General features: G+C 43.6%; 2 protein-coding genes across 2 annotated transcripts; one reads left to right on the top strand and one right to left on the bottom strand.

The window, feature by feature from the left end:
• Nucleotides 1-14,649: 14,649 nt before the first annotated feature.
• On the top strand, nt 14,650-54,689 carry OGG1 (8-oxoguanine-DNA glycosylase 1). Its single transcript, XM_087688344.1, has 3 exons — nt 14,650-15,740; nt 53,705-53,915; nt 54,057-54,689. Exons 1-3 carry the CDS (start codon nt 14,860-14,862, stop codon nt 54,288-54,290), a joined length of 1,326 nt encoding a protein of 441 aa, XP_087544470.1. The 5' UTR covers nt 14,650-14,859; the 3' UTR covers nt 54,291-54,689.
• Nucleotides 20,489-22,264, bottom strand: LOC148029510 (uncharacterized). The gene has a single exon (XM_087688717.1). The coding sequence runs from the start codon at nt 22,247-22,249 to the stop codon at nt 20,720-20,722; it is 1,530 nt and encodes a 509-aa protein (XP_087544843.1). The 5' UTR covers nt 22,250-22,264; the 3' UTR covers nt 20,489-20,719.
• Nucleotides 54,690-72,089: the final 17,400 nt, after the last annotated feature.

Genomic DNA, 72,089 nt, shown 5'->3' with positions numbered 1-72,089 from the left:
TAAATATTCCAGCCATTCTAGCTTCGCTCTAACCACCCATGCATCCACAAGCAATCTGTCTACCCTTTTAGATTTAGAACATGCCATGATGTTCTACAGTCCTTCCATTTGAGTCATGATCTCTAGATTCATTATCTTCGTCATCTTTGCTTTCCTCATCAGTTAAACTTCCTCCAAAATCATTTATTTCTTCTGATAATGGCTCATCGATTTTCATCAAGGATATAACCAATCTAGCATGAGTCTTGATGCAGCCTTGTCCACTTCCATTCACTTTGATAAATCAACTCTTCAAAGATCAACAGGTTGGTCTCTAGGTTATCCTTTAGACACCACTACCACTAAGCAAGATGGTGGGTTGTTCCTTTAACTCCAAGTTGAAGTGAATGTTCTCAATGGGAAACTTTTCCCATGTTTCTAGTACTAATTGATTGATTATGCTAACTCCAACACCTATATCAATGATTCCCCTTTTAAGTTTCCTAAATCTTACACAAGGAGGATGTCATGATGCTTGTCTCCTTCCCAAAATGTGTTAATTCGAAGAACTCATGATGAAGGTTTAGTTACGTCAATGATTGCCTTGTGCTCTTGAATTATGCAGGATAATTGTTCCTCTTATTCCACCCCATCCTCTATCCATCACTTAAATGCTTTCCAAAGGCTAGGGGTACTACGCAACAGTAACCCAAGCAAGCATTGTTACACTAGTTGAAGCTAATGTCACAACGAGGTTGAGTTCCTCACCCTTACTATGCAGGAGTAACCCAAGTGACATCATTACACTAGTCAAAGCTAACGTGGCAACAAGGCCGAGTTCCACACCTTTAGATTTATACCAATGATTTGATTGGTTACCATTTATCTCTCTCGAAGCATGAGACTTTTGCTTTTCCTGATTGTAGGTGGATTGGAGGTATTTTCAACTTCATGTCCTTGTCCTAGAAGGCAAGACAATAGCATGGTAGGACAATCTAATAGTATCAAATGAGCATTTTGGTCCTTGATCAACAACTTCCTATGTTTCTTGGACCCACTTCTTAACTTTGTCCATTATTTCCAAGTGGCACTCAACATTGGGGTACTCCCTTACCCTTAAGGCCACAAGCTTCTTGATTTTAGGAGTGTTGGCAGCACTCTCAGTACTTGACACAACTTTGTTAATTAGTTCAATGTGGTAAGTCCCTAACTTTGCAACAAAAGTTTCTCAACTACTCTCTTTCTTTACCTTTTCATATTTTTCTTTCTTATAACAAACACGTGAGCCATGGATGGCCCAAGGATACTAACATTGTTTTTTTTTTTCCTTTGAGTCCTCGTGATAGCATTGACAAGTATCAATATGGTGTCATTGTTGTGGTTCATCTAAACTCTCAAGAGCATGAGAAGTACTAATAACGAGACAATTGCCTTGCTTGTGATGGATTTTCTCCTAGGACGATCAAGGTACATGTGTATTATTCCACATGCAAGGAATTGTTGATCAAGTTGACCATCCTAGGAGGGTTCAATTTTATGTGGGCATCTTGAGGATACATACCCAAGCTGTTTGCAATTCCAGCATTCAATAGGGTCTTTGAACTAAGTTTGATCTCTTCCTCTTTTTCACCCTAACATCATGACTAGTATGGATAATTGATGGTATATAAGGGTTGTGTTGTCTTCCTCATCATAGGTCGCATATGGGTTCAAATATTCCTCTTCTTCAATCACTTTCTCTATGTAGTAGGGAAGAGTATCACTTGAAGGATGAGAGATTATGGGGACTACGGGCCCAGATATTCCTAAGGGATTCATTTTAGCTCTTTGTGCGACTATTGGTTTTTGTTTGATGGGAGCTAGCAAGGCTAACTATAGAGGCCTAGGATAGTATTGCGACCTACTCTATTGTGAATACAGATTATCATGAAACGGGTTTATATAAGGCAAGCACCCAAGAAAGCAGCAATAGACATCTCATCTCCAATATGTCCCACAATTTGTACAATTTTGAGGAGACATGGAATACTTAGATGAAAGATAGTCACCTCCACAATACTTGAATTATTGAATGTTTTGTCAATATGACCGTCATTGTTTCAAGGCATCACTAAACATAGCTAATTGGGGTTGGTGCTGCTTCTTGAATGTTGTGAGAAGATCTTACGCTACACTAAGTTCTGTGGTATGTCTTAGCAATGTAGCATTGTCTTTTGACCTATCCTTTTTGTCTTGATTTCTTTCTTGATGTAAGTCATCACATATGGCCTCAATCCAAGATGACATTGAGATTGAACTGATATCTTATCAAATTACTGGCCATGGCCTCATATATGTTCTCATCCTTGATTTCCTTGACAAATGCTTTCGAGAAAACCTTGGGATTCAACCTCTCAATAGGAGGGATTTGTTTGGACAGGCTTTGCACTTTGGAGACATATTCATGCATACTCTCTTCCTCTTGTTGTTGCAAGTGTATGACCTATACGATGAGTTGTCCCATATCCAGCTTTTGCAAATCGCATAATGAATAAGTCATTGAGGTTGGAAGACGTTTTCTTATTGGCATCTAGCTCTGTGAATCATGTGCTTCCTTTATCACTTATGCCAAGTTTGAAGGCATAAGCCTTCTTGTCATCATTGATAGTGATATTGTGGGCTTAACACACCTGCTCAAATTTCTCTATGAAGCTGTAAGGGATATATCTTTCTTTACATTTTTCTACATGCTTTTGCAACTTGTGGAATTTTTTATTAATCCTTTAATCTTGGCATAGCACCAAGTTCTACCAACAACGAGTTGTCCACGTGTGTTCGATGTGGAGGGCATGCAAATTATCTAACAACCACTGATGTAGTAAGTTAGTCACTAAATTGGTAGAGAATCCAACAACATTGGTATTTTGCAATAGCCTTCTTATGTTGTCCACCTCTCATTGCATGCTCTCTTTTTCGTGTTGAGCAGCTAAGTTTAGATCCAACAATTTTGTCTTTGCTTTGTCCAATGAAGGTGTTATATTGGTCTTCTTAACCTATCCATAAAACTTGTTAATGTTTATAGTGGTAGTAGCTCGAAAGTTTTCTAGCATTGCCCTCAATTCCTTAGGCATGTCTCTCAACAATACTTCCTTCTCTATCATTTTGTTTCTTAAGAGGTTGTTTGATTACATCCCTAATAGCATAACTCTTGAGCCTTTGAACTAATAGTAGCGTTGATATTGAAGTTTCTAAGTTTTGGTTTTATTGAGATTTTTTCTAGTTTTGTAGTACCATACAATTTCAATTTTCATCGATGTGCTTGTATTTAAACAAGTTGTATGCTTTTTTGAAAACAATTTGTGATTTTAAAGACAATAATTAACTTCACAATCCTTTTTAAAATTTCACATACCATGCATTTCAACAACTTTTTGTTGCAAGTCCAAGATGGAAGATCCCTTACATATCTACAATGGACAATTTAATGTATGCCATGATAACTACTCACCCTGACATAGCATCTGCAATGGGAATTGTGGCATGCTTTATAGCTATGCCTGCTTGATGACATTGAGATAAGGGTAACATCAAGTACTTAAAAGGCACTGTAGATATGTGCATTTGCTATGGTGGATAGGATACTACAGTCATGGGTTACAGTGACTTTGACTATGTAGAATATGCAAAAGTAGGAAGTCCACCTTTGGGCATATCTTCACATTTGCTAGAGGTATTGTTTTTTGGATATCCAAGATGCAGAAATGCACAACCTTATCTACTACAAAGGCAGAGTATATTACAACCATTGATGCTTGCAAGGAGGCCCTATGGTTAGACTTTCTAGTGGTAGACCTTGGTATTATTGTTATTTCTACATTGCATTTGGATTCTACAAGTGCTATTTAGTTGGCCAAGAATTCAATTTTCCATGCAATGATAGAGCATATGGAGGTATGCTATCACTTTATCTGAGAGGTGGTAGAGGATAAGTATGTTGAGCTTGTTAAGACCTTGAGACTGATAAGAATCTTGTAGATCTTCTCACTAAAAGGCTCTCACTTGAATGTTCTGTCTTTCTTAGGAAAATGATGGGTGTAGGATGAGATGATGTCTATTCCTCATCTTATTGTACTTTATGTACATTTATACTTTATCACTTTTTTTTCTTGTTTCCTCCTCACTAGAGGCACATTTGCCTTAAGGTGGGAGTTGTTGGGGATAAAGATGCATGTGTCTACATTGCCCTATATTTACTTTACACACTGTGACCCCACAAATATACACTATAGGTGATGGTCGCCCATCACTATCACTTTATTCTTTATTCTTTCAGTGACTATTGAATAAGGGAAGGCCAATCACACATTGTGACTATTGGAGTTCCTACTCTCTCTCTCTCTCTCTCTCTCTCTCTCTCTCTCTCTCTCTCTCTCTCTCTCTCTCTCTCTCTCTCTCTCTCTCTCTCTCAGCTGTGGAAGGTGATAAGGTGTTAGTAGCAGAGAGCAGGGCAAAGTCCGCACAAGTGACTTTGGAGGCCCAAGAATGTGCCTTCCTCCACACTCTCTTGGACGCCACACAATCTCAGGAAGAGGAGGCTGTTGAGTCATTAAGGAGAAAGTTGGAGATCACCCATAGGGCTCTAAGACATGGGCTACATGTCCAACTACAAACAATAGGGGGCCCAAAGAAGAAGAGCCACTAGAGCACAGGGGAGAAGAGAGAGAAAGGTCGACTAAAGTCACATGGCTAAGTTTTGAAAGGGGGTAGCAAGACGTGGCTCCTTAGTAGGAGGTTTTTTAGACAAGACTCCACTTCGCAAGAATGCCGCCTCCCACCACTCTTTTTAACCTCAACACCAGCAAAGATATTAATGCAGTAGCTAGATCAATGATACGAAAAAAAAAGGTCACAATCACAGCACCCAGGGGTCCTCGAGTTAGAAATGTTTGATGGCTTTAGTCGGTCGGCTTTGTCCCTAACCCCTTAGCCAATTTTGATTCCCCACTTCATGCTTAGGGCACCTCAAGGGTAGGACTTCTAGACCTGTCTCCCTAAGCCGTGTACCATACCTACAATGATGCACGAGCTGGGTTCTCAAATGTGGGACAACGCCTAGGCTGCACAACTCCCAGTTCCACTAGCATGAGCACAATGCACCACACGGTAAGGTAGACACATCCCCAAATAGTGCACCTTCTTTCTTTTTAGGTAAATACAAATGCTACAACCCACCAACTTTGGAGGCCCCATCATCCACTCAATTCACTCTCAATCCCCCACCACCTCAACCGGTTGATCAGTTTCTTCCCAAGACCAATCCCCATGAAACCCCATCATCATTGACTTACATGATTGTTGTTGCACGACATGTCACCATGCAGCCAAAATGAAGCAGATGAAGATCAAGGAAGTCCAAGTCAAAAAGTGAATGAAGAAGCTCATTCTGCCTAGGAGGCAGCAAAAGTGGAGAATAAAGCAAGGTGCTCTCAAGGGCAAAGAAAAGCACCGAAGATTCTAGCAAGGTGCTCAGAAAGAACATGGGAAAGCATCGAATATTTTAGCAATGCTCTCTCAAGGATGAGGAAGAACCTCAAAGGGCTCTCGCAAGGAAAATGCAAGGCGTAATGTAATTCATTTTATAAGAGTGTCAAGCTCCCTCTTGTGCAAGTTGTATAATTTAAACGAACATAGGTGAAGGGATAAGGCAACTTGAAGAGAATAGGGAAAAGCCAGGTTAGAATTGTGTCATATCAACCTCAAAGTGTGAGAGGGGGGATTCATCTAACACCATCATCAATTTCAAGGATAGATCCACCCACCCATCATTCTCTAAGGGGGATCCGTCCAACACCATCATCAATTTCAAGGGTAGATCTGCCCACCCATCATTCTCTAAGGGGGATTCATCCAACACAATATTCAATTTCAAGGATAAAACCGCCCACCCACCATTTTCTCAAGGGGATCCGTCCAGCACCATTTGCAATTTCAAAAGATAGATCCACCCATTGTCAGCATCAGGGAGGGAACCGCCCCAACTTCATCTTCAAGTTCAATGGAAAATCCATCCAACACCATCCTTAGTCAGGGCTTGTATACAAACTCAAAAAGCCATCTGGCTACACCCATCCCACCTTTCGGGTAATGTTCACCTCAGCATAAGAAAAAATGAAAAAATGTGAAAAAGCGCAAGTCGAGAGCTGAAAGAGGCGGCTCAGAAGAAAATCAAACACAACGGAAGGCAAAAGTGCATTTTTAAATGCAAGGCACCCCTGAAACTTTTGTAAAAGAGTACCAGGCTCCGTCTTGTGTAAATTTTGAGGGTAGACGAGCAGTAGAAAGGAAGCTAAGAAGATAAGAGGACAATGAGAAAGAGGGCCTAGGCCAATGGCCGGCCATGTAAAAAAGGGGATGACCACACAGAAGGGATTATAGTTTTGTATATAAACCCAAAAAGTGAATGAGAAGCTCATTCTTTGGTGTGTGGCAAAGTGGACTTGTCTTCTTCTCTTCTCCTTCTTGCTTGATTGTGTGTGCTTGAGAGAGGGAGTGTGAGAGTGCGAGGGAGTGAGTGTGAGAGGGTGAGGGATCTTGGAGGTGAAGCTCTCCATCATCTCCTCGCTTCTTCTCTTCTCTTCTCTTCTCTTGTCTCATGTGCAGCTATGGAGGATGGAGCTTGGAGGTGGAGGCTTGAGGATTCTTGCGCTCGCATCTTGAATTGTGGAGCTACCGGTGTGCTTGAGGGAGGAGGCAACTCATTCAGGCATCAAGATAAGATCACTATATCTCAATAGGATCAAAGGTGCATCAGCTAGGTGAGAGATAGCTATAGGTGTTCACTTGAAATGCTTGAAACAATAAGCAGTCTGTGGGTCTTGGCGGTTGAGCGCCTCTACACAACACATAAAAGATCAGACTTGATAGAGGCTGCTACTTTGCACCTCTTCCTAGAAGCGCATACGATTGAGCCCCAAATGGGCTGAGTTTGACATTAGTAGGTTGTAGTTGTGGGTGGTCAATTTGAGTCTAATCATGAGTTAAGATATCGAAATCAACTCCCTCATTGATCAATGCATTGAAGGTGTGTATTTGTTGGACAATGATCATTATGCACAAGTAAGTGAGTGCCACTGCCTCCTCATCTTCCTCCTCAATTTTCATTATTGTGGTGACTCGAACTTTCATAGGGAGCTCTAGCATGAGAGGCTCGTGCAGTGGATGCATTGGTATTGGTCAATTACTAGAGTTCCTAGCCATTATGTAGAGTGGTATTGATGGTGGGACCTTATTCTTTGACGATAGCTGAGATGATGTGACTTTTTGGGACTCGCTGATGATTGCCCTAGTAGCCTATTTATAATCCTCCTCTTCCTCTGAGAATGGCCGATTGATGGTGGCTAGCATATGCATCCAATCTTGTTCATCCTCGCAGCAACAGATACTTTGTAGTTGCCCATAGGATTTGTTAACTTGTGAGTCTCCTTTCAACATATCGGAGGTGGCATCTAGGTCAACTGGGGTGGTCTTCCAAGTGTCCATCTCGACTCTTACAACTTTTGATCTATTGCCTAAGAATATGAGACCGTTGCCCCAATCTTCTATCACTCATGCATTTTTCATCCAAGGTCAGCCTAGCAAGATGTTGTAGTCCACTCCCTTCATGACTATGAAGGTCACTGAGAACTGGACTTCCACTATCCTCAAGGGCTAGTCTTTCAGACTCCAAACAGTCTAACCCTCATTCTATTAGCCAATGTGACATTAAACCTTGCAGTCTCCACAAGTGGGTTACCCCAAGCCTACAAGGCTGCATGCTTGAGCACATTGACTCTTGCTCTTGTGTCTACAATTCCCTTTCTTGTAGCATCTCCTAATGCATTGACAGGCAAGACTCTGTGCATCTCTATGCCTTCCCGAAAAGCATTCACATGCAAAGACCTAGGCACTGAGTTCAAGGTTAAGCTTGGTATGTGTGTTACTGCATCGTGGTCAAGCAAGTCAGTCATGCCAAGCTCGTCTTGTCGTTCTACCCATTGCTGCAACCCTTGCCATAGCGTCATGTTCTGCCTGAGTAGCTCTCCTAGAGGTAGGGTCAAAAGGATTGATAACAACATCCTGATTAAGTTGCCAACTACATGCTTTTTGTTAGGCTCTACACTCTTTTCCCAATGATCTTGGGCCCACCTATGGCATCTAGGCTCTATCTATGTGATGTTACGTGGGGTGCAGACGAGTCTCTTAATTTGAACCAAGTACATGAGATTGGTGTGCTCACGCTAGAAAGCTCATCAATCTCATCTTCCATGATGGGTTCCACATCCTTTAGGTGCACTTGGGCTTCTCTCACCCGCTCCTTGACCTTATCAATGACTTCTAATTGGTGCCTCGGATAGAGATATTCTCCAACCTTGGCACTTCCATTTTCTGTTGTCTTAGGAGCAGATGTCTCTACTTCTGCATCCATGACTTGCTTTCCCTCTGGTAATGTGGTGGCACTATCTATCTTAAGCATAATCCTCGTCTCATCCTGCTTTTTCCTTCTTCTACGGCTTCTCTTCCATATTGAAGCTGCATCGAGGTTGCTAGGTCCGGGTAATGAAATACCGGCCTGCTTTGCCCATGCTCGGGTTAGGACATTCAGCGGAATTGCTGTGGCTTTGCTGTCAAGTCTTTCAACTCCAAACAGTCCCAATGGTATAGATGGCACAATAGTTGAACTAGTGGATGGCTTTTGCCTAGGGCACTCAGCATACAAGTGTGTGATTCCACACTCAAGGAATCTCAAGTTAGCCTTGTCACGATTAACTTGCTCCCTTTCAAGACATTGAGACGAGATGTGTCTTGGGTGACCGCAAGTCCAACATGTGATGGGTTCGTGGTTTTGTCCTCCTAGATCTCTACCTTGTCCCCTACCCAATGCCATCACTAGCACTAGTCTGAAATCCATCAAGATGGGATTACCCTCATTGTCATATGAGACATAAGGGTTTACATATGCTTCGTCCTCATTCGGCTCCTCTACGTAATGTATTGGAGCATCGCTCATCGGTGCATGGGTCACAATGGGTCTAGATGGTCTAGGTATCCTTGTGGGGTTGATGTCCATCCTAGGGATAGCTAGCTTGGAATCATTAGGTGTTGGAAGAGCTAGTGGAGCTCCCCTTCCGTAATGTGGTGGTCTACTTCCTAGGTAGTAAGGTTGATTGTATGGCTATGGATATGGCAACCACCTTGGTAATCGGCAGTGCATTGCATCATGGCCAAACCTACCGCAATTGACATGGGGGTCTAGATCTAGGATCCATACACTCACTCGGAAGGTGGTTTCCTTCGCAATGCACACATTGCACATGAGGTTGTGCGAGCCTTCTCATAATCTCTTGCAACTTAGCCAACTCTAGCTTCATGTCTGCCAACTCCTGGCTCTAATCAACATTCTTTCCCTTGTCTTAGGTGCTTTAGCTGGATCTTTCATTAGTGATTGAAGCTCTTTCTGAGGTTCTAGGGGCAGTGATATCTCGGGTTGTGGGTCTTGGGCTCCTCTCTTTGAGTAGATCATCCACTCATATGGCTTCTTCAAAGACCCTAGCTAGTGCATTTCTCTTCAAGCTTGAGTTGCTTGCCAAGGCCTTGTAGAGTTCCTTACTGCGCATTCCATTGATGAACACTGTGGACACCGCTCTCTCAGTGGGTCACTCATTAGTGGGGATTCTCTTATAGAGACTCCTCATGTGAGTAACATAGTCCCTGATGTCCTCTTTGTCCCCCTACTTGACATTCATCAGCCACACAATAAGATTATCCAAGTACTCGACCTCCAAGAATCTCTTAATGAAGAGACTTTTGAGGTCATTAAGGTTGTTGCGCTCCACAGCGTCTAGGCTCGTGTACCACGTCCTACCCTTATCGCCTAAGCATAGATTAGAACCTTGTGAGTGCTGGGCGAGATCCGTGAGGCCGTTAGCCTCACATACCTACTTGAACTGCTCTATAGAACTATACAGGTCGTTTTGACTGGTAGTTGCCTACTTGTTTTGCAACTACGAGATGTAAAGTCTAAATAGACATAGGTGAAGGGATAAGGCAACTAGAAGGGAATAGGGAAAGAGGACCTTGGCAAGATGCCCAATCATGTAAAAAAAGGAGACTAGTGTCCAAGGGATTTAGGGCTTGTATATAAACTTGAAAAGTGAATGAGGAGCTCATTCTTTGGTGGGTGGCAAAAGTGATCACTTCTTCTTCTCTCCTTCATGCTTTCTTGTGTGTGCTTGAGAGGGACAGCCTGGGAGAGTGAGGGAGTGAGTGTGTGAGGGTGAGGGATCTTGGAGAAGAAGCTCTCCATCATATCCTCTCTTCTTCTTCTTCTTCTTCTTCTCTTGCACGTGGCTATGGAGGATGGAGCTCGAAAGAGGAGGCTTGAGGTTGCTTGAGCTTGCATCTCGAATCGTGGAGCTACCGGCTTGCTTAAGGGAGAAGGCTACTCATTCGGGCACCAAGGTAAGCTCACTACACCCCCATAGGACTAAAGGTATGTTGGCTAGGTAAGAGATGGCCCTTTGTGCTCGCTTGAAACACTTGAAGCAATAAGTGGTCCTTGGGTCTTGGAGGTTGAGCGTGAGCTCCCACTACATTTTGGTTCCATTGCCGAGACCAACGGATTCAAGCTTGAGCACTTGCACACCTCAAATCGAGTGTCAAAGTAGGGTTGCATCCCCGAACCGGTGCTTGAGATAGGTAGGAGATTTAGGATTTTTAATCTTCAAAACAAGTAAGTATTTTGGGTTTTTGATGAGTAGACAAGTAGGGCAAATCATTTTAGTATTTGGGTTTTGCTTTTTGTTGCATTTAGAGTAGGATAGAATCAATAAATCAAAGTGAATCGTTTCAGGGTTTCTAGTATAAATATGCCCAAAACAGGGTAAAAACAGGGGGAAAATGGGCTTGCAATCCATTGACAAGGCATAAGCACTAAGAGGCAGCACTCAGGCATTAGAACAAAGGTTTATGACCCAAGGAAGGGGGGTGAAAGGCTCATTTTTAGCTTGTTTAGTATAGAGAGAGAGAGAGAGAGAGAGAGAGAGAGAGAGAGAGAGAGAGAGAGAGAGAGAGAGAGAGAGAGAGAGAGAGAGAGAGAGAGAGAAGAGAGAAGAGGCCAAACGAATCGATTGACTTGTGCTAGAGTTTTTTGGCTATCCCAGGTATATACAAACCTCACCCCTTGTCTATTCTTGCATTCTGAAAGGTTGTGTGGCATGGCATGCCCAAAGTTGTTGCCATCAATTCAATTTTAACATTGATTGGAAACATTGCAGGCAAAATCGGACATGAGTGATAGAATCTGATTCCTAGAATCGGACTCGAACTCGCACTGTTCGATTTCGGATAATCGGACGGTCTAATTTGGAAATAGGATCACTTGGACACTACCCAACCTATCTGATTGGATACGTGACTCGTCCAATTAAGACGATCAAGCACTCGGATGATCGGACGCACACAAATCGAGACAATACCATCAGTCACTTAGACCAACACAGAACAATCAGAGTCTAGAATTAGACTAGTTTGAATTGGATGCATGGAAATCGAGCACTCAAAAATCAAACATCTGATTCTAAGGATCGAGCCTTGCAAGATTAGACACTATTAGCATCGGACCAAAATTCTGACAAGAGAGACTAACAAATCTAGCGCATCAATCCTGAGTGAGGCAAAACACCTCCCACAACCACGGAAGGCTTTGAAAGCCTTACAGGCACAATCGACCTTAGAAATCCAGCTAGATGGCTAGATGCGCTTGCTGACAATCATGTCAATTTTTAGTACCTTTTAGAGGTGTAAACTGAACCCCAAACCCCCATTAGACCTTGATCGAGTTGAGTAGAGTAGCATAAACCCTAGAGACCAGAGAGTGGTCGGGACTGAGTATAAATCCCTATTCAACTGAGAACTTAAATCAAAGTGCGGAAGCTACATTTGCACAGGAGGGAGCCTAGTGCTCTTATAAAAGGAATTACATTGTGCCCCGCACTTTCCTTGGGAGAGCTCTCTGAGATTCTCCTTGATCCTTGAGAGAGCGTCTTTCATCCTTGAGAGAGTCTCATTTATCCTTGAGAGGACCTCCTTCATCTTTGAGAGGGGTTTGCTAGAATATTCAGCGGTCTCCCATGTTTTTTCTAAGCTTTCCTTCTCCTCCACTTTTCCTATCGAGGCAGAATGAGCTTCTTCATTCACTTTTTGACTTGGGCTTCCTTGGTCTTCCTCTGCTTCTTTTTGGCTGCATGGTCCATGTCCATAACATGTCTTATAACAGATGGTTCAATGAGAATTGTTCACAAAGTACAGCTTGTACATAGTGATATTCTAGTCCAACGCAAACACCCTCTTTAAGGAACCATAGTGCAACAACATAAGAAATTGGATGATAAAGTTATGAAATGCATTTTTGCTGGGTAAAGCAATGATAAGAAATGTTACAATTTATACCATATAGTCATCCGATATTGTCTTTGTGGAAGATGCTATTCAACCTTTTCTTTATTGTATGAAACAAATAGAGCTTAATTGGGGTTGGAGTATAAAAGAAAAGAGTGTGCCATTATAAATATCTTTTTAGCATATTTGTAAACTTCTCCATTCTTGGAGCTTGAGGGTTCTTGCCTTCCCCATCAACATTGAGGATGAATACTCAATGCCCACCATAGCAAGAGATGGATTTCTTGTAGCAGCATCTCATCCATGATTCTCATTATACCTTTAATATCATCTAGCTACGGCTTCATTGTAATATAGATTTAATACATTTTCATCCATGGCATGGCTATGGCCTATTGATTCAATTGTTGTTTCTTGAATTTCTTGTTATTTTAATTTAGTCTAGGCTAAGTTCATTTCAATAGTATTAGAGCCTTGCATTTGATTCTTGGCAAGGTCATTTTCAAGCCTAGATCGAGTTACCAATACCATCCAAGGTAACTAGAGTTCAAGGTTTGGTTATAGGACTTGGTACAATTTAAACTATGACTAGTTGAGGTTTCCTGCATTAGTCTTCATTATTTTTGGAGCTCTTAGAGAAGATCTAAAGAAGAAATGGAAGGATCTTGGATAATTTGGCAGCTTATGGACAAGAAAAGGCTCATTTTGAAGGTTCCAGGACTAACTAGTATTAATAGAGTTTAGAGAGAGCTTAAACTGGATTATTTTTTGCTAATCAAGAGTTTTTCTCTTCTCTCTCAGCTTATCCCAAGCTTCCATGGCTAAAATCTTACTGAGATATTTCTCCCATGCCAAGTTCATTCTTCCTTTAAGTGTACCATATCCTTCTTCACATCTTAGGAGCATTTGGAGTAGCATTGTGACCATCAGTCAGAGCAAATCAACGACATGAGGGCACCATCATGATCAACAAAAAATACACTACATTTTTTGGGCAGCTAACAAGCAGTGATTAACAACATGAATCTCCTCTCTAGTGCTTGAAGATTGATCATTGGTACTTTCTAAAGGTTCTTCAATAAGCTAATTACATTTTTCAAGGATTGCATCAAGATTAAAGGTGAGCCATGGATTCTCTCTGGTGCTCAAAGATTGATCCACTAGCACTTCCTAAAGATTCTTCAACAAGCTAATGACATTCTTCAAGGATTGCATCGAGAGTAAAGGTTCACCATGGATTTTCTCTCCTCCTTTTGCTAAGTATTTAGGATAGCAATGAATTTCTTCAAGATTTCATGGGGTTTTTACTTCTTTAAGCTCTTGGAAGCATTCTTCTGTCCTATTCTGTAGACATTGAGTCATTTTCCTCCTCTTGAAGCTTCTTCCAAACCCTAGCTATGGAGTTTATAGACAATAAGCTGAATCTTGGTTAATTCTTATAAATTTCGTGGGGCTTTTACTCAAATACCTCCTAAATACCATTCTTTGCTTTTAGTAAGTAATGAGGAAGCAAGATTAAAGCATTTGGACAAGATTTAGTGGATTCTTAGTCTCTAATTTGGGGAAAAACAAGGTAGCCACAAAATTTTTCAAAATTTTAGTCGATTTGTGGATTAATAATGTAGATTATGAGGTGTTTTACTTCTGAGCATTTAGATAACATCTTTTTTATTCCTTCTCATGCAAATTTGGTCACTAAAACAAGGAATACAAGCAAACAATCAATTAACGCTATTGCAATCACAAATTGAAACAATCCATCTGACATGAAGAAATGGGATAAATTGAGGAAAATATTCAGCAAGGACATTTAAATTCCTTCTACAATCTACATAGAAACCATTGCATAATCATCAAGCTGTCACCAAAAGAGGGAAAGCCAGCAGACTATCGCCAAAGGTTGTTGTAGTCAGGGGCTTGTGCAGAGAGAGACCATTCCTAGATTTGTGGGTATAGACATCAAAATTGCACTTGGGTAGAGATTTTGTGCTTCTTGAATCTGTAAACCATTTTGGTCCTCATGCCGTAGAAATTTGATAATGACTGTATGTCTAAACATGCATGTGAACAACAACTCAAAACAATGCCACTATTTTGGGTTGCATTATTTTGGTAGCATCCTATTTTGAAAATCAACGATTATTCGGAAAGGTGGCTCTTGGCCTGCTGTTAAACAGTTAGCCGTTGCTTTGCTAATGTCGTATAATTGGGACGAGTTTTCGCCAAGAAATTGAAGGTTGGGGGATTCTTACAAGGAACAGTTCTGTTGGAAACGCTGAAAACCGCTCAATGTGACCTGCAACGTTTTCCTATTTTTTTCAAAAAATACCTTCAAAACGCCCTTCAAGAACCACCATGGGAACAGCTTCCATTTTTCTCTCCAGATTCGCGAGACGAGCCTTCGCCTTCGATCCTATCAGTTTCCGCAGACAGATATCCGTGTAACATTATGATGAGGTGCGACACATGCGACGGGCTTTGAGGGGCAGCACAACACAGGGTCGATTTAGTGGATATTTTGCATGCGGGGTCCTTGGTTTTGGAAGCACCCTCTCTCACCATCGTGCGAGCCTTAGGGGGCCTTGGAGCTCCCTGTCCATGGCGGCTGCCGCAACTCCTCCCCACTTCGATCTCGTCGAAAACACCAGGAAGAGTTCCAGCACTTTCCTGGAAACCACCAAGCGATCCCTTTTAACAGAATTTGCTCAGGCAGGGGTCCAGCCTCCCTTTCTTAGACGTAAAAGATCGGTCTTGGTGAAGCGTCCCAAACGAGAGGACGCAGTGGGCTGTGCTCTTGCTGTCAAGAGAACAGGTGAATCACAGTGGAGAAGCTTGGGTGTTGATCCGTCAGAGCTTTGCCTGGCTCTCACTCTCACCACAGGTCAAAGCTTCCGATGGAAGGCCACAGGAGAGTCTCAGTACACAGGTGTTGTGGGCCATTGCCTTGTCTCCCTTCGGCAAACTGAAAATGACATCGAATATCTCCTCCACAACAGCCCTCCTGATGCAGATGATGTTATAGTACTGCTTTCCGACTATTTCAACCTTGGCAAATCTTTAAAGGATGTCTGGGAGCCATTCATGACTGCAGATGAAAGATTTGCATCCCTGGCACCCTACATGGCTGGTGCTCGCTTGCTACGACAACCTCCCATTGAATGTGCCTTTCAGTTCATTTGTTCATCCAACAATCATATACAACGAATAACACAGATGGTGGATTATCTTGCCAGTTTAGGACCCTATTTGGGAACAGTGCAAGGCATTCCCTTTCATGCATTTCCTTCTTTGGATATCATGGCCTGGGCCACAGAAATGCAGCTGCGGGAAGCAGGATTTGGCTACAGGTCTTGAAATCTATCCCTGTCCTCCCTTTTGTTGTAGTGAGAAAATAAAGAATGTTACAGCTGAGAAAATAAAGAATGCATGCTGTAGCAGTGCATGATTGAAGTCTGTCTCTTGAAAGGCGATAGATAATAAAGCTAATGACTAGCTGCCAAACTATTGAAGATGAGGGATGGACTTGAAGGTTGCTACTTGTATGCACCTTAAGCTTAACAAGAGGAGTCTTCATCACAAAGGAGCTTAGCAATGGCAGTGAAAATGTATGACGTGAGAGTAGAGAGTTATGCATGACAGAGACAAATGTGTCCGATGTGCAATACTCTAGCATGCTCATCCCAGCTATACCTGTTACCGTCATAACCTGAGAAGAGCTATAGATCCTCTCACTTTGCCATCTTTCTTCATTTGACATCAGAGCTCTCATCCAATGTTTCACCTAAGTCTCTTTCTGCAGTATGATGAGTCTAGATAGCATTCTTTAGTCCCTTGGATGCGGCCACATGATACTTGATGTCTTGTTAGTATCAACAAGCCACAAACTTGGAACTTTGAAATAGAACATGTAAGAGCATCCTATGGCTCTCAAGCAAAAATAGAGATGTATATTGCACTATTTCACATGTGCCTATAGTATAGGCACAAGTTTGATCCAACCAAAGGCAGGCGGTAGTCATATAGCAGTTGAGTTGCCTATTTGTTTGTGTTCACCATGCAGGCCAAAGCAAATGGGCATGGACTTAACCTCAGATCAGCTGTAAATTTTCAATGTACAACTTTACTTTGAGTATGCAAGGATCTCAAGGTGCCTGAGAAACCCTAATTGCTGCTGTTACAGTTTTAGCAGTAAAAATCACTGCTGCTCTTCAGCATGGGCTGAAATATGCTGAGAAGTGCAAAGTGAATTTCAAACGAGGTGAGAGAAAATCAGTTGAAGAGAATATCTTTTGAATAGTAGCTTTGATGGTGATTTTGATGGCACTAACAACTTGGAAAGGAGAAGGAGAGGGGAGATAAAATTCCTAGTGCGAGGGCAAGCCCTCCTCTTCTATTGCGGTCTCTCATTGAGTTAGGGAAGGAATCCTTTTGCCCTTGTCTTGTCGTGTTACGTGATTAACTAACAAATTGAAAAAGGGAAGGGGAGAGGGATAAAATCCTAGTGCCACAGCAAGCTCTAGGTATTCTCGGATGGTTGGTGTGAAGATATGCTAGGGTTTGCATTGAGGAAACACAATATGCATGACCAAGACTAAGACACAAAGAGTCAGATAGAGACAAGCAAAAAACTCAAACCCTAAATGTAAAATGCAAAACTCAAACACAGAGAGAAGAAACTCTGAAGTGAATGAATGTAAGAGTATATAGAATGTCCAATGACAGAGCAATGAAGTGTCAGAGAATGACCACTAAAGATGGATCCCAAGTGCTATGACCACTAGTCGAAGTAATGGAGTGAGAGAAACACCAAATGTTGATCATGAGAGTATGAAGAGAGGATGATGTCTGATGATGTGGGCGAAGCAACAAAACGCAGTAATAGAACATTATAGTAAAATATGGCAGTAAAATGCTGTAGTAGGACATTGCAGTAGAGGAGTAGATGAGGTGATGGTAGTAGTTGCAAAGGTTGGACTGCTACATGGTGGAAGATTGATGGTTGAGATTAGCACATAAGGGTGAGAAACATGTATGGAAGAGATCAGGTTGAATGGTGGGCAGCCTGTCTATTTATAGATGTTGAAGGATACCCCAAAAATTAGGGTTTTGGGAGTCCACTAAAACTCTCCCGAACCATGTACCAAATTTGTGTTTTGGGACAATTTAAAAATGCTAATTAGTTGTAAAGTGTGTCTTAGGATCAACACTTCCTCTCAAGCCCAAAACTGAGGCTAGAAGGAAAGTTCGACAATGTTTACCCCAAGGCGTCCCATCCCAAAGCAGCCAGGGCATTGCACAAAGGGTGCACATTGGTTGTCCAATTGTCTACCAAGACTACAAAGGCATGGTTATTTTACCAAGGGAGTCAAAGTAGTCATCCTTGCTCGTTGGTTGCTCAGTGGCCTACCAAGCCCTACAAGGGAGATGGAACTACATTGAACTTTTTTTTGGTGGCGGTGGTGGAAAGTTAATTTCAGGGGTGGCGATCGATTAAGTAACAGTGACCTAGGAGACGGGAGTAGGGATGGTACAACCAACATGTCACAGAGCAGTACAAGCTTATTCAACCACTTGAGAATGTCGATGACCAAGGAAAGGGTGATGAAGTATCATGGGAAGAAGGATAGTAGTGTAATCCATTGATGGAAACAAATTAGGATCCGTCTAGTGGTGCTTTGCACAATGGGATGTATATTATGCTATATGTTGAAGAATGCTCATACAATAGGTGCTACTTGGATAATATCCCTCGTGGGAAAATTGTTCACTCGTCCAAGTGTCCTAGTGCAAAGATGATGAAATTATACAATGCATAGGGGAAGGTATAACAGAGGGAAGGCCGATGTCGAAGACAACTGCTGAAACCTATAGAATACCAAGAAGAGTAGGAACCTCCTCTCAATCTTGATGATGATGTTGAAGAAGGAAGAGGAGCCTAAAGATGTTGCTCTTCATGTGGTGTCAAGAACCATGTGGATGAAGATGATAAAGCATCCCTACAGGAAGAGTAAGGATAGAAGTCACCGCTAGAATAGTATCAACTGAGATGCTACACGATCCGCTGTGGGAAGGGAAGCCTCCATGTTGATAGAAGAGTAAAACTCCAAGGAACGACGCGTATCTCCTTTCTCCATCTCAACAAGGACTAGTGCAAGCCTGTATTAGCCCTACACTGAATTACAAATCAAAATGTACAAGCGTAGAGGTGAGTAGTGAGATGCTCCAAAAAATAAAAACTAAAAATAAAAGAAAGGAAAACTAAGTGCAGTGCAATGAGTATGTAAGTATGCAGTAAAAGTCTAAAAAGGGAAAGGCTAAGTATGTGGCCACCATCGCGTACGGGGAGGTGGGTAAGTGGTCCTAAAAGGTGTAGTGGATGTTCTAGGAATGGATGCATAAAGTGCAATAGATGAGCCACTAGCATACCAATTAGTCAATCCTTTAGGAGTAGTGAAGGAGATAGGTTGCTGAGGTTGTCCACGTTCTGCATGGCTGGTAACCACTGGGGCAGATGGTGCAGCAGTGGAAGGTGTAGCCCCATTGGACTAGCTAGTTGGATTGGAGATAGTCGCAGTAGTTTGCGGTGGTTTTCTAGGAGGAAGACCTCGGGCCGTGGTATGACACTTCTTGTCCACTTGGCTCGGACTCTGGAGATTGGGAATGTGTGCAAAACCTATTTTTTAATAGGAATTTTCTGCCAAAGGGATCGTGTTTCTTTGGTTCCGTCGTAGGAAGTGGCGTCACCCATATTTTTGCTTGTCTTTGCATCTTGCAAGTTCTTGCCACTATTGGGTTTTCCTCTCGTAGAAGAGGCAACCAACCCTGGCTTCTCTGAATGGATATGTGTGGAGGACTTCTTGTGGACTTGGTCGTGTATCCTCGCGTAAGGCAAGAGCTAGTACTCAAAACTTGTAGAAGGTTGGCAATCTAGGTAGTGAGATAATGCACTAGATAAAATGGAAGTATTTGTCGATGAGCAACTTGTTCAAGAAGAACATGATTTGATAATTGTTTGATTTCGAGGGGCAAACTTGGTAAGCAACTATTGATATTCAGCCAACTTGACTTTCAGATCATCCCCTTCCTTAATTGAAAACTCTTGAAGCTCAAAATTGAGATTGATATGTCGAGTATAATCTTGAGCCACATGGTGGTCAATGAGATGACTCCAATGCTCAGATGCAAGGGGAAAATGCTGTAATTGAGAGTGGAATTCAGGGAGCAACCCTTGCATTAACTCAACATTGGTTGTAGTATTGCGGGCTCTTCATTGATAGACGTGATTAGGATGAGCTAATTAAGGGTCTTGGTACCAACAACGAGGTCCCAAAGTCCCTAAGATTCAAGCACTTGTTGCATGAAGTTCAACTAAGTGGTGAAATTCGACCCGTTAAAATGTGTCTTATCCGTGAAGGCATTCTTGGCCATTGCAATAGGAGTGGTAGTGGTAGGAGATGGAGGTGTGTAAGGGGGGGTAGGGTGAATAGGTGGATATGGTGGGGGAGTGGAATACAGTTGGAAAGAAATCCTAGAGTATTTACCATGCATACGAGAAGTGTGCATAGTGGCCCCAAAGGTGGGCATGGGCGGACTAGGTATGGGCATCATAGAAACATGAAACGGGGAACGGGAATGGGGACGGAGACGGGAACGCCAAACCTAGGGAACGGGGACGTGGGAACGGGAACGACATTTAAAAAATCAAAATTCATGAAAAAAAATTAATATTTCACTGATAATCCATGTGGACTCTGGGAGTCTGGAGTGTTAAAACTTAAAACCAAGGTATATAATCCACAAGGACAAATCATTTTAAGTTTTAAGTTTTAACTTTAAGATATCATGCATTATTCTAAAACTACTCATTAGAAATTGAATTGCAACTTACAAGGCTCAAGAGGTAAGCTATTCAATTATAAATAATAAAATCCATAATACATATGCCAAAAATCATAAATGATAAAACAATGAACAATGAACTAAACTTAAAAGTCTAAGCTAAAAGAACATGCCTATGGTATCATTGCCAAAAAACTTAAAAGATTACAAATATGAAATTGAAGTCTAATCTTTGAAAGAACATGCTCATTGCCCCAAAAAAGACTGCAAATATAAAGTCTAATCTCTAGACTAAAGCAAAATGCGGCATGCCGCATGCCAAAATAGCCCAAAGGGCAACTGCAAGACTGCAAGACTCAAGTACAAGTATAATATCGACATGGCACAACTGTCAACAACCCAAGTGTCACAGTGTCATCAATGATCATAATATCATATATAATGTAAATGTGTCATGTATCATGAGACTCGTGATAAGTAAGCTAAATCAAAGATCATGATGGGGCTCTGAGGCTGCTCTAGCCACTCCTGAAGTACCAGCCTCATCATCATGTGTACCATGAATTGCTGCATCTCCCTCAATATCAGCATGTGTCTCCTCTTCTTGCTGCATCTCCCACTCTGTGAATGGATCAGGCTTTGTTGTCATACTGTTACATAACATCCTCAAATTAGCACTAACGAATACTAGATCGTTTGCCCTCTCCACACCAAGACGGTTCCTCTTCTTTGAAGCAATGTGAGCGTAGGTACTCCACAATTGCTCCAAACAAGAGGAGCTAACTGATTGACTCAAAATACGGATGGCTAGTTGCTGCAACTCAGGACCATCCGAACCATAGTCCTCCCACCACAAAGCTGCCCCAATTTTACAGCGATCCTCCTGTGCATCCCCACAACCAAAAGAACCCCGAAAGGTCCTATAACATGAAAGCTGATCTCTGATCTTTCGTCTAGTGCCATGATCAGGCACTAGACGAGACAATATAAGTCTCCATGCATCCATAACCTCACTGTCATTCTCTTGACCCTTGCCCTGGAACTCAGGATCCACAACAAATGCAGCTGTATGCATGGGTGAGCTATAGGAGTTCCACCTTGTCACAACTAAATGGTGTATTTCCTCATACGCCTCATCATTTGGTGCCAACTCCTGCAACTTTTCATTCAACCTGTCCATAGCCTCATATACCTTGCCAATGCAAGGTTGCATAGCATCCATAACCCTCAATAAATGTACAATGGGTGATACCATAGCATCTATCAGCTTTACATCATTCCAAAAAGTGGAGTTATTTGCTTTCTCCAAGCATAAGATACCTGTAGGAGTATCTGCCAATGTTGATGAGGTAAACTCATCACTAAGAAATAACTGCCTCAAGGCACCACTGCATTCTCTTAACCTGCCTAGCATCAAGAAGTTAAAGGCAAATTTGGTATCAGAGTATTTTAAAAGTGTCTTCTTCGACCGCAAAGAAAAGTGATGGCGAAGAAATTGGTGGTTCAAAACAAAGCTAACCATTTGAGCTCCTTGCTCTATGACATGTGCAATCCATGACAGGTTACCAATATCCTTTAGTAGGTTGTTCAAGCAATGAGCCATACAATATGAAACTGTGATATGTGGATAATATCCCTGAATAATAGCACCTGCTGCCCTATTTGCAGGCTCTCCATCTGCAACAAATCCCACAACATGCTCTGGGCCAATAAGCTCAACACCTGTAACCCACTCTGCTGCAAGTACATCTGCTGACTTTCCTGTCCCCGATGCATCATGTGAAGATATAAAATACATTTCCCCACGAGAATAAGCAACCATACCATGAATGGATCGCTTGCGTGTATCACTCCAACCATCAGCAATCAAGGAAACTCCATTTTTAGCCCACATGCTCTTTCTAGTCACTGCTGCTTGCTCAACAAGGCGCTTTTCCTTGTCGAGCAAAGTGGTGCGTAAGGTCTCTGATGATGGAGGTACATACGAAGGGCCATATTCACCAATCTTCTTGCACATCAATTTAAAATACTCTGACCTGGCTGCACGAAACTGAATGTGGTCATGATAAAAAAAGCGTGCCACTGATGTATCCACCTCTTCCTTCTTCTTGGGATCCCAACTAGCATCAAGTGTGCTTTGTCTATGTGCAACATGTGGCGTTGTTGATGCCATGGCCGATGCAATGCTTGTAGTAGGTGTGGAGGTAGCACTTCCTGATACTGACCCTGCTCTAGATGCATCTGATGGGGATGGTGTCACAAAAGTTGCAGGGTCAACTGCAACACGTCGTGGTCTAGATGCAAGATAAGCTTGTTGACCTGCTACACGGTCACGAAGCTCCCTTTGCTTCTCCAAGGTCACATTTGGACAAAACTGCACCTCTGAATTTGGCTCATGTAGGAGATGAGCTCGGACCTGATTATGCATAAATATTAAAATTTAAAATGGAACAAGTGGCAATTGGTAGTCCATATTCTAATATTTAAGTAACTTTGAAAAATTAAAATCAATAAAAATTTGAAATACAAATGCTCGGCTCAATGGATTACCTTGTTTGCTCCACTAGTTCGCTTGTATGGGCAAAGCTTGCAAGTCCATGGTCGAGATCCTCCACCACTCAAAGGGCGGTCAGCATTTACTTCTTCCCACCATGACCAATCATCAGACCTTCTTCCTCGACCACCAACCCGACGAGCGGGGCGGGAAGATGAAGCCATTTATGATTTCAGGCTGAAAATTGAAGGCCTTAGGTTAAAGAGTCCAGAGAAGGAAAATTTGAAGGCTGAAAATTGATTATTGAAGGCTCGAGAGAAGGGAGAAGGCTCAAGAGTCAAGACTGACTCAAGAGTCGAGAAAGAAGGGAAAGGGAGAGAAGGGAGAAGAAGAAGAAGGTTCATGGAAGAAGGAAGAAGAGAAGGGAGAAGTGAAGAGAAGTTAGAAGGAAGAAGAGAAGGTAGAAGGAAGAAGAGAAGGAAGAGAAGAAAGAATAAGAAGAGAAAGAAAAAGAAGGAAGAGGTTGGAGGTGGGAGGAGAAAGAAGAGAAAGAAGAAGAAGGAAGAGAGGGAAGAAGGTGGCTGGGCCTAGGGCAGGAGAACTGGGCCAGGCTGAGGCGGGAGCAGGCTGCAGGAGAAATGGGCCAGGCGGGAGCAGGTGGGACGTAGGCGGGAGCAGACGGAATGCAGGCGGGAGCAGACGGAACAGCGCGAAGAATAATACAGGGCGTGGGCGAAAACTAGGCGCAGGCACTTGCCATGTGGCGTTCCCTGTCACGTTTCAGACAGGGAATGTTCCGTTTTTGGGAAACGCGGTCCGAGCCGGAAACATGCCGGGGACGGCGATTCTGTGTGCCGGGGGGCCGTTCCGGCCGTTTCCTGTCACTATGATGGGCATGGTAATTGCATGAGGGGCCAGGTTGGAGGGATAAGAACATGTGGAGCAGTGGATGGAAATCCTTGTGTAGGAGATATCCGAGGGATGTGTGATTACACTCCATAAGAAGAGGATGGATATCCTTGCATTTGAAAAGTTGTGTACGGGCTTTGTGAGTGTCCGAGGGTAGTGAAGGGGATGCCCATTACAGCCATCCTAGAGTGGACAGATGTGGTAAAGTGGCCTTGTATGTAGAAGATTCACTGTTATAGGGTTGTATTTGCTCTAGTGATGTACCAATAGGTGGAGTGAATGGAGGGTAGATAGATGGTGGGATGGAGAAAGAGAGCGCTAGGAGCAAAGATGGGAGATTTAACCCCTAGTGTGCTTTGAGTGGAGGTGGAGTGTAATCCTAGGTTTTGAAATGAAGATGTGACTAGATCAGAATGTGGAGAAGATAGTGGTGGGATTGGAGTGACTCGCAAGTTAATAAGTGTGGTTTACTTGCTCAAATGAAACAGATAGTAGCGATATACTTGATGAAGAGTATTTGCTTCGAGAGCATTGTATGTTAAAGTTGACATGTTGAAAACTATCCAGATCCTGCACACCAAAAGGAGAAACAAGAGAGGGTTTTGGCTCATACTGTTAGTAGATTAGTCAGTTCATGGTTGAGTCTATACTTATGGTACAACAGGTTGGGCTCAGAGATTATTTAGGCATTTTATTTGCCATTATTTATTGTGGTTTGGCATTATTTGCACCCAGTCAGTCAGCATTTAATGCTGTTCTCGATTAGTCATATTTTTGGCATTTATTTGCCCTATTTATTGTCACGCTCCCTCCTCATTCATTCATCACCTGACAGTTCTTGGGGAGAGGGAGTAGGTGCCAGTGCCTCCACAGCTGGTGACTCACATTGCTTCTGTATTGTCTCATGTCTTGGTATATGGATTCCATTTCCTAAGCATACTTCTGAGTTCTCATATGTATTGTGTTCTTTCTTTCCCTTTCTCTTTTGTCTTGTGTTTCAACAGTTTATTACAGCTTATGCATTCTTAGACATATGTTGCATGGCAAACAATCTGTCAACCTGTTCATCATGAGAACCGCTAGAAGATGCATGGAAAAAACCCAAAAAAAACAGACTCGAAAACACATACATGTATTAATATTAGAAAATCCGCTCGTCCCTATGTTTGATGGACCGCCTAGTGTGGTGTGTGCGAGATCATGTGGTGAGTGATATGCAAAAGCAAATGGTGTGAAAGATGATGATGCAATGGAAGAAGTGGGTGGGAAACAATCTGTCAACCTGTTCATCATGAGAACCGCTAGAAGATGCATGGAAAAAACCCAAAAAAAACAGACCTGAAAACACATACATGTATTAATATTAGAAAATCCGCTCGTCCCTATGTTTGATGGACCGCCTAGTGTGGTGTGTGCAAGATCATGTGGTGAGTGATATGCAAAAGCAAATGGTGTGAAAGATGATGATGTAATGGAAGAAGCGGGTGGAATAGATAGATTTGAAAATTGTGATGGTGCATTAAATTAATTTGGATTAGGTAATGAAAATCAAAATGAAGGTGAAGATGCAAAATGCAATGAAGATGATACACCAAACTTATTTTGACTTTGAGAAGCATAATGAAAAGAAATAAGAGATATTGGACTTTTTCTTATAATCACCTCTTTTTGTATTGATATACATGAGTGAGTCTTCAATGGCGGATTTGCCACGATCAGCATATGGCACTCTGGCTTCTTCACCAACGTGCTACAAAGGTGGTGAAGAATGAGAAATAGACAAAGGAACAAATGTAGAGACTCGTGTACCTTTCACCAAAGTAGAAGAGATGGTTTGGAAATAGGGATCATACTCAGGGGGGCCTTCCCTAATGGAGGTCTCGACAGCCGTGCAACATCATCAAACTTGTGCACTACATCTAATGAGAAAGAACCAAGTATACCTTATCCATGGAGCTTTTGTTTGAAGGCTTGTTGATGTAGCACTTTGGATTTCTCAACTTCGTGAGCCAAGATCAACTGCAACTTCTCATTTGCGATGTCTCCAATGTAGTCAGAAGGATCTTTGGCCGTGTTTGAACCTTGCGGAGTTGGTAGTAGATGCTACTCTTGCTTAGTTCTCGACATAGGCTCCTTTGGGGATTGAGTTAGTGTAGACATGTTCAAAGTCATTTGACCAACTGTAGTTTCTAGCTTCTAAGAATAGCTTTCAAATCAAGGTATAGGTTTCTTTAGAGAGTATTTAGCTCTAATAATATGTGGAGAAATGTCGTGACCCAAATACTCAAATACAAATTATACGACAAAGCACAAAGTGAAACAAGGGCATGGCATCTTTCGCTAGCTCACCTCTTACAACTCCCCTTCTTAAAACATAGTCAGATGACCTTATATTAGTATTCTTTGTCTCTTGGCTTATAGTTTCCCACTTTAGAGTCTTCGGGTGTTGTGCTTGCATGCACACTAATAATTATAGGTTTAGAAAGCTTCCTCTTTGAGCTGATCTTGTGATTTTTATAGGTTACTTCTTGAGTGAAAGCTTATTGTTTGTTTGATCCTCAAACAGACAACATGATAGTATGAAGAGATGTAGTTTTTGATGAGAGAGACATCGTGTAGTTATTTGTACTAGACTCTGAGCCCGTTCCTCATGATATACTATCAGAGATAGTGCCTTCTAAGCTCGGCCTACTACCCCTTCTTGATCTTCTTGTAGATTCTTTAGCTTCTCGGTCCCCTTCGCCAGATCTTTATCTTGTCAGTACCAACAGACCATGTGAGCATTGGGGATCCTTCCATTAGATTCCACTCCAGAGGGCCATAGAAGATTTGCTTGGCTTGCCCTTTAGGCTTCGTTTACTTAATTGTTTAGAGAGGCTATCGAAAAAGAGCTAGAGAGGATTGATCGGAATGAGACTTGGACCTTGGTGGATTGCCCAAGTCACAAGAAAGTCATAAGGACCAAGTGTATTTTTGGGGTTAAGCCAAAAGCAAATGGGACTTTAGATAATTATAAGGCTCATCTTGTAGAGTAAGGGTTTTGATAGAAACAAGGTATTGACTAAGAAGAGACGTTTGTCCTTATTGCAAGGTTGATATCTTTTCATGTGTTAATTGCACTAGCTGTTCACCAAAGTTGACTGATCTATAAGATGGATGTTAATAAGTGTCTATTTGAATAGTTATTTGGAGGAGGAAGTGTATATAGAGCAACCACTTGGACTTTCTTCTGCTGCTCGGAAAGACAAGGTCTTTCGTTTGCGAAAAGCTCTTTATACATTGAAGCAAAGCACCATGGTCTTGGTTTTAGCGAATGAATGAATTCATTAGGACTCACCGATACCATTCCATGTTGAGCTAAACTGCATCAGCCTGACTTAAATCAATGAATAAACCTTTTTATTTGTAAAAGAAACATGATCCTAGAGAGATACTGTATCCCATATGCCAAACTCTAATTTGGGTATCTTAAACTTTCTATAAATAGGCATGCAGCCTACCACTCTCTCTACGTCTCTTTTTTGTAGGTTTCAAGAGCCGTATCTCTGCTGCTCACACCCACACCCTGTTTCCACAGGACATCGCAGTTAGAGCTTCCCTTTGTTGATTGCTACCATTTGGCGATTGATTTCAGCCTTCGTCATCCACATCAGTTGTCATCTAGTGGATCTATCACTACCAAATTTGTGTTTGCTACTAGACGTCTATCTTTAGTTGTTGGTCTCATCAGTCAGGTTGTGTTTATTGTCACAAGGGCCCTTTGGAGCTGTCGCTATCATCTAGATGACATCTCTTGGACTAGACTACTTACGTTTGATCTTCTCTCTTCTTTGTGGGGTGATTCTTATTGTCGCCCACACTCTTCATCTTGTTGCCACATTAAACAGTTTGCGTTTGCCTTCTACAGTTGTTGCGAGGTTTTCTCTCTTCTCTACAGATTTGCATTTGTTGTATATTGTCTCTTCTATTGCTTGTTGCATCAGATCTGTTACAGTTGTTCAACACACGAAGGTTGGCTTGTTGCATTTTGAGATCTGTTCAAAGTAGGACACACTCTCTAGCTCATAACCCTTGCCTTGGTCCCAAAAATACGAGAGTTCGAGGTTCAATATTCATTGCATAGTGCGTTTGCTGCATGAGCACTGTATATTCAGTAGTCATTCACTTCATTAATCATTGTGTTTACTGTCTCTAAGTTATCCTAAACCTAATTGTATTTTGTGTTTATTAGTTTGTGCTTTGTTGTATGATTGGTTTTGTGTTTACTGTGTTTAGAATATTTCTTCACATGGTATCAAAGCTAGGCACTCTCTGAGAAACCTTGGCCTTTGATCGGAAAGCTCATTCACAAAAGTAAGAACAACAGAAGGCTTAGAGGTATGGATTTGTAAAAGGAAGGGTGGAAGGGAGAAGAAGATTAGGATAATTCTTGATGATGTAGTGCAAAGGGGGGGGGGGGTTAAATTAAAAGACATTGTTGCTTCCACAACCTATCTTTGCCTTCTTTGATATAGAGGATCTTCTTGGCTCTTTAAGTGCCTTTGATACTGATACCATGTCAAAATATGACTGTTGTGAAAGCAAACCAGAGAGATAGTAGGGTTTGCAGGGGGAAACGTAGTGTGTATATGGAAGACACAAGAGAGAAGAGAAACTTAGAAAACACAAAAGAAGAAGAAAAAGATGAATGATGAATCATGCCAAGTCAATCAAGCTGATACAACGGAGCGGAAGCATTGAAGATAATTGCACTGTCCTGTCTGACTTAGGTAGTAGTGCCTATAGGAGATTTGCACAATGAAGGGAGCGAAACACAGTTTTTTGAAAGTAGGATATCAAAGGTAATACTGAATGGTGAAGGAAAGGACAACTAGCTACTGTAGAGGGAGCGAAACATTGTCCTTAAGGGCTGTCAGAGATGAAGGATATATTGAATGGGCAGCTAGTTGAAAGATCTCTCCGTGTAAGTGTCTATAGACGTGCAACTGTTGGGTAGCTCTTTAGGAGTAAAGAAAACACAAAAACGTAAGTATCTAATGTAGGGCTAATAAAGAGGGTGTAACTTGTTGTAAATGGCTTGAATGTATTGCAAATGAAGCCTATGATGATGTTAGGTGAGGAGGGCAGATGCTAGAAGAAGCCACGAACTGTAATGTTATCCTCGCGGGGTGTGAATGGCAATGGGGAGGATGGAGAAAGGAGAGAAGAATATGGAAGAGAGTAACAGAGTGTTAGGAGGAATGAATGTGTGGGATGAAGAATAAGGGAAGTCAGTGCCATACGTATAGGCACAGACTGTCTTGAGTGGTGCTCCAACTCTTTCAAGTGGCACCCTAACTCTCTCGAGAGGCGCCCAAAAAGCCTTTTTAGGGCTGTCAATGGAAACCCAAAGAAAAAAATGGAGAGGGAAAAATATGATTGAAACAACATCCTATGCAGGAATCGACATTGGAAAACTGACATTGCACAAAATTTTCAAGATTTGTGGAAGAAATTTGGGGCTTTTTAGTCTATTGACTCCGGCACATATCATGAGGCAGACTACATTTGTTGGTTACTATCGGCATGGGTCCTGAGGCAACATTTTGATAGAATTTCAGGCTGCAAGGTATAAATTTCTTCAATTTCTTAAAATTTGAGGAGTTTGTGCCTTTTCCTTGACACGCATTCCAAGGCAAACAACATGTGTTACAACAACATTATCTTGCTATGTCAGTCAGATTTGACAATTAATTTTGGGGATTCTGAGTAAAAATTGGGAAGACTCAGTATTAAATTGCTGTAAATTGTCTTTTTGGTCACACATTTCAAGGCAAGTGCAGTACATGAGTGTATTATTGTAAATTGCAGCTGGAGTGCTGATTTGTGTAATCTTGGGTCAAGAATTGTGACAATTTGATAGTTTGGTACTTGCATTTCAATATCGTGCGAGGATTTTTGGTACTCAGAAGAGTTCATTCTATACTTCAGCGTGAAGTATTTGGCTGCTGATTTTTGTGCACCATTGCTAGCATGGCACATTAGGGGCATAATGACTAGACTAGCATCCTTGGTGTCCCAACTTAGGAGCACAAGCTTGATGGCACCAACTATGCCATGTGGAGTTTCAAGGTGCATAATCTTCTTGTGGCAAAGGATTTGTGGGACTATGTCATTGGTGATTTACAGTAGTGATCAAGAGGTCTTGCACCTTAGACACCTCAGCATAACGCTAGAGGGTAGGTTGCTGGTGTTGCTACTACTGCACTCCCTCCTCCTCCCACATAGGATCAATGGGGGTGGGACTTCAAGGATGCATAGGCCCTATCTTGGATTGCCTTGTTAGTAAAAAGCTATTATTCTGCATATTCGGTCTAGAAAGTCTTGAAAAGCAGCTTGGAATGTACTAGAATATGTATTTGTAGCACGTAATGAAGACATGATATCTTATCTACACAGAGAGTTGGCTAATATAATATGGATGAGGGTGATAGCATGACTGATCAACTCACACACATATAGGATTTGCATGAGTAACTACTTAATGTTGATGAGGCCATTTAGGATACAGAACTCACTTCTTGAGTCGCATCTTGGATTCCACACCTTGTCAATGTTGTCTTTGAAGGGGGGAAGGGGTGTAGCCCTTTACATTTGTGAAATTGAAAAGCCTCTTGCTACAATAGGAACAAATTTGGAAGAATGTTGCAATGTGTTCAGGTGATGTAGCCATGGTCTCAAAGTACAACGGCAAAGGAAAAGTCAAGTAGAATGTGAAAAATTAGTATAAGACTAATGTGTGACAGCCATCAAATAAGGCTATCAAAGACGTAGAAAGGTCCAAAGAAAAGAGAAAATGTCATTATTGCAAAAAGCTTGCCATTATATTAATGAATGCAACAAGCAATTGGCCAAAGAAAAGAAGAAAAACTCCGGTTTGGCTATCCAAGAGACATTAGCCAAGAGATCTTGTGATGGTAACGCTACCGCGTGGAGGAGGATTATGCATTCTTAACATGCAATTTTGGTTCTTCGGCGGCTAATTTAGCATTTAATGTTGCTAAAATGCAGCATGCATGGTATTTTGACAGCGGGGCATCCAAGCATATCACTTCTAGAAGTGTCTCTTTACATCTTTGCATTCAGCCCTTGTAGGGAAGCATGCTACATTTGTGAACAACACTAGTCATGATGTATGTGGCATTGGTTCAATCATGATTACTGCTGTAGATGGTTCAGATTTCATACTTCTGGATGTTTTTTTTGGTGCCTGGCATCACAAAGAATCTATTGTCTATATCCACTTTTAATAAGCATGGCTTTTAGGTCATCTTTGAAGATAACAAATGCATTGTTAGAGATAGAGAGATGGATTATGCCCTCAGGTTATTCGGCACCTTGTATAGGGGTCTCTTTTTGTTGGATATGCATAATAGATGGTCTCATAATGCTTTGACAGTTAGTACTCTTTTATCTGCAATGTAGAATGTGGAGCTATGGCATGCGCGCTATGGACATATGAGTTTTGGCAGTTTGACGACCCTTCAGTGGTGTTAGATGGTAGATGCATTGCCTGCAATGGAGACCCCATCTCCCCATGCATGTGAATGATGTATTTTGGGCAAAATGCACAAGCTTGCTTTCAAGAAGGATGGTGTTGTGCATGTTGTTTAGAAATGTAGCTAATACACTTTGATGTTTCTGGTTCCATGAGGACACGTACACTTGGAGAGTCATCTTTATTTTGTCACTTTTTTAAATAACTATTCACGCTATACATGGGTGTATGGGCCAGGGTGATTTCGTATGTTTAGTATGTGAATAAATGCGATTCAGCATGTATATAAAATTTTTAAGAATAAAATACGTTATTTCGTATGTTTATTTAAAAAATACATATAAAATCAACCTACACAAATATAAATTGTGTAACTTAAAGATAGATCATGGAAAGCACAAAGTTTCCATGGATTTGAGTGTAGATGACAATTGCAAGGCTATATGAGTTGAAACTTAAATCTAGATTCAACTAAATTGTAATATGTTCGATTGAGTGAGAGAAAAAGATACAAAATGACATTTGCCATGGCACATGTATAGCCTATCACTCAATGCTCATAAAAGGATTGTAAATGACAAAATACAAAAGGCTCATGACTCGTGAGGACTCGTTGTCGGCCTAGATACATTGGAAGGTGGGGAGTCGCCCTCACTAGAAGAGGCCTTAGACACCTCACTAAAGTTCCCATCACTTACGATGTTTTCTTCATCATTATGCTCAGGCTCTCTAATTGGAGTATGCTTTGCAACAATTGCATATGCAGTAGAAGAACTCGCCTCGCCTCGCCTCGCCTTTCGTAGATCTTGATGGTTGGTCCAGTGGCGGTCCTGGTGCTTGCAACTTGCTCAATAACTCGATGCCCTAGATGGGTGTGTGAGACTCCACGATCAATCTCCTTGAGCTCCATGTAGAGATCCCTGAATTCAAAATTTAGTTGTGGAAGATATTAAACAATTAACATTTTAACTTAGGGTTTACTTGTCTCGCCATAGGCATCTCATGCATAGTCTATAGCTTATGTAAGTTAGAGTGACAATAAATTAATCACTCTAATTGCCGTGTGCTCAACATATTTTGGCCGGATCTAGTATGTATGAGAGAGTATTCTGATCGATTTCTCTCACACGCATTAGTCGAGCAATCCTACATTGGACAAAAATTAAAATTATCTTTGATGTTCAAAGTTTAAACTTCATATAGTAATCAAGATTTAGAGATTATAAACTCTTAAGGGGTGATTTTTTGAATATCGGGTACTTGATATCCAAGGATTCCCACCAAAATAGAGACTTAACCAAAGAAAGCCTCTTCCAGCATAGAGCATCGGCAAAAGGAGCTCCTCTTTGGTTGCTATAATTGATGATTTCTCATAGAAATGTTGCATGCTGGTCCTCATCGAGTGACTTCGGCAGGTAGACATCTCTATTGGCTGCCAACTCCTAATCCATGAAAAGAGATGGAGATTTGTAGGTAGGATGCAAGAGAGCAACAAGACCATGGATGGGTCATCTTATCCACTTCTATCTTTTCTTGATCAAGTAAGGGATGTCAATATATCAACACTACATTTAAAAAAAATTACATTTAGCCTTTTGAATTTAAAACTTAAAGCAATTAGTCAGCTTGCATAAAACTTAAAGCAATTACCTTAGGTCCTTGACATCAAGTACTCTATATGCCTTGATTTCCTCAATGGCCTCTCTCATAAAGTGTATGAGAATCCCCAAGGTGACGTCCTCCATGTTAGTCATACGTAACATCCTATACAAGGGGGTGATTACTATGACTAATGCAGGAAAGCCATTGAATGGCTTTTCCCTCTTCTACACTCAAGAGTGGCTCCTCCTGTAGTCATGCTTTAAACCTCTCCAAGACCATAGCTTGCTAAATTTTATTTTGCACATCATATAGTCACTCTAAAGGCAACCACATGGCGGCAATATGGGGGTTGGAGAGTTTCTTTAGCTTCACATCATTGTAGACGTGAAAGATAGCCAAGACCTTTACTTTGTTTGTGATGAAATATACAATGCGACAAGCATTCACAACAATCTTTTTCACTCAATCAAGTGGTCCAATGTGTGTTGAGAAACTCTTCACCCTTCACCTGCAGTTTGCGTTTTTGCGTTTTGCGTTTAGGGTTTGCAGCTCCAAAAAGGGGCGCCACCCTAGATTTACTGTGCCTATTTATAGGCCACTCTCTCACTCATTCTTTACGACTGATTCATTCAGTCCGTCACCTCTTCTCTCCAGCCTCTCCACTGCCCTCACACGCCTTTAGGAGGACATTGTGGTTCGTGGTTTGTGGCTGTCTTTATCATCTTCTTTGTGCTACGGCACCCTTGTTCCCTTGCATCACATTCACTCCATGATTCAGAACTTCATCATTCCATTCATTAGAGTTTCTTCTCTCTTCTCTACTCTTCTCCATGTTTGCCGAGTTCACTCTGTGTTCCTCTCTGCAAACCCTACTGTCTCGCTGATATGTCATCTTTTGACAATGTGTTCCATGAGAAGGTCAATGTAGTGGTTGGTACATGGGGTTTAGACAATGGATGGAAACTCTGTTTCAAGCAAGGACTCTATGATAGTTGGAAGCATTGTTGGTGACCACTTGTACCACATGGACCATAGCAACCTACATGGTATAAGAGAAATAGGTGGGCGAGAATTGAGATTAAGGGTGTAGATGAAATGAAAGGGGTATTGGCATAGATGAAGAGGTATTGGGATAGGTGGTGAGATAAGACTCAAGAGATTGAAATTAGATCTAGGGGAGGTAGAAGAATGAGTCATGAGTCATGACAACTTACAAGTAATCTAGATTGAAACAAAAAATGAATAATGACCTATAGACTAAAATTTAAATTTTGGATCTTGATTTTTAAGACTCAATAATAGCTTGTTGGATATGTGTGTATATGAAAGCCCTCATTGTTTTTTGTCCTCTTTGCCCTGCATCCTTGATCCGCTAGAAAAAGGTGCGAAGAGGTGAATAAATAAGGATGTTGATGATACCTCATTTCTTCCTATCACTCCATTTATCGGAAAGTATGGTGCAACCATACTTTGCCCATTAGGAATGCACAGGCTTCATAGATTTGTTAATTCTTTTCCTCTCCTCGTTGAGCTTCTTGGTCTATATGTTGTTGTAGGTGATGCCATACCATCCCTTGCATGGACCAACCGTAGCAATGGCTTTGACCATTCTTTTCCACCTATCTTCTCAAAGCAAATGGTAGGTGATATCATGCCACCCCTCGCATGGACCAACTGCGGCAATGGCTTTGACCATTCTTTTCTGCCTATCCACTTGAAGCAAATGGTACGGGAGGTTACACTCGATGATAGTGTGTGTAATCACTATCTCCGCATTCCTTGAGTCTCTTTGAGGAAAGACAAAGGACCAAAAATACCAATTGTAGCTTCTTGTAGTGAAGCTTGTCTACTTGGCCTTTTACTTCTGATGGTGGTGGTGGAGCGTTAGGCTGTTGAGGCCCATGGACTAGGATTAGAAGTTTCGAAAGTATTCACTTCCATGTCAAGGGTAACCACTGCCTCTTGAGCCTTTGCCATGCTCGATGTCACATGATTGCTTTGATTGGAGAGAGAAGAGTATTTCTTTATGAATTCGTCGGCCATGGATTAAGGGATTTGAGAACATGGGCCGCATACTACTCACCTTGGCCAAATGGATGATGAGCCTTGTCACACTACTTGTTATTGTCTTTCCACAAAACTTACAAGTCCAAAGGTAGCAATTTGACTTGCCTATAGTCTTCTCAAGATTTGTGGTGTACAGACGAAAAGCTTCATGGAGAGGCCTAGGCACTGTGGAAAATAATGAAAAGAGTGAGAGTAAGAGGGATTTGGAAAAGAGAGAGGGAGAGGATGTAATATGGATGAATGAAACTTGAAAGTGAGAGTGACGGAGAGGGAGAGATAGGAAGAGGGAGAGGGATATGTATTGGAGAGAGAAGAGGAAGAGGATGTGAGGAAGGGAGAGGGAGAGGAAAAGGAAGAGGGATAGGGACAGATAGGGATAGGAGAAACTTGGAAGAGGTGAGGGAAAGGGAGAGGAAGAGGGACAGAGAGGAGGAGGGAGGGAGTAGGGTGATTGAAGAAGATGGAGGCTTGAAAAAGATTGAAGATGGGCTAAGTGATTTGTGTGGTGAGATAGGGGGAGGGGGACTGCTCTTTTATAAGGGCCAAGGTGAGGGAAAAGAAAAGAGGGAGGAGTATGATTCATGGAGGGAGGAGTGCGAAAGAAAAAGTGAAGTTCAAACTTCAAACAGTCCTAGAAAAACGGGCAAAAAGTGCCAATAGTTGGATTCTCCACGCAGTCAATGGTCATATTTTTTGAACTTTGAATGCACGGATCTTGAACGGTACCATACGATATGACCATATGAAATGATACCATATAGAACATTCCGTATGTGTATGGAATGTAACCTTGGTGTTGAAAGTAAATTTTGATGTGTTTGTGCATTTAAACATCTTATTGCAAAGCTTGAGACTGAAACTGGCTTGAAGGTGCAGACACTTCTTTTTACTTGAAAATGGCATCATGTATCTAGCCACTGTTAGAATGATATCTCAACAAAATGGTAAAAGGAAAAATCAGACACTTATGGAAATGACTTGTTGTATGCTTAAGCGCAAAGGGCTACTACACAAGTTTTGGCTTGAGAGCCTTCAGTGTGCAAATCATGTCTTAAATCATGTACCACCAAGGCACTAAAGATGATCACACCAAGAAACCCAAGGTTGATTTCGGGTGTTTGGATGCATAGCCTATGTACGTACATATTATGAAAGAGCTTTGTGGAAAGCTTGATGACAAAGCTGTAAGATGCATTTTTATTGGCTACAGTTCGGAAGCAAGGGCTATCGTTTGTATGATCCACACACAAAGGAAGTTTTCATCGGTCAGTATGTTATATTTGCCAAAAATGTAGCATTTTCACATGATTAATTTGAGATGCCAACCACCCATGATATAGGTGTGTCTTTGAGGGTCTTTTGTCACTTTCTTTGGAGTTCGTGCTTGGTGTAAATGGTCGGATAGACACATTACAATAAGTTGTTGTTGCATCACATGCTCCTGAACGGTAGACACTTGATATTGGATTGCCTCATGCAGTGGAAGATGCAGTACGACATGAAAGGGCTGTTGTAAATGCAACTAAAATAGTCCCTAGATGGTTGTTACAAACTCTCCAGGAGAGTAGAATGGATGCTCCCTTATCTTAGCGCATTAAAAGTGTTTCATAACTGCTTCCCTATTCATTCTTCACGTGACTTTCTTTTTTGCTGCTACAGTTGTTCATTATCAGATTTTGCATCTAGACATGCAACACATAATGTAAGGGGGGCACATTTGATTGATTTTATGGAAGTAAATGATGTTTGTGATGAGCATGTGTTCATGAGGTCATTGTTAGATGACAATGAGCCAACTTCCTTGGGCGAAGCTTGGCAAGATGTACATTGGATGCAGACCATGTAGGAAGAGTTAGACTCTATTGCCTCTAACTCTACTTGGGATTGTGCGGATTTACCACTTGGTAAAAAGGCTATTGGCACAAAATAAGTTTTTAAACTCAAATGTAAGGCTGATGGCACTATTGATAGGTACAAGGCACAGTTGGTAGCAGAGGCTATTCACAGATGAAGACCATGTTTATGTTTCACAACCTTTAGGGTTTGTAGTTAAGGGAAACGAACACATGGTTTGCAAATTGCATAAGGCTTTTTATGGTCTCAAACATGCTACTCATGTATGGTACTCTGAAATTGATGCTTATTTGGCCAGCAAAGGGTTCAAAAATAGTCTAATTGCTTTCACTTTATACATTAAGAATGAAAGGGGGGACTTGCTGATTATCATTCTTTATGTGGATGACATGTTGCTTAAAGGACCTAAAGAAGATAAAATTGCAGATTTCAAGGTTGAATTGAAACATGTATTTGCTATGTTAGATATTGGTTGTCTACACTACTATATGGGGATTCAATTCATGCGAAATCAGCATGGCATCATCATGTCAATTCAAGTATGTGGTCAAGCTTTTACATAGGTTTAATATGTAAGATTGTAAACCTATATGTCTTATGGAGTGATGCCTAAAGCTATCTATGCATGATGTTGAAAAAAATACGTTTGATGTTGCAATTTACAGCCAGGCTGTTCATTGTTTTATTTATCTTTGCAACACACGCCCTGACATTCAACATGCAATATCTTGTGAGCAAGTTTATGCACACCCCATGGATTGTACATTGATAAGCTGTTAAGTGGATCTTCAAATACTTTCAAGGTACTCATTTACATGCATTATTATTTTCCAAGGGAGAGACTTGCATCAACAAGCTTATAATGATTTAGATTGGGTTGGTGATTTAGACATTAGGTAGTCTACTAGTGGACACTGTTTCTTTTTGGACCGTTCATGTGTTTCATAGCTAAGTAAGAAACAACCTACAGTGGCTACCTTGTCTTGTGAGGCTGAGTATAGGGTAGCCTCCACGGGAATAGTGAAATGTGTATGGCTGCGTAGATTGTTGGCTGATCTACATATGTCATTGGAGGGTCCAATACCATTCTTTTTAATAGTCAAGAGTGCTATTGTAGTGGCATAAAATCTTGAGGTGCATTATCATTATGTTAGAGAGAGATGGTATGTATGAGAGATCAACTTGATTTATGTATCCATGGGAAAATGTTGTAGACATTTTTACAAAAGCGTTACCTTGTGAGAAGTCTGATCCATGGGAAAATGTTGTAGACATTTTTACAAAAGCGTTACCTTGTGAGAAGTCTAAGGCTTTTCGGGAGTCCTTGAACTTATTACCCTATAGTGATTGATTATCCTTGTACTTCATCACATTGGCACTACAAGGGGTGTTAGAATTTGCTAAAGGAGAAATCAACAGGAAGACGTTGCAAACAAGCATCGGATGATGGTAGATAATGTGGGGTAGCTTCAGCTGAGATGTCCTTTGTGAACGAGGTGTGGGTAGTGAAGCTCTAGCACCTGAAATCTGCAAAAACGAGATTGAGCTAAATGGGAGGGTAGCTTGTCTATTTATAGAAAGTTTGTGGCCTCGTGCTAGAGCTTTGCTATCCACACCCTGTTTGTAGAGGACATCTCAATTGAAGCTACCCCGCACATCATTTGGTGCCTGTTTGTAGCCTTCTTCTTGCATATTTCTCTTCTTCTTGTTGTCACCAGCTGTCCACTTATCCTCAAAGGCTGTGTTTACTGCTTGGCATCCACCTGATGGTTGCATTTGCTGCACAAGAGGCATCGTTAGCATGCGACTTCTTCCCAATATGAGTTTTGATAGATCAGCTATCGCTTGCTACTTTTTGACCACTTGGAGGCTGCACTTTGATCATATTTGTTGTTGCATACACTGTCAGACTCCTACTACCGAGTTTGTAAATTCTCTCCTGCATTTGCTGGTCTGTCACATTGATCCAGCTACCCACAGTTGCATTTGCTTCTGCCAAACACCTTCAGAGGTTGCCTTGTTGTGTTTTAGGATTTGTCCAATGTTAGAGCACGACACACTCTCCAGCCCATACTCTCTGCCTCTGTCCTTGAGACATGGGAGTTTAGGGGTCAGTATTCCTTCACTGTATAGTGTGTTTGCTGCATGACCATGGTATCTATTTAGATTCATTTAGTTTCTTATTCTTTGTGTTCATTGTCCCTAAGTTTCCCTAACCCTTACTCTGTTCTATTTTCAGTTTGTGCTTTGTCGTACAATTGCATTTGAGTTTCTATGTCAGGGCATTTCTCCACATGTACATGGTCTCTTCTTTGTGAATTGTGAGCCAACCATCCCATTCCCAAGTGGAAGCAAAAACAAAAAAAAAGGTCCAAGGAAGAGGGAAGATAACCATGAGCCAATGAACAGCCATTGATCGATGCCTTGGCTGCTTTAGCATGGAACCTCTTAGGGGAAACAAGGGGGTGAGCTTTGCTTGGGGGTTTCTCTTGGTTCTCATTTTGGGCCTAAGAGGAGGTGTTAAGCTAAAAAAGGTGCACTATATGTGAAACCTTTATTAGCTCATCAAAGAACCCCAAAATTCAAATGTAGAAGTGCACTTTGGTGTTCCATAAACAAAACCCTGGAACCTAGACTTTAGTTGGTTCCATCTTTATAAACAGTGTGTGTGCTAGGTTCCCAATCTGTTTAGTCTGCCCATCATTATCAGCTGTTGCCATGACCATCTAAAGGCTGCCCACATTTGTGCTTGGTTCTAGTTACTGTCACCATCATTTCTGCTCCCTTTGTGACTGCTCCACCCCTATTGGAGATTTTCCAGCTGCTGCCCTGCTGAACACAACATTTGGATCACTGCGTTTGCATCAGAACAGGCTGCCCTGCTGCTGTATATTGACACTGTTGTCATCACCTTCCACAGCTGTGTTTCACAGTTTGCAACATCAGGCCACTATGACTGCCATGTCATCATCCATACAATTAGCTGTTGCTTTTTCAGGTTTTAAGCATTTTTTTTGCATTAGCCTGATTTGTATTTGCACCTACAGTAAGCCGGTTTTGAGTTTTCAGCACTTTACTAAATCAGCCTCTACTTTGATTACCTGGTTACTGTTAGCCAGTCATTTCCTGGACAGAGAGGATGACAGTGCCACGTCAGCAAGTGCCATGTCAGCATCTGCAGTCGGACAGTTTATTGCAGCCGACCTGCTGCAGTTATTTCCTATTTTTCGGCTATTTATAGCTGGTTTTGTGGCACACTTCAGCATTCATTATTTCAGATTCTAATCTTGAGATCTGTTGGCTGAGACAGACTGTGCTTGGGCTGATGGAGATCGAGGTCATCAAGTTGGAGACACACGCTGATATTTCCTTTGCCCCCTTGTGTATTTCTGCACTATTATACAGCATACTACACTACAGATTTTCTGCGTTTACATTGTCTCCTTTTCTCTCTTTCTCTTCTCTTTGTGTTCACTCTCTCTTAGTCTTTGTCCTACGCTTCCGCATTGCTGCACTCTGACATGGTATCATAGCGGTGAAGATGGATTGACTAAGGGTTGAACCTATCTGAAGAGGAGATTTCAGTGCGACACAAGGCTGCGTTTCTAGGATTCGAGGGCGAGCAGGAGGGCTGCGCATCGGATCATGGGTGATGATGTTGGCCATTTTGGAGTCCTATGATTTGGCAGAACTTGTGATGGAGGAGATTAACAGGCCCTCGATGAGGGATGAGTCACAAACTCTCTTCCAATGCTCGTGCGGAGTTGACCAAGGCCCAGTCTCATTGGGACAAACTGAATGCCAGGATTCGATCTTTTCTGTTTCTGTCTTGCACCACAGTCGTAATAGCTCACATCGAGCACTTGACGGTGGCTCGTGAGATATGGCTGGAGCTCGACCAGATGTACAACCAGATGACCCTGATGAAGAGGGTTTCTTTGGAGGTGCAGATACGGACCTTGTCCATGAATAAGTCTTCTTCGCTTTGGGAACACATCAACAAGCTTTGGCAGCTTCAGATGTAGGTTCAAAATGCGGGGAAGTCTATTTCCTCCAAAGACATGGCGATCACTTTACTATCCCAGTTGCCGCCACAATTCGGTACTTTTTATTCCGCTCTTATTGCATTAGGGCCGGAGTCGACGCTTCGGTGGGAAGAGTTGGTTCCTATGGTCTTGGACCAAGAGGAACAATTGAAGGGACAAAATGCTTTCAAATCGGAGGCATTGTTTGGTCAAGCCTCTCAAAAGAAGGGGAAGGACCAAAAGAAGAAGGAGGAGGACAACAAATCCAAGAAGGATAAGGAGAAGGAATGGACTTGCCATATTTGTGGAAAGACCGGTCACTAGAAGAAGGATTGCCCCGACAAAGACAAGAAGGATACCAAGAAGAAGGACACGAAGGATTCTGGAGCGGTGGCTGTACCCTCATCAGCTATTGTTCTACACTAAGCAGTCCATTGAGGACTCTATATCGAAGACTTCTGATGCTGTGATGACAACTCCCCAGTCTCGAGAGTGGATTGTGGACAGTGGTGCTTGACGACACATGACTCCTTCCGTTGGTGTTGCCCATTTCTGACGATAGGTTTTTGTTGGCTATAGCTCCCAGTCCCAAGGTTATCGTTTGTTTGATCTCGTCAAGCGGGATGTCTACATGAGCCGAAATGTGCGGTTTGTGGAAGTTCTGGCCACAAAGGGGGGGGAGGAGCGCCCTGTCCTTGGAGATCCAGGGGAGAGTTGGGCTCCCGAGATAGTTCCTTTGAAGCCAGAGCCTCTTGATGGAGATTCTTCTTCTGATTCAGAGTCTTCTCTTCCACCGGCAATCCTCGAGGAGCTTCTACCGGTGGATGTTCGTGAGTCTTCAACAGATGGAGAGCGACGAGGAGAGGTTCGTCCTCCTCCTCATTGGGTACGTGACACACTCTAAGATTCAGGGATCGAGGGGGTCCCTGAGGAGTGGGAACCGCAGGATGGATCGTGGAGGTCATAGAGGAACCAAGCACATTCTTCGGAGCTTGTTTGCTCCAACTATTGTTTGCTGACCCGTGTTATGTAGAAACAAGAGGCCACTTCAGTGAAGGAGGCTTTGTAGTTTGATCATTGGCGGAAGGCCATGGAAGCTGAGTTGGAGGCTATTGAGAGGAATGGCACTTGGTCTCTTGTGCTTTGTCTCTCTTACAAGAAGGTGATTGGTGTCAAGTGGGTCTTCAAGACTAAGTACCTTAGCGATGGTTCTTTGGACAAGCTTAAGAGGCCACTTCAGTGAAGGAGGCTTTGCTGTCTGATCATTGGCGGAAGGCCATGGAAATCGAGTTGGAGGCTATTGAGAGGAATGACACTTGGTCTCTTGTGCCTTGTCTCTCTCACAAGAAGGTGATTGGTGTCAAGTGGGTCTTCAAGACTAAGTACCTTAGCGATGGTTCTTTGGACAAGCACAAGGCTCGCCTTGTTGCTAAAGGTTTTGCTCAGCGCCCAGGCATTGATTTCCATGATACTTTTGTCCCCATTGTTGGTATGACGATTATTCGAGCTGTTCTTGCTTTGGTTGGCCATAGGAGATGGCCTGTTTATCAGTTGGATGTGAAGTCGGCCTTTCTAAATGGTGGCTTGCAGGAGGAATCTATGTTGAGTAGCCTCCTGGCTTTGGCTCCTCGGATGGGAAAGTTTACAGGTTGAAGAAGGCCTTGTATGGTCTCAAGCAGGCTCCGCGTGCATGGAACGAGAAGATTGACTCGTTTCTTCAGTCGAAGTTGGGATATCGGCGCTCTACGGCCGATCCGCAGCTTTATGTGCACACTTCTGAGGTTGGTGGTGTGTTGTTTGTGTTATATGTTGATGATTTGATTTTGACAGGGGATCATGCACAGAAGGTCCAAGAGACCAAGACAACTTTACATCAGGCATTCGAGATGACGAATTTGAGGTTTCTTCATTTCTTCTTGGGTCACGAGATTTATCAGTCTCAGAGGGGGATTTTCATCTCTCAACAGAGGTACATTGAGGAGCTCTTGGTGACTTCCATTACTACTCCTATGGATCTGAATTGGAAGGCCACTCCACACTCAGATTCTCCCGTGATGGATGCTTCACGCTACCGTCAGTTGATTGGATCCTTGATTTGGCTTCTCAATACTCGTGTTGATCTTTGTTTTGCTGTGGGTCTTTTGGCAAGGTTCATGACGGAACTCAAACAGGTGCATTGGCAGGTTGCCCTGAGGATTCTTCGGCATTTGAGGGGGACCTTTGATTTCGGGATTTCTTATCCCGCAAGTACAGATGTTTCAGATTTGGTTCTTGTAGGTTGGAGTGACTCGAATTGGGTTGGCGATGTGGACCACCAATGGTCTACTACAGGCTACTGTTTTATCTTGGGTATAGGTGTTATCTCTTGGAGTAGCAAGAAACAGCCCACGGTTGCCCTTTCTTCTATTGAGGCGGAGTATCGGGTTGTGTCTTCCACCACATGTGAGGTTGTGTGGCTTCGGAGATTGTTGGAGGAGCTTGGCTGCCCCCAGACTTGTCCTACTCTTCTGCGGTGGGACAATGAGAGTTGCATTGCCTTGGTACAGAATCTTGTATTCCATGCCTAGACGAAGCACATTGAGATCTAGTATCACTTCATTCGGGAGAAGCTTCTGGATGGGACCATTGATGTGGAATATTGCAAGACGGAGGATAATCTTGCCGATTTGTTTATGAAGGCACTTTCCCAGGCTCTTCTTTGGCAGCATTCCAGATCCCTCAGTCTTTTGACCCGTTCAGGATCTGAAAGGGGGTGTTAGCCAATCATTTCTTGGACAGAGAGGACGGCAGTGCCATGTCAGCACCTGCAGTCGGACAGTTTTTACTGCAGTCAGCTGCATTTAATGCAGCCGACCTGCTGCAGTTATTTCCTATTTTTCGGCTATTTATAGCCGGTTTTGTGGCACACTCTAGCATTCATTATTTCAGATTCTGATCTTGAGATCTGTTGGCCGAGACAAACTGTGCTCGGGCTGACGGAGATCGAGGTCATCAAGTCAGAGACATACGTAGATATTTCCCCTGCCCCCTTGTGTATTTCTGCACTCTTATATAGCATACTACACCGCAGGTTTTCTGCGTTTACATTGTCTCCTTTTCTCTCTCTCTTCTCTCTGTGTTCACTCTTAGTCTTTGTCCTATGCTTCCGCATCGCTGCACTCTGACAGTTACTGCACTCAGGATTTGTCCTTTATGGATGACACAACCCAACATCTCCCTCAGCCCGCTCCCATGAGAGTCATTGGCTATTGACTACTCTACCTTGGAGCATTGAGTACATTCATTCTTTCATTCATTCAACATACATTATTTATTAGTTCTTTTCTTCTCCCTATTTTCGTTTTGTGTTTTTGTTTGAATTATTGCATTTTAGTCATGTTTGTATGTTTTGTGTATTTTGGTGCAAAACCTAGCATATCTTCATAGGTCTTTCTATCAAAGTGGATCTAGTATTGGGCCCCTGCTGGAGTATCCATGGTAATTCTGGTACCATTATTGTATGTACTGTGATATTACATATATCTGGTAGGCTTATTGTTGTGGTATGGGACGTGGTGGTTATTCCTAGGGATTTACTTTTATGTGTCTATGACTATAATCATTTCAATATTTGTGCTCTATGTCAAAAAATTAATTCCTCACATTTCTTTCTTTTGTTGGCATAAAAAACAAGCACAAAATTGCATACCATGTTTATGGGGCGTGTTCAATTAGAGACATTGAGTGGCAATTAGATGGGCTGCCAATAGGGGAACAGGTGGCACACAGCTTGTCAAGACAGGCAGCAGGTGCATGGATAGGTGGGAGCCAGACAACTAGGCAGCTGGCAAAGGGAAAGGGGCAAGTGCATAGGTAGGTGGGAGCCAAACAAGTAGGCCTTCCAGGCAGCGCAGGCAGTGGAGATGGCCAATGCTAGTTAAATCTGTAGGCTGCTGCCCTATAAAATGGGTCACATTTGCACTTGTCAGATAGATGAGCTAGTGCAGTTTTGGCATATCAAGAAGATCTGCAGCAAGTTTTGCAGAGACTCAAGGACATTTTTTTCATGGAGCATTGAGATTCGGTAGACGATAATTAGAGACTGTACTAATGCTGTGGACAGCAGTGAGGACTTTTAGAGAGCACTCTTCTTCCCTAGATTGGTGATGGTTGTATTCTTGTCTCTAAGTTCTACCCTCCATTAGGAAAATATAGAGCTCAGTTTAAGGTTCTGTAAGAAATGTATAATATTCTTATTTTTTTGGTTTCAACATTAACAAATTCCAGAAATTCTAGAGAGAGAAACAAACTTTATTGAGCTAAGCATTCAATTGGAGGTTCCCCTATACAGTTTTGTCCATTAAGCATCTTATATTATTGGTAAAGAGGGACGACGGACATGTGAAAAAAACGCTTCCTACCAACGTCCTGCTGCCCTCGCCCCTGTGCCCTGCTCCTTGCCATCGCCATCATGCTGCCCCACTGCCCTGTGACCCCTGCCATCACGTTGTGCCCCCCCTCCCCTCCCCCCTCGCTCGTCATCAACGTTGCGCCTCCCCTCCTTGCCACCACATTACGCTTTCCCCTCCTTTCCATTGCCATCATGCTGCCCCACCACCCTGTGAACCCCTCCCCCCCCGCCGCGGCCTGCCTGGTACATCCCCCCCGTTCTGGCCCCTCACCCTGATCACCTCCACGCCCTGGTACCGGCCACACGCTTGGTCCCCCCGCCTTGATACCTCTCTCACGCTCTCTCCCGTCTCATCCACCTTGTGGTCACTTGCCTACACGCTGTCATCCGTGGCGCCCGGTGTCTCTACCGGTATCAAAAAACAGAATTCCCCCCGGCAGTACAACAGTGTGTTTGGTAGGTTCTCAATAGGGAAGCGCAATGGAAACCTCTGGTCAGACGCCGGTGCATTCTGCGAGTGCCCCCTAGTCAAACACCTTGCGCGTTGTCCTCTCTGAGGAATAGCTCTTGGCCGTCCGCGCCATTGAGCTGGAACTTAAAGAAACAACGATTTTCGGCCAGGTAGTAGGACACTCTCCAGCCAAGGCCTAGCTTCAGGATTGGCTCCACTCCACGCTGCGCATTGGCACAACGCAGATCGTGGCCTCATGGGCCGTGGGATCTTCATGGTTCGTCTCACCTCCGTAGACGTAGCTCGGGAGTTAGTGGAGAGCTTGCCGTATGTCTCCACGAAGGGGGTCATTCACATGGTTCCCTGGTACAACTGCTTCACAGTGGAGTCATTTGAGCTCCACAACAGTTTTCTTAGACACCTAGTCACTTTACTTTTTCCCAGATTGGCGGTAGAGTACCGCCAATTAGTGGAGGACTTTGATTGGCTCTTTGGCACAGTTCTCCCTGCCTCCTTTGCAGATGCTGTGACAGCTGCAGGAGTCCCCAAGATACAAGTGGTTGTGAAAGACACAAAGAGTATACCCAAGTTCATGGAGATAGAGGCTGGAGGTCACTCTTTTAGGCAGCAGGTCACTGTGATTGAGCAACCAGGACAGTGCCTGTGTTGCCATGACTTTGGGCATTAGGCAGCAAACTGTACGCGCTTCGGAGCCAAGGCGGCTCCGTCGACAGGCCCACAGGTGGATGTTGACAGCTTCATATGGTTCCAGAGACGACAGAGAGGGAGACGGTAGGGGGGTCCGCAGCCAGCTTCACAGTAGAGAGGGAGACGGTAGGGGGGTCCGCAGCCAGCTTCACAGACACAGCCTCGTTAGCAAGGAGACTACCGCACCTGAGAGCCCACACCCAAACCAACCAACCATCCCTCGATCTTCTCCTCCTTCACCACCTCCCTTGTGGAGCAACCCTCCCCCCCCCCTCCCCCCCCCCCCCCCCAAGGAGGTAATGCACACGCCTACATCCTCCTCGCAGCAGCAGTTCTCCCCCTCCCACACAGCCACTAGCTCATCTGTCCCTGCCGCCTGTTACACTTTTCCGAGACAGGCATAGCTGTTGCCACAAGAGTTCCTTTGCAGTGGCCCATGGTCCTACCTGAGAGTTACGGAGTGCGGAGAGTTTCCACTACCTCTAGAGGTGTGGAGTTTCGTGGTTCACAAGTCAAGGAGGAGCAAGGTCCATCTACTAGCACCACCGGATGGACCAAACTATGCCTTCTTTTTTCAATCCTCCCACTCACGGGTTTGGACGACGACACAGATAGAGGAGTTGAAGAGTCAGATGGAGGACCACATCTCCCGGTGGATGGGAGATGAAGGACTAGCACTGTTTGTTCAGGAGTGGCTTGGTTGCATGATGGACATTGACTGGTGGACTAGTCCTGAGGTCCCGCACTTGAGCATCATCTTTCGAGTCCCTCCTTAGTGGAAAGCTCCGCAGGATGTGATCAAGTGGCCCTTGGCACAGGCGGCCCGTTTCTACTAGTGTACAGAGTTACGACTCTCAGTATGGTTGATTGACACATTGATAGTACCACTTGGAGCATCTATCACCCCCGATGGTCCCAGCCGAGGGCCACCATGGGGGATTGGAGTTCACCATCGAGACCTGTGGCGAAGCGCACTTGCATGCCTCATAGTTTCTCCTCCTCATCAGCAGCTTCCACACCGAATAGATGCCTATTTGGTTAGTCACAGGTTTCCCCATGAGCTTATACCTTGCATCATGGAATGTAAACAGTCTCCACTACAGTGAGGTACGTGGTTTTAGAAAGTTGATTGTTCGGCAAGAGTTGCAGCCTGCCCTTGTCGAAAGGATTGACATCCTACTTCTACAGGAGCACAAGCTCACGCCCACCCAGGCCCAGCGGGTAGGAAAGGTACTCCCGGGCAGCTCCCGTACTTACTGGGAGCATAGCATGCCATAGGTGCCCACAGCAGGAGTGGAAGCGTATGCACCTCTATCGGCCCGAGTCTCACCTCATGTGTACAAGACCACGGGACGATAGTGACAGGGAGGGTTTTATGGATCAGATTGGACATTGGGAACTCGTGCATGGGAGTCCTCAATGTTGCAGCAGGTTTTGGGTGGAGATCGCAAAGGGACTCCCAGAGGTGGACTCTTGGATCGTTGGAGGAGACTTCAACAACTTGGAGGTGTTGGAGGACCAACAGCGTAGAGGTAGAAACTACCAGGGCATGGCCGGGGAGGAGTAGGAGACATGGGAGGTATTTCTATTGGTAGTAGGTGCACGCGATGCCTGGAGAGACCTTGCCTTCCACAGGAAGGAGAGGTTGCTGGACTTCTCTTGGGGATACAGGCGGCTAGGTGTAGTCCTGTTGGAGCTGTTGGACAGATTTTATGTGGGAGAGTGGGGAGGCTTTCGTGGAGGCCAAATCAAGCAGTTGGTGGGCACCACGTTGTCCGATCATTCCTCGGTTCTCCTGACACTAGACTCCCCAGCATTTGCCCTAGACACACGATTCTGTCAGATCCCTGACTTGATCTACAGGAGGGAGGAGGTGATGAGACAGATAGAGAAACTTTGGACTAGGGAATGGGGCAGGAGGGACCAGATCGCAGAGGAGGTTGCAGAGGTCCTAGCTGAATTGAGCAGAATCTGCCAAGAGGCAGCCATACAGGCTAGGCAACAGAGATGGGAAGAGAAGAGAGCACTCCGACGGGACCTTGCAGCCATGTAGAGATTACTATAGGAGGCAGAGGGGGATCCCACCCTCCATACACAAGAGGTGTGAGCGCGAGTAGCCATTGCGGGCCTAGAGGACTGGCGCTTAGTGTTCTCTTTCCGCACCTCGGCAGCTTTTTGGGCGCGGAAGGGGGATACGATGTGCAGGAAGTTTTTCCAGGTGCACCGGCCTCGCACCTCAGGAGAGCAGATATGCAGCTTCTGAGATCAATATGAGAGGACTCACTCTAGCCCAGACGAGGTGATGGAGATTGCCACTGACTACTACTGTCGCCTTTTCCAGCAGGAGATAGCCTCAGCTAGAGGACAGTGATATAGGCAGCAGGTCTGGGATCACATCCCGCCCCTTGTCATAGAGGAGATGGGACGCTCCCTCCTAGCCCCCTTTACAGAGAAGGAACTAGAAGAGGCTCTCCATACACAGGACGGGCATAAATGCTCGGGAGAGGATGGCCTCTCCAAGGTCTTCTTTACTAGCTACTGGGAAGTGGTGAAGGACCCCCTACTGATGGCCTTCCAAGAGATTTTCACTTCAGGACAGATGCCAGGGAGCCTTTTGGCAGGCCTTATTTGTTTTCTCCCCAAAGGGAGAGATCGATTGGAGCTTTCCCAGTGGAGACCGATCACCTTATTGTCAATGGCCTATAAGACATTGGCAAAGATGATTGGTAGGTGACTACGCCCTGTGCTGCCAGACATCATCCATGACACACAGATAGGCTTTGTCCAGGATAGGAGTATCCTGGACAATGTTTTTACCTTCTTTGAGGCGACAGAGTGGGCTCAGCACAGTGGGCAGAGACTAGCCGTATTTCTCTTGGATTTCGAGAAAGCTTATGACAGGGTGGACTGGGACTTCCTAGAGGGCACCATGGCGAGGTTGGGTTTCTGGAGCTTTCCCAGTGGAGACCGATCACCTTATTGTCAATGGCCTATAAGACATTGGCAAAGATGATTGGTAGGTGACTACGCCCCGTGCTGCCAGACATCATCCATGACACACAGATAGGCTTTGTCCAGGATAGGAGTATCTTGGACAATGTTTTTACCTTCTTTGAGGCGATAGAGTGGGCTCAGCACAGTGGGCAGAGACTAGCCGTATTTCTCTTGGATTTCGAGAAAGCTTATGACAGGGTGGACTGGGACTTCCTAGAGGGCACCATGGCGAGGTTGGGTTTCCCACAAGCTTGGATTCGCGGGGTTTTTGCACTTTACAGATCGGCCATCAGCAGGGTTCTCATAGGTGGTAGGTGTGGGAAGGAGTTTTGGCTGGAGAGATCAGTCCGGCAGGGCCACCCCCTGACCCCGTACCCATTCCTACTCTTTCAGAGGCGATGTCTCACTTCCTCAGGTCTCGTGTGAGCGGTTTATGTGGCCTTCGACTTCCAGTGAGAGAGGAGACTGAGTTGCTAGACTCAAAGTATGCAGACGATACATTACTCTACATAGAGGACAATGAGTTGATGTTGGAGAGAGTGAGGCTGGCTCTTGAGGTGTTCTGTTCAGCAGCAGGAGCAAAAATCAAGTGGCGAAAGTCGGTTGGTTTTCTCACAACACCCGGACTCTAGCACAGAGTGGGGCGTCCACCTTGGATTTAGATGGGTGAGCAAAGGGCAGACCGTCCGATATCTAGGATTCTAGGTGGGACTCAACATCACTCTCGCCCAGCAGTTTCTTCCAGTCCTTGATTCTATTCGGAGGAAGCTGACCTATTGGAGCACGGCTCGTCTCTCACTAGCCGATTGAGCCCTGGTGGTGAACCAGGTCCTCCTAGTGACAGCCTAGTACATCGCCTCGTGTTGGTATTTCTCCTCGTCTTGCGTAGTGCAGCTTCGTCGCCTTGTGCAGAACTTCCTTTGTTCCGGGTCTGACGGCTGCAGGGATCCCCGGTCCAAGGTGGCATGGGCGACCATCATATGGCATCGGTCAGAGGGAGGGCTCGGGATCATAGACCCAGAGTTTCAGAGTATGGCCCTCTTGGGCAAGCTAGTTGTACGCGGCCTCACATCGAGAGGGTAGACCTGGAAGGTCCTACTGCAGGAGGGTCTTTAGGATTGTAGACCAAGGCTTGGCGGTGAGTGGAGGCTGTCCCTGAGATGGATCTTCACATCAGCCCAGATCACCTTTCCTACGGAGCTTACTCCGCGTGTGGTAGGGCCTTCCTAAGGCCCTAATCCAGAGCCCCCCAGGCTGCCAGGAGAAGATAGACCGTCAGCCGGTGATCTGGAACCCCCAGGTCAAAGATCGACGAGGGGCGCAGATTGGGGAGTGCCCCCACATCCAACGGGCTGGTTGGGAGGCCGGCCCGGCTCGTACATCAGGACATGGTGGGAGGTGTACAGGATGGCAGACGAGGAGGTGCTGGAGCGAGTATCAGGCTGCTAGAGAGGAGTGGAGTTGAGGCGAAGGGAGATAGACGCAACAATACCTTTGGAGTGGCTGGCTCCCCCGATACGAGTGCCGATAGAGCTCGGGGAGGTATGGGCCACTAGGTTCTCACCAGCAGGCATTCCCCTACAGGTGGCAGGTAGAGTGTGCGGCACCCCACTAGGTTCTCACTAGCAGGCATCCCCCTATAGGTGGCAGGTAGAGTGGGCGGCGCCCTGCAGGGGACTTTCTTCACTATTCAGGAGGGGGGGCGTCTGGCCTTGACAGAGGGCAGTAATACGAGGGGTTAGTTGCCCTTTTATGGAGGGGGATTCGGGTGGTGGGCCTTCAGGACAAGACATGGCGATTGGATCCCTATGTTTTCTGGAAGGAGCTCAGGGAGTGGCACCTTTGGATTTGGGAGGGGCAGACCACTTGATGAGCTGGAGTGGGATCCAAGAGAGTGGCTATGGCCAACCATGGGAGTCACTAAGAAGCCACTGAGGTTCCTGGAATACACTGCCAAGAGGACATGGATTGGGCGCCGTCACGTAGTAGGCACTTGGTGGAGCACAACATCACGTACTGATACAGGAGGACATGGATTGGGTGCCGTCACGTAGTAGGCACTGGGCGGAGCACAGCATCACGGAGCCGTTCTGACGGACCTTCTGGCGCTGCCTATGGGATAGCTGGAGGTCGAGGAGGGTATCGTACTTCTTATGGTTGGTGGCACATGGAGGCTTGGTGGTAGGAAGTTGGCTTGCCAAGATGCAGAAGGAGGGAGGTTGTAAGCGCTGCACATAGCAGCATCTAGAAACCCCAAAGTACTGCCTTTGGTCATGTGAGGAGATGCAACTCATGTGGAGAGGAGCATGCCGCATCCTTCTCCGTATAGCACCTAGCCTTGGATATATCTCATGGGGAGCTTTCTGTTGGTAGGTAGTTAGCCAAGGCTAACACCCTCTGTATGAGGCCGGGATGCAGGACACGATATTCATCATCGAGGCAGGGTCATGCGCAGTGGTCAACTTGGAGGCTCTACCCATCCGTCAGGTACTGGAGCCCACAGTAGACCGCTCCGAGGTATGGGAGATCATAGGGAGTCTTACTGGATGGCATATCTGGAAGGCGTGGTGTTAGGAGACTTTTGGCGGAGAGAGACTTTCAGCATAGGCGACCTTAGCAGAGCTTTGGACCTCCATCATCCACTCCCTCCGTGGCTGTTGGGATCAGGTGTAGGGCGAGTAAAGGGCTCATCAGGAACTCCGTAGTCATTTCATGCATACGTGGGGTGGCCGGGACCTGTTTTTCGTGATGCAGGCAGGCAGCCCTAGATGGCGATACAACAATCCCCCGCCCCCCCCCACACCCCCCCCACGCCCCCCTTGGCTTCTTGCCCCCATCCTCCCCAGACCGCCTTGAGAGGCTTGTATTCATGATGTATTTGTGACTTTGCATCAGCTCCAGCTAGTCTGTTGAGCATGAGCACTCCGTTGTAATCAGTTTTTTTGAGTAATATAATCAGCCACATTTTTTCGGGAAAAAAAATATTAGTGGTAAAGATTTGAATGTTTCTGACATTACCTGTGCATCTGGAGCATGCCAAAACCCCTAACAGGAGTTTTAAATACTGAAATTGGACACCCAGAGGCCTAGTCTTCTTTTGCACACATGGTTTTCTGGACCTTTTTCTTCTTATTTTCTTGTTCTATTTTGGCTATTTTTGGACCTCCAGGTGTAGATTTCAGCATAAATTCTCATTTTGGGGTTTTGGCATGTTCTGGATGCACTAGTGGTGGTAAAAACATTGACTTCTGTAAATGTGGGTATACTGAAAAGCGAGAACTTTAAAATGTCACCTTGTCCAGCATTTCTTGAAAGAGTCTTAGAAAAAACGGATACTTTTTCTATGTTGTATTAGCCCTCCCTCATTTCATTGGAGAATCTTCTTTTTTCCCAACCTGAAAGGCCCCAAAATGAGCTCACATATCTTCTTATGCTTGTGCATTAGGTTTACTACTTTTCGTATAGAGTTCAAAAATTATTTCCACCTATGTATCTCCTCTCTCTAACACACACACGGTTTACTTCTTTTCATATAGAGTTCAAAAATTATTTCCATCTATGTATCTCCTCTCTCTAACACACACACACACACACACACACACACACACATTTAGGTGATGGGCACCTTGCCAACTGGTGTCAATTTGGCAAGGTGTCAATTTGGATGAGAGCTCAAGCTTGGTAGAAACTGAGAGGATGTAAGACAATTCATAACATGGATTTTGAAGTTCATGTAATGGACAGTTGAAAATGCACATGGAAGTGCAATTGAGTGCACATGGGCTTATATTGCAATGGAGGCTGCCTATGGGGATTAAGGCACCAATTTCAGCAGATATCAAGCATGTGCTTTGAACGATTTTGGTTTTCATAAAAAATAAAAGGCTCTAGCTTTGTTGCTTGTATTCATGCATGGGTTGTTGAGATGGCAGAAAGACGGATCTTAAATTGCTAAGCTTCATACATGTAGCAATAGAAGAGCAATTACGGATTTGCAGAGTGCACACAGGCTCATACTGATATTAAGGGAGTTATTTTGGCAAGCAACATTACAAAGTTAGCCTATTGGGGATTAGGTGTGGAAGGGGGACAGACATGCCTTTACTTATTTGCCTTGTGTCTGTGTGAACAGCCTTTCTGAAAAATGGATATTTTATTTTATTATGTGGTGAATTTGGTGAGGTTAAGCTTCATCCCAGGCCACCAACAAGGGAGAAGAGCAGGAGGGGGATTGGCCTGCCATTATTTATTTGCGTTGTGCCCGTCTGAGTAGCCTCTTTTTGAAAAGGGGCGCTTTCTTTTGTTAGTATCAGTAAGCTAGAAATTAAATCAACGACATGCATGGCCAAACAATGGAAAAGTGTAAGGTTTGGTGCTTGAAGTAGAATTCTACGTTATATTCATTATTGCGGGGTGAGAAATGACAAGCAAAATAATACAGGGCCAAATATATTGTTGGAGCAGTGAAAGAGCTGCAGGCGAAGGAAGGCGGAGGTGAACGTTGGCTTTTGTCTTTGAGACATGGCAGTTTGAATGAAGTCTTGAAGGAGCTCTCTGCCCTTCCCGGTATTGGGCCAAAAGTGGCAGCCTGTATTGCACTTTTCTCTCTTGATCAGCATCATGCGATACCTGTTGATACCCATGTTTGGCAGGTAACATGCTTGCTTCACTACACGTTAACCTGCTTTAGGTACAAAAAGCTGCTAATGGTAGACATCACGAATGTCTTAGTTCGATCATTTAAGGAATATGAACCACGGTGCAAAGTATCTCAAGAGTGCTCTCCTTGACAGATTGCCACAACATATATAACTCCAGAACTTTCAGGGGAACGCCTTACTCCAAAGCTGCATACTGCAGTTTCAGATGCTTTTGTGAAGAAGTTTGGCAAATATGCTGGTTGGGCTCAGAATGTGCTTTTTATTGCTGAGCTGTCCTCTCATCAGGTGTTTTTGCCAGAGCATCTCCGTACAACTAGGGAGAAGAAGGTTAAGGAACCCAGAAAAAGGTGGGTGAGAAATGAATGACGAGGCCGTTTAGACTATAATTAAGGACTATCGCAAGGGTCAGGTCAGTCTTCAATGTTACGAGAAAGGGAATTTGAATAGAAATCCAGTGCCTTGATTGAAGGAAGGATCCGCCTTCACTATTTCAAGAGAGGGACTTCGAATGAACACCTAGTGACTGACTCTTGATGCTCACTTGAGCACACAAGAACAAGTCAGAATATAACATCAGAATACACTTCACCCACCATCTCACGGATTCGTATATTAAGTAAATCTGGAAGATACATTCGTCTTGTGATAGCGGGTCATTTCAACTGGGGGGATTCTTGTGTGCATGCCTGTCGCCAGTTACTGCTTATGTCAAGTGGTTTGCCAATTTAAATTCAAGCCGAAGAAATGATTTAAAAATTGATTATACTGGGGGACTGATGCATGTGCCGAAATCTGATCTGTCATTGAGATCGCTTAGGTTCTTCTTGCCATGTGGGGCATGCATTAAAAAATTAAAACATTCGTCTTGTGATAGCGGCATGTCCCATTGGAAATATTTGGGCGGGACTTCAAACATGTCGTATTAGGCATAGTGGCAGTACTCCAAGCGGCTCACGTGTGGGTTTCCAACAGGGAACAGTTTTCTAGAGAGTTTCTCGTTTCCAAAAGCAAATCAAACTGATGACACACGGAGTTTTTGAAAACCAGGCCGAGTGACAACAAAACAAACCCCCTTCCCCCTCCCCCTCCCCCTCCCCCTCCCCGAGGCCCTTCCCCTTCAACAAAAAAAAAAAAAAAAAAAAAAAACCATGGAAACGGTTCCAAGCACCAAAATCTTCCCAGGTATTAAGAAAATTGTGGTATTGCTAACCAATGAACATTTGGTTTTTTCTTTTGGGAAAACACGAGAAATGAGAACAAAATAATTTGCTTGTACTTTATCCCCCAACCCAAAAAAAAAAAACCATGAGAAGAGCTTCACGCATCAAAATCTTCCCAAGTATAAAGAAGTTGTATTGCTAACCAATGAACATTTGGTTTTTCTTTTGAGAAAAAACATGAGAAATGATCATAAAATAATTTGCTTGTCCTTTTTCTTCCTCCCATTTTGGGTGGCATGATAGAGAAACCTTGTTCATTTTTTGCCCATATTGAATGCATTTAATTATACAACCAAGTGTGCTAACCACACCCATATGGTGCATTCACATTCCATTGCTTGATTGCTTGTCGTTGCATTGATTCTTGTTTGGATGAAACTATTTGTTTTTAAAGTGTGAAAGGATGGATAAGAGCTTTGGTTGGTGAGACTTGTGGAACTATCCCAATATGATTACTCTTGCTTGACTAGAGCAAAATGGTAGACAATAGAGCAATCTTTTGTAGTGGCTAGATCGATTATTATTCAATTGTGTTGAAAGGATTGCCTATCATTGTTGCTTTGTATGTGGTGCGCCTTTCGTGCATCAACTTGCATGTGTGAAGAGTTGTTATAATTCTCTCCAAAGGCAAGCTTGTTACGAGTTCTTCCACTTTGTGTACATTGTTATACTCTATAAGCATATATAGGCATGTTTCCAAGAAAGTCCTTGTTCCACAAAGTTCAAGGAAAGAGACGATAGTAACAAGAACACACAATTATGCATGATCGTTTTTGTTTTAGGTTCTTTTCTCTCAAAAGGTGGCAATTATTTCTATCCTTGGTTCACGGTTTAACTATTTTTCCAAAACATATGCAACCCATCTGCGGGTTCATGCATACTGTGAGATTTTAATTTGATCATTTTTGGGGATAGTGGTGGTTTCTTAAAAGATGCTTCCAAGTATCATGAAATGACAAGGTGAGAACCTCCACATAAAAGGAAGTAGATTACACCTTGAAACATATTATTCAACTTGGAAATGTTTTACAAAAATATTGGCAATGGATGAAAATAGTATTGTCTCCTCAATATAGCTTTCCTTGTTACCACAAAACTTGTCCTTTGTAGGACGTCGAAACTCTTTGCCTTTTCCTATTTGGTTAATTTAGCTCGATCCATTGATAGAGAGAATTGAGATTGCAAGAAGCCTTGGTGCTCAAGTGTATTTGAGTATCTTGTAAGGTATGGATGGCATGGCAAATGAGAATGTTACCTTACTCTCAAGATCCAAGCGGTGAGGATGTTATAGAGGTCAATGAGCATGGTTTGAACTTGTGTTTCTTTTGAGAGAGAGAGAGAGAGAGAGAGAGAGAGAGAGAGAGAGAGAGTATTAAGGAACAAAATAAAAAAAATCCTATTTAAGCTTCTAACTCTTATGTGTCAACATGTTTTTCGTGCCTACATGTTGCTTGAGTTGGGTAGCTTAGCTCTTAATCCTCAATTTATCACCAATCCTCCATGCACCTCCTCCAAATTCAATCCTCCCAATCCCCCACTAGTTGTAGTGGGGTCCTTTATGTGGGTATCTTGTACGATATGGATGACCTTGCTCTTAAGATCTTAGTGGTGAGGATGTTATAGAGGATGATGAGTATGGTTTGGACTTGTGGCTTTGTTTTTCGTGCCTACATGTTGCTTGAGTTGGGTAGCTTAGCTCTTAATCCTCAATTTATCACCAATCCTCCATGCACCTCCTCCAAATTCAATCCTCCCAATCCCCCACTAGTTGTAGTGGGGTCCTTTATGTGGGTATCTTGTACGATATGGATGACCTTGCTCTTAAGATCTTAGTGGTGAGGATGTTATAGAGGATGATGAGTATGGTTTGGACTTGTGGCTTTTGTGTGTGTGTGTGTGTGGGAGGGGGGGGCATAGAGAGGAAAACAAACAAAACTATTAAGGAACAAAATAAAAAATAGTTAGATTTAAGCTTCTAACTTATGTGTTAACATATTATTTGTCCCTACATGTTGCCTCGATTGGGTAGCTTAGCTCTCAATCGTCAACTCCTTACTAGTGTAAAAGACCTTCAAAATTCCTTGAATCCAATTTAATATTGAATTTTAAGAAATAAGTAGAAGAGATGAGCTATAATATATCATTATGCAAAGACAATATTGCATAGATTATAGAACTCTAGCCTACAATTTAATTATAATTTCAACAAGCACGATTGACTAATAACAGTATGTTTATCACACGCTTGAGAGAGAGAGAGAGAGAGAGAGAGAGAGAGAGAGAGAGAGAGAGAGAGAGAGAGAGGAATAAACAAAACTCTTAAGGAACAAAATCATAAATAGTATCATTTAGGCTTTTAACTTTGATGTGTCAACATGTTATTTGTCCCTATATATGCTGCTCAAGTTCGATTGTTAAACTAACTTATCACCAATCCTCTATGCAACCCCTCCAAATTTAATCCTTCTAACCTCCTACTAGTTGCTAGAGTTCTTATGTCTAAACAATGCTCACCACTTACATATTGTAGTTGCCCTTCATAAAGACTCGATGTTAAGAGACGCATGTGTGCAATGGTCTCATGGTTTCAAAAACCATGCAAGGTGTATAAACCACAAGCGATGAGAAAGTGAAGACTCTATCACCATGCCAAGCATCAATTGCTTTGGAGTAGTTACTCAACAATATTAAGGAACTAGCTAAGAAGGTCCCCTTCAAGCTTACAAATATGTCTTCTTTCATGAATCCTTCATTTGGTAGAGAGAGAGTGAGAGAGGGAGGGAGTGTGAACCCCCTTCAAGCTCACAAGTATGTATTTTTTAATGAATCCTTCGTTTGGTAGAGAGAGAGAGTGAGAGAGGGAGGGAGTGTGAAATGTATATGTCTATCTTGCCATAGGCTCTAGATTATAGGTACATCTATGCTGCCTTTAGGGTTTCTATGTTAATATGTTTTTGTATAGATGGTTAGAACACATCATATTTGTGTTGCCATGGTAATTGTTCTCATATGGAGGATGTAAATGTTGGTATATGCTTATTTGCTAGCGCTATAAGAAAATTTTCTTTGAATGAGAACTTGCACTTGTAATATGGCGGAGAGCAAGAGCAAGAAGATAGAGACAAAAATGAAAACTTCAATAGTTACAATGTGTGATCGGGCCTTTCTTTATTCAAATTGTCACTAAAAGAATAAAGAATAAAGTGACGGTGACAAGCGTCCGCCACCTGCAGTGTGTAGTGGCGGATACTGTCAGTGTAGTAATACATGGGTGGTTAGGTAGAGGCGTCTTTACCCCCAACAACCTCCCACTTAAATGTGAATCTAGCCCAATGAGGGATGATGTGTGACCAGGCCTTTTTTTATTCAATTTGTCACTAAAAGAATAAAGAATAAAGTGACGGTGACGGACGTTCGTCACCTGCAGTGTGTAGTGGCGGATACTGTTAGTATAGTAATACATGGGCAGTTAGGCAGAGGTGTCTTTACTCCCAACAACCTCCTACTTAAAGGTAAATCTACCCTAGTGAGGAATAAAAAGAAAAATAAAAGACAGTACAATGTACACATGTACAACAGGATGAGGAAAAACGTCATCTCATCCAATGTCCATCAATCTCTTGAGGGAGGCAAAGCGCTCAGTAGTGAGGCTTTTCGTGAGCAGATCTGCAGGACTTTTGTCAGTGGAGATCTTGACAAGGTCAACAGACTTGTCCTCCACGACTCCATGTATAAAGTGATACCTCACCTCAATGTGTTTCATCTTTGCATGGAAGACCGGATTCTTGGCTAGCTGAATAGCACTCATAGAATCTCAATGCAGTGTAGGTATAGTATCAATCCCAAGGTCATGAACCAAACGGCCCAACCATATGGCCTCTTTGCAAGCCTCAGTGGTCGCAATATACTCGGTCTCAGTGGTAGAGAGAGCCATACACTTCTGAACCTTGGACATCGAAGAAACAACACATCCAGCATAGGTAAAGACATAACCAGAAGTGGAATTTTTACTATCTGCATGTCCTACATAATCGGAGTCTGTGTAGCCCACAACTCTTGTATCCTGGTTGCCATAGCAAATGCACATATCTGCTGTGCCCTTCAGGTATCTCATGATACCCTTTACGACATCTCAATGCTTTTTGCTAGGTGTAGCCATATAGCGTGCCACAATATCAACTGCAAAGGCAATAGTTGGACGAGTGGCTATCATGGTATACATCAAATTGCCTACGGTTGATGCATAAGGGACCTTGACCATCTTGGCCCTCTGTTCATTCATCTGTGGACAATCGGCTTGTGAAACCTTCACATAAGAAGGTAATGGATAACCAATAGGCTTTATGTCCTGCATGCGGAAACGCTTAAGGACTTTATGAATGTACTCCCTCTGCAAGAGACAAAGTAGTCCGTGATGCTTGTCGTGCTTAATGCGCATACGAAGAATATGAGAGGCATGTTTCAAATCCTTCATCTCAAAGCTCTTCTTCAGCTGAGATTTAAGAGCATCCAGCTCATCATGAGCTTTTCATGCTATCAGCATATCATCCATATAAAGTACAAAAATAAGCAATGAGTAATCATGTGCTTTCTTCGTGTAAAGACACTGATCTATAGCACTTCTGCTGTAGTCGTGTGATTGCATAAAGGTATCAAACTTATGATATCACTCCCTAGGTGCTTGCTTCAAGCCATAAAGACTTTTCTTCAACTTGCACACTAGGTGCTCCCTGCCAGGTTCTACAACCCCTTAGGCTGCTCCATGTATATCTCATCATGCAAATCTCCATGCAAGAATGTAGTCTTGACATCCATCTGGTATAAGTCCAAGTCAGACTGCGCGACTAAGGCCAAAACCAAGCGTAGGATGGTCATCTTGACCACATGAGAAAAGACTTCATCAAAGTCAACTCCATGCTCGTGTTTAAAACCCTTAGCGACAAGTCTTGCTTTATAAGCCGGCTTGGGGTTTCTAGGGGTACTTTTCAGCTTGTACACCCATTTGCATGGTTTGCAAAGCCTTCTTGCTTGTACACCCATTTGCATGGAAAAGCCTTCTTGCCTTGAGGCAGTGCAACCAAATCCCAAGTCATATTTTTGTACAGGGAGTCTATCTTAGATTGCATAGCCCTCTCCCAAGAGTGACTGCTACCCCTGTGTATAGCCTAATCATAGGTGAGCGACTCTCCTGCATCTGTAACCAATACATAACGCATCGAGGGCTCAAATCTATCACGTGGATGTCTATCTCTAGTAGACCATCTTACAGCAGGCTTTGCAGCTGGTCCAACTCCCTGGCCATGTGTACCAACTGTTGCTGCAGGCTGTCCAACTGGCTATGCAAGAGCACATGGCTCCTCCTGGAATATAACCCTGCATATCTCTACCACCTTCTTAGGCTGTCAATGCATCTTGTCTTCATGGAAGACTATATCATGGCTACATATGACTTTCTGTGCTTGCGGATCCAAGAGGCGATAACCCATCTCGCATGCATTCCCATAACCAAGGAAAATGCATTTGACACTCTTAGGATCCAACTTAGTACGCTTGTCTTTGGGCACATGGCAAAATGCCTCACATCCAAAGACATGTAGATGCGCATAAGATGGAGGTTTCCTAGTCCATACCTCCTCTACAACCTGGAAATCCAAACCACTAGAAGGTGATCTATTTATGACATGCACAACTATATTGATTGTCTCAGCCCAAAAGCTCTGTGGTAAGCTTGCATGGCTAAGCATACTGCGTACACGCTCTTGGATGGTTCTATTCATATGCTCAGCCAAATCATTTTGGGGTGGGGTATAGGGGGTAGTCAATTGACGCTTAATATCCCTCTCATCACATAGTTGCCCAAAGGCCATAATCGGATCGACTCGATCTGGTTATGCGGTGACAAGGTTCAAATCTTTCGGTTTGTTTCAAAAACACGTGACACATATTCTCCCCCATTGTCAGTCCTAAGGCATTTTAGCCTATGTCTAGTCTGGTTTTCAACAAATGCAAGCCATCTCTGAAATACGGCCAAGACATTCGACTTAAGCTTAATGGGGTAAGCCCAGATTTTACACGAAAAATTGTCAATGAACGTCACAAAATACTTTGCACTACCCATAGATTGACAGGGCATGGGCCCACAAACATATGAATGTACCAATGCCAGGGGCTCACTCGTGCGTATCGTACTAGACTTCTTATGTGTATTCCTAGTCTGTTTGCCATAAATACAATGCTCACATGAATCAAAACATACGTAGTTAAGGGGTGGTCAGTATTGCAAACTAGAAAGCATTTTCATTTTCTTCAAGGATATATGGCCCAAACGGGAATGCCAAAGAGATACATGTGGGATGGAAACCACTGACAAAACATGGTCAACAGAGGATCCATCAACTATAAGAGGATAGAGGCTGCAAGCTTTGACACCTCTAGCAAGCACAAGTTTACCACGAGTGATCTTCCAGGTAGAATCTCCAAATGAAACATGAAACCCAACATCATCAAGTTGCCAAGCAGACATAAGACTGCGTGTAAGCGTATGTACATGACGTACATTCTGTAACAGAAAAGTATTGTCAGAGTAGAGAACTGCAGCCGCATATCCCCAATGCCAACAATAGCAAGTGACCTGTCATCCCCCAAGCAAACTGAACCAAAGACAGTGCGGTATGAGTGGAACCACTCACGGTATGGTGTAACATGAAATGAAGTACCAGAATCCAAAAGCCAACACTGCGCATACATAAAGTGAACATCGATCAATGACGTTATATCACAAGAACTAGCCGCAAGTATGTACTTCTCATCGGAGTCACCAGTCTGCATGACATTTATCTCCTCGATTTTCACATTGGATTTCGCAGGCATAATGTTGTGTGATCAGAGGACTTTTCTTGTACTTTGTCTTTCCCCTTCTCTTTGTGCTTTTCATTGCACAACCCATGACACTGTGGGTGTATATGACCCTTTTTGCCGCAATGATGACATGTCACATTAGCATTTCTCCCATGAGACTTGCTGCACAACTTACCACGTGACTTAGACCTAGACTTTTGCGAGTCTCTGCCACGGCCATTTCCACACTCATTCTTGCCATTACCATCTCTGCCTCTAACAGTCAAAGCATGCGACACACGAGACATCTAAGTTCTTACGGTTGATCTGTTCATGTAGAAGAACACTCTCTACATCAGACAAGTTTAAAATACTAGCATGAGCATATAAGGCAGTGCGGAATATATCCCATGACTCACTTAGAATCCCAAGAAAAAACAATGGAGTAACCTCATCATTAGAAGTAATACCCTGCGAAGTCAAGTTCTTGAGAATAGCATGGAACTAACTCAAATGAGCAGACATTGTCATATTCTCCTTCATACACATGTCTATAAGTTGCTTTAGCCAATACATCTGACTTGTTGGACTTTTCTTGTCATAGAGGTTTTTAATTTTATCCCAAAGCTGCCAAGCACTCTGCAACCACATTGTGATGCACGTGTTCAGTGAGAGACAAGATGAGGATGGACTTGCATAACTCATCAAGCTCATCCCATTCGTCATCAGTCATAGTTTTAGGCTGCTCGCCATGCATCCTTAGTGGCTTTATCTGCGATTTATGCACCAACATCTACTAAACTTGGCTCTTTCAATAGGCATAATTCGTACCATCAAGCTTAGTGATGTTGAAGATAGCATTATTAGTGGAAAAATAGCCCATAATGCAGTCCAAAATAGTGCAGATAGTTCAAAACTGCTTAATTATTTCTGTTGTAAACAACCAAAATACCACCAAAACCAAGGCAAAATGACCACAAACTGATAGCTAATGATGTTGTCCACCAAGTACCATCAAAAGTACATAAAATCAGGATGATTCAGCATGAAAATTCCACATCAGTCCGTACATAACTACTTGTTGTAATAAATTACAACTAGGTACAATGAGAGCAAATTGTAGGCAAAATCAATGCACCAAGTCAACCACTGATTGTCAAAGCATAACCAGCATCAAGCGGGCATAAATCAACATATGACAGTCATACGGATATCGAGCAATCACTCAAGCATGTCAAACGAATCCGTCAGTAAGCTGACACACCCCCTGTGTAATAGAGTAAAGTGTACACAACACTAGCAAGACCTGATACAAAGAGGTGTATGCTCAGTAAGTGCAAAGCCTAAATCAGTCCAAGTACATGTTTGCAGACCACAGCATATTAACCATGTAACATCCAAGTGAAAAAGATCCCAGTCTTAAAAGATTGAAAGGTCAATAGCATAAACCAAGTACATGTATGTGGACAACGGCATATGAACCATGTAACATCCAAGTGAAGAAGATCCCACTCTCAAAAGACTAAAAGCTCAATAGCATAAACCACCTACTCAATGTCTGTCAAACATCCAACGATGCTCCCACTAGCACAAAAGCCGTATGGATCAAGCCAAGAAGCTGAAGAAAGGCATATGAGAGCACTAGTGATAAACGATCCAAGACCAGACATCAATAAGACATCATGAGCATATAGGCTCTATAGCCTCCATTTAGAGTATCCATAGACATCAACTGTATCCCAAATACAACTCTAGCAAGCCAAGAAATATCCCAAGTAAGTTCCCAGAAGCCAAATGCAAGCCAAGACAAGGCACTAGTAGCAATCGGCTTCAAACAATGTAAGTAGCATATAGTAGTAGCATAGGCTAAGCAAGTCAAGACCGATAAGACATATGTAACATACATGCCATATGTACATCCAAGACGGAGCATCAAATGCATTCCAAAGCCAAGCTCAAGCTCAAATGAAGATCCGGAACCAAAGATAAGCTCGATGTCGTACCTCGAAGGTCAATACTTCATTGCATATCCCAAAGTTATAGCTTGAAACCAATAGGCATAACCAAACTGGAGGTAAAATAACATGTCAACCAAGGTAGCATAAATTTCAACCAACAATGAAGTGTCTGCATCCAAATCAAGGCTCAATAGCTCTCAAATAGTATATCCGGGCAAACACCATGAATACCAAGCATCAATATAGCCAACAGGACACTCGAATGTCAACAAAGAGCATTATGCATAACCCGTCCCTAATAAAACCTTGCTGCTGCCCAAACAATGTACAGTAGTAAATCCCTATATAAATCGAGTTATGGAAGCTCAAATGAAGTCCCAAAGTATCTCAAAACATTGGGCAAATATCCCCAAAGTATTTGGGTATCAAATACAAAGCCTCGAGAGCATCGCATAAGCTAAGAGTATGACATTTTCTTGTTGTAAATCAACTCAGACCTGTTGCAGAAAATGTTGTGATTAGAATTTGGCAGATCTAACATGGCCATCGCGTCCGGACCATGCAAAAACCCCAAGTTAGACTCTTACCTTGCCTAAATCGGGTTCCAGATGTCCGAGATATGAGAAAAAATGGGATTTTTGAGCGAGATTTTAAAACATGCGCAAAAGAAACGCGGGTTGATTGTGGGGTCTGCTGGTTATGCTGAGGATAAATGTTAATCCTCAAATGAACAAAGGTGGAAAATCCGGAAAAGCTAAAGCAGAAGAAAAAGACAAAGGCCAAGGAAAAGAGAAACGGAAGACAAAGACGCACAAGGAGAAGAGTCTTAAATAAGGGAGAAAGGCGCACAAGGAAAAGCGCAAGTGAGAACTTTTGTAAAAGAGCGCAAGTGCATCATGGTTTAATTCAAGGAGTGCCGGACTCTCACCCGTGCAATTTGTAAATGTAGATGGGCGGTGGAAAGGAAGCTAAGAAGATAAAATGACAATGGGAAAAATGGCCTAGGCTACGGCCGGCCATGTAAAAAGGGAAAAAGGGGATGACCGCCCAAAAGGGATTTAGGGTTTTGTATATAAAGTTGAAAAGTGAATGAGAAGCTCATTCTTGTGTGTGGCCAAAAGTAGCTCTTTTTTTCTTCTTCTTGTTCTTGTTTTTGCTTGCTTGAGCTTGTGCTTGAGAGAGGGAGTGTGAGTGTGAGGGAGTGAGGGTGAGGGACCGAGGAGGAGAAGCTCTCCATCTTCTCCTCTCTTCTTCTCTTCTCTTCTCTTCTCTTCTCTTGTCTTGCTCGTGGCAATGAAGCTTGGAGCGTAGAGCTTGAGGATGGAGCTTGCTTGAAGCTTGCACTTGGATCGTGGAGCTACAGGAGTGCGCGGGAGAGGAGGTAACTCGAACAGCACGGAGGTAAGCTCACTACACCCGTAGATATGGATGGCGCGTCGGTTATGTGAGAGGTAGCCATTAGTGCTCGGCTTGGAACGCTTGAAACAATAAGCGGTCCGTGGGTCTTGGCGGTTGAGTGAAAGCTCCCACATTTTAGTTCCGTTGTTGGGACTAATGGATTCAAGCCTTGAGCACTTGCGCGCTTTGAATCGAGCATCAAAGTAAGGGGTTTCCCCCGAACCGATACTTGAGATAGGTAGGAAGTGAGGGGGTTGAAGATGGTATTTGATCTCCTTGGCAAGTAGGTTTTTTGATTTTTTGAGATTTATGTTATGAGATGGAGTAGTGTAGGTATTTACTTTGTGATTTGGATGCATTTAGGATAGGAAAAAAACAAAGAAAAAGAAACAAACAGTAGGGTTCTCTGTTGCTGTATAACAGGCTAAAACAGGGAAATAGGGGCACAGATCCTTGGAGTGCCATTCGATTCGAGCACCACAGTGGTCCCAGGCATGTCTGGCATTCCCTTGTAGTGTCTTACACTTATTTGGAAGGCGTTGGACGATTCGGTGTAGTAGACGTCAGTCTAGAGGCATCGCGTGCAACTCACGGGCTGTCGGTTGCGTAGTCGGACCATGCCGTCCGAGTCCCAGAATCGGACCAGTCCATACTCAGACACTCGGACAACCGTCCGATTGGACCATCCTATCCGATCGGACCACTCGGACCAACCTGTCCGATTTTGGAAATCGGACCACTCGGACCACTCGGACTCGAACCACCCAGAATCGGACCCAACCCGTCCGATTTTGAAAATCGGACCAGCCAAAATCAGCCAAAATCGGACCAATCAGAATCGGACCACCCTGTCCGATCCGATTCCCAGAATCGAACCACTTTTTCGATCCGACTCCCAGAATCGGACCACTGGACCGATCAGATCAACCCAAAATCGGACGTCCGATTCTGATAATCGGACTCCTGAAAACCGGACATTTGAGAATCGGACAAAAAACTGTCAAAATCGGACAGGTGTCTAGAACACAAATTTTGACATATCTAAACCCCAAGATTGACCCCAAAGGCTAGTAGAGCTAAATGCGCATCACAGATCCATCACTGGGCTAAAACTTAGAGCAAGAAGTTCAAAATTTGACTATAAACGATTCTCCAAATTGTGCATGGCTTTTACCGTAATGGCCCTGTGGGCTAGGGGGGGATTGCCCCCCTCGGACCCCCGCAGAGGAGGCTCTGCCCCCTCCGCACCTCCCCCAAGTAAGTTGGAGGGAAAACACGCGCCATGATAGGTTCTCCAAATTGGACCTGGGTGAAGTAATGGCTCTACACGAGTATGGATTCTCACTTGCAAAAGAGCAGCCAAAAGCCCATACCCGAACAAAGAGAAACAGAGACCCTAGAACATCAATGGGCCAATCTAGCCATCAATGGCAAAAAGGCCACACCACGAGAATACAAAGACATTGTGTTCATACCATTTCTAGTCAGAGCGAAATGCAACATCAGCAAGCTACAAATGCCAAGATGACTAGACATGACACTCTTGACGAGAGATGTACCTTGAGCAACACTGCACAGACAACCCAAGACATTGGTTGAGAATCCACGTCTGGTCATGCAAGTGGGGACTCAAGGGCATCTGTCAGAAGGCTTAAATTTACAAGCCAGGACCCAGAAGATGAAGACATAGTACCACCTGCTTATCTTAGGGTCAAACTCACCGCGAAAAGAGAGCATACTATCGATACTCTAATTGATGAAGGAGCAGATTTTAACATCTTGACCTATGAATCATGGACCCTACTAGGCCAACCAGAGCTCACCCCGACTAGTGCAACTCTTAGCCCTTATGAGGGACACCCACAAGCACTCATAGGGAAGTGCAAAATCCTTGCGACAATTGAAACAGAAAGCTTGCCTATCCTATTTCATGTTCCTCCAAATAATGCTAGCTGCGGGAAAGAAACCCTCCTAGGAAGACCCTTCAAAAGGGCAACCAAGTGTGAGGCCGACTATGTAGCACAGAGGATACACCTGACACTACCGGGTGTGAGGATAGTCACAACTTTTAGCAAGGGTGACCTCATCAAACCTCAAGGAAAAGGCAAGGAAGGTGCTGACGAAATAGTCAATCCTACTAACGAGAGCAAGGACTTGTTGGAAAAACTAATACAAGCACAGGTCGAACAACGAGAACCAGTGAGTGAGGCCAGGCTAAAAAAAGAAGGTCAAGAGACAATGCCAAGGACAGGCTCTAGACTTACAAATATCGTAGAAGACCCCAAAAGAAGCCCAAGCCTTATAGACGCAGGCATCGATGGAGAGTCAATGCAACACTGCGATGGATATCCAAAGCGTTGCTACATGCTCAAGGGTATTATGCAGGCAATCAATGGATTTGGGTACCAAAACCCCCTGTTAAACCTCCTTTGTCGCGGCTAAAGGCCAGGACGTATCAAGAGCAAAGAAGCATAGGAGGAGATCTAAACGAAAGACCAAGCCCCAAGTCAAAAACAGTGGAGTGACTGAGCCCCTCATGGTCGAAATCAAGAAACCCAACGAGACCAATTGGAGGGTAGATCCTCAGCCTAGTGTGCTTGATAAGCAGACATCAGATGTAATCGTTGAGGATACGCAAAAGCCACTAGTGCCCAAGGAGCCTTTGATTCCCCAAGAGGATAGCAGGCATCATAGGCACAACATTGCTCATGGCAAGGTTAAATGCTCAACAAAGCAAATAGCAAAATCATCTAACAGCCATGAGCAAATCTCCAAGCCAGTGTCAAAGCCACTTAGGAGTCCTAAGTCTCTTACACCCTCTTCCCCTAAACGGACACATGAAGCACAACATTCGTCAAGTGCGGCTACTCAATCTCAATCTCGACCTACATCAAAGCTTCCAAATGTCCAAGAGGTAGGACACGACACCACCCTTAGCTCTCAACCTAAGGATGTGCCTGTGCAATCCACCGTGGCTAGATCAACGGATACTCGATCTACGCAAGTGAATGCTCTAAGGGCAACAAAAGGCACGACCACTTCTGATCTGCCTAAGGACTTGACACCGTAGTCTACCAATGGTAGCCAGTCCACTGAACTAGCCACCACTACTTCCAATCAGGAACCACAACAGTCACAAACTTTGGCCATGACAACACCCCTTGCGAAACGTGTCCTTAGTGGTTTACCTGTGGAGGAGGTGTCACAACCAACTTCATTGATAACTCCAGCACTTCCAAAGTGCCTAAAGCCTAGGCCGGAGGAGTTAAACACAAGGGAGTTGGCTGAAGAGCTAGACTCTCCAAAAAGGGAGGTAGTTGTATCCTCATAGCCAGACAAGGCTATTCAGCAGGCCATAACTGTGTCCCATGAGGACACACTAGAGAAGGGAAACGCTGAGACCCAACCAAGCACATCACCGGTCGGCCTAGTCCAGGATCCTGAGTCGACGAGAGATGCACCTTCACGGATCAGGAAACAAAGGAGAAAACAGCGAAAACAAAAGCAATTGCAGGTGGTTGTGGACCCCAAGAACATTGAGACGAAGAGCGCTGGAGAGCCGATGAATAAAAATCGAGTCCATCCACCAATGAACCCATTAATGCCTCTCCTAATAGCGGTGAACCCTCAGACACATCCGTGTGCTCTGAAAAACCAAAGCAATCGTTGCCATCAACAGTTGCTTGCAACACTCTATCCACTGGCAATAGAACTTGCATTGATCAATTAAGAGTGGATACAACACTGTCACAACAGGGTGACAAGGTCATACCAGTCACATCCGAGAAGAACCATGAAAAAATAGCAGTAAAACCTCAGGAGAAATGTGAGAACCCCAAGAGCATAAGAAATCCTAGCGTTGACCAATCGTGCTCATCTAGGCCTGAGCCCCCAGCCATGCTAAAGCCTAAGGAAACTCTTAGAACTTTGCATGAGATAGCAACCGAGCAAGCCCTCGTTGAACATAGAAGTGTCACAGAATGCTTAATTGAGTTGGATGCTAAGCTCAAAGCGGTCACACGTGTCTACATCCTTGCGGACATGGGCACAATTCCCAAGGAGCAGCTTTGAGATTACTTGCTCTTTCCTCTATCCTGGGAAGAGCAAGAACATCTTGACGAGCACTATAACAAGCTCTTACATGAACGTAGACGACTCATCTCTGACGAGGAGGCTGACGAACTGCGCTTAACCGTCATGTTCAATGAAGTGCTCTGCCGACTGAATCTCGTAGACATAGAGCAACTAAAGCGACTGTCTGCAGGCCAGAGTCAATTTGAGCAGCGTTGGTGCGAAAGCCACGTTGTAATGGCCGAACTAGGGGCTCAGATCATGACAGTCTTAGAGGAGCGATTGGCCAAATGGCGGTCTCAAAGAGACTCAACCTATGTGGCACCAACTTCCCTTCGAGTGCTGACTGCCATTCGGGGTATGGACTTAGCTGGCAATAGCCAAGAGAACGCTCTGTTTGATAAGGTTCTCACTGATGAGGAGTTACATATAGCCAGTAGACCCGGACAAGGTTTCATGCTACTCGATGTGGCAAAATATCTATTGGTATTAAGTAAGCTGCCACGAATACTAGATGCGTGTGCCACGCTCCGGTACAACCTCGAGTTCTACACTTGGTTCTTATCCTCGTGAAGTGACATGGATTCATAAATATGTATATAAATAAACACTGATTTTTGTGTCACCATGTATAAACAATATCAACACACACAAGTAATGATAGTCAAGCGCAGGGAGATGAGTTGGGTCTGACAAACTAAGCTCCTCAAGTCCTCTCATTACGCATTTAAAAGCCGTGTGACCATCCCCACCTCCAAGTGAAGGGCATGCAACCCACATTACCGTCATAGGAAGCCTTGACCAACAACTCTGATGGTGTAAACAAAGTATAGTCCCTTTCTATACACCTCCTTCCCTTTCCGGTCTATCCTTCTGAGGAGGAGCCCTGTCTTAATCCATGACCGCCAGCTGAGGTAACTTGGCGTGAACCAAGATCTGCTAATGACAGGAGGCTAAATATACATCACGGGGGCCATTCCTCTACAACAAGCACTGCATGCCCTACCCCTCCCCTCCTTGTCCTATGCGCTTGATAACCCGCTCTATAATCCCTTACATATGAATGGTATTATCATGTAACAAATCCTAATTCTTGATTCGCATCTTACAGGTTCCCCTGCGAGGAAAGCATGGAGAACCAAGGGTAGCTAGCTTGCAAGGACGCTCTCCGCAGCCGACGGGAACATGCAGCACACGCCCCTCCGCTAGTGCGCTACGTGCCCACTCTTAAAAGGTACGCCAAGAAACGTGGCCCCAAGAGACACTGCCCCGGACGAAGGCCGAAGAATCTGCGGGCCAAGGGAGCGGACGCTCAGGGAGGCACACAAAATGTGGCAATGCCAGTTGCACAGACCCCTAACGCACGCTCGGGCACCAGGTGCTTACGAAGTGACAAGGCGGCTAGGGATATGGCAGAATTTAATGAATTTTTTAAAGACATTCTGGAAACGGTAGCGGCCCGGGACCACCATTCATGTCCCGACCGACATGTTCCATGCCCAGCCTCATGGAAGCTCCGCACTAGCACTATCCCGGTCGCCTAGCCAACCTGACTCACCCCGCCTCATACCTATTGACTAAATCCCTATGATGTGCAAGTAGCTCGACAAGTTAGCATGCCAGAACATTTTGTTTTTTGATGAGTAAAGGAGCAAGATCCCCACTTGTACACATTCTTGTTACTTCTTGTTAATGTATGCGACCTTAACAAGCAATGAAATAAGCATCCCAATAGACATCATAGAATTTTGAAAAATTATGTCTTATCATGATTGCATTTGTTTGATGCACTTAACAGAAGCAAGCATATACTCTCACGAAGTGACAAGTGGATGCAGTATAATACAGATCTTTGTGCGAAAGTGTTCAATGCCCGATCACCGCAAGACCATTGACCCCACAAAGAGCCGCGACAAAGCCACACTGCCGAAAGCAAAAATCACCCTTGCTGACCACCCACATCACATGGCCCAACGCACATTCGTGGGCCATGCTCCCTTTTTGGATCAAGCTCTATAGATGGCTCACGGCAGTCATTACCTCAATTGTACCAACATCGCGTGTGTCGCAATGAGGTTTGCAATATCTCAAGTGTATCTCCCTATCTCAACAACTGCTTCTCTAACAATGAGGCTAGGACACAATCATCACTGTAATACCCATTTCTTGAGCCTTCGAGTTTGACATTTTTCAACCCACTGAAAGGTTGATAGCCTCAACATATTGCAATGGTTGTACTCAGGCAAGTTTAAAAAAAAAAAGCAGAAAGAAAGAAAGAAAGAAAGAAAAAAGCACAATAAAAAGAAATAAAAAAAATACAAAATAAAAAAATAAAGAAAAAAAGAGAAAAAAAAAAGCAAAGAAAAGAAACAAACGAAAAGAAGCACCCACAATCACAGCACATCACCTAGGGATCCTCAAATTAGGTACGTCCAGTGACCTTGATCGACTGGCTCCGTCCCTAGTTCCCTAGCCCTTTAGCATCACCCACAATTGTTCAGGGCACATCAAGGGCAGGACATACCTAGGGAGCTTGTCTTGCCTATGGTTAGACCTTTCACCCTGACCCACTTGCACAATTCCCTCTTGCACTCTGCCTTAATACCATTGCAATCAATTGTGGCACGCACCGTACGATTGGCCATGAAATGTACACCATCCTCATCAAGCAAGTCCAATAG

Source organism: Lygodium microphyllum, chromosome 11 (assembly GCF_053477565.2).
Source record: "Lygodium microphyllum isolate KBCC chromosome 11, Lygodium_microphyllum_v1.1.10, whole genome shotgun sequence".
NCBI classification, from domain to species: domain Eukaryota; kingdom Viridiplantae; phylum Streptophyta; class Polypodiopsida; order Schizaeales; family Lygodiaceae; genus Lygodium; species Lygodium microphyllum.
Note: the sequence above shows the minus strand (reverse complement) of the source record. Positions and strands in the feature narration are given on the sequence as shown.

What these genes read in the sequence shown, in the direction of transcription:
- LOC148029510 (XM_087688717.1), bottom strand. Translation starts at nt 22,249, where the DNA reads ATGTGCAAGAAGATTGGTGAATATGGCCCTTCGTATGTACCTCCATCA.
- OGG1 (XM_087688344.1), top strand. Translation starts at nt 14,860, where the DNA reads ATGCGACGGGCTTTGAGGGGCAGCACAACACAGGGTCGATTTAGTGGA. An exon ending in GAAGCAGGATTTGGCTACAG is followed by an intron (nt 15,741 to 53,704) that starts GTCTTGAAATCT and finishes AAAATAATACAG; the next exon opens with GGCCAAATATATTGTTGGAG. An exon ending in TTGATACCCATGTTTGGCAG is followed by an intron (nt 53,916 to 54,056) that starts GTAACATGCTTG and finishes TCTCCTTGACAG; the next exon opens with ATTGCCACAACATATATAAC.